This window comes from Cupressus sempervirens, chromosome 7 (genome assembly GCF_028749045.1).
Source record: "Cupressus sempervirens isolate cs-2001-9-10 chromosome 7, ASM2874904v1, whole genome shotgun sequence".
Lineage (NCBI taxonomy): Eukaryota > Viridiplantae > Streptophyta > Pinopsida > Cupressales > Cupressaceae > Cupressus > Cupressus sempervirens.
The window spans coordinates 381310690-381382778 of NC_143124.1; the positions used below are offsets into that span (position 1 = coordinate 381310690).

The following is a 72089-nucleotide window of genomic DNA, read 5'->3' on the forward strand; positions in this document are numbered from 1 at the left end:
CAGCAATGCACCAATTTATCTCTTCAAATCGATACCACCAAAAATTTGGCCAAAGGCCATAAAATTTGCTTTAAAATACAAGTAGAAAGTTTGAAGCAACTTCCTCAACTTTGTAATAATTCAAGTGATCTTTAACACCCTCAAAATTGCATACCAATTGAGAGTTTTGTTCTCAATGGCCAATTGTGACTACTGCAGAAACCCTAGGCTCAACAATACACATCAACAACAAACAACAACATCAACAACAAATCTGGATGATAGACAATGAGCCCTTAATCCCTATTTATTCTTTTTCCTCAATAGGTCGGCCTCCTTCTAGAACTTTCTCAAGTAACCTTCTAGAAGGAATATTATAATATTATTTTATTATTTTAACATTGCACTTTATAATTATAAAATATAATCCAACTCCTAAAGTGCAATATAACATTATAACATAAAATAAGGTTTCCAAAATTAGAAACATCCATGGTGATAATAGAAAAACCTTCATATGACCAAGAAATGAGCCAACCAAGCAACTGGGTAACTACCTCACGATCCTCTTATCAAGTCCCATTAGCCTACAAGGATCAAAAATAGGCTATTTCCTTTTAACTCCATTGGTCACGAAAAAGGGGACATTACATAGACTAACAAGAATTTTACATTAGAGCTAGATTTCAGCTTTAAAAGCTATCATAGAACATCACATGAGCTTCTTTCCTTCAAAATGACATATAAGATCAACTTACTCTCAAATTTGAAGAACATTTGATATATGGGACACATTGGTCCAACAAGATGATGAAAGATGCCCCTGAATAACAAGTCTAGGAACTCATCCAACTATCCAAAATTTAGCAAATCAATGATCCCTTTGTACCAGAAAGTGCATTACAGGACCACTCAGATACAATCATCACCAACACTAAAGAGCATAGTCCTCAAAAAGAAGAGTCTTCAATAGATAGTAGGAGAATAAATCTTGAAACCAGGATGAGTGAGATTGAAGTTCTAAATCAAATTAGTGAGAACAAGCAGTCAGTTGAACAAACCCAAACTCCCAACTTCTTTTCTGATCATAAAAAATAATATCCTCCATTAAATATTCCACTAGCATCAGGAGAGCAATGGAGAAACATTACCATAAGGAAAAAAGACAAGAAAAGATCACTAAAGTTTTGATGAACTCTAGAGAATGGCAGAAATCCCTTTGAAGATATAGATATGGGCAAGTCACAAGGAAAGACCCACAAAGAGAATAAAGATAATATTCAAATTACAATAGAAGTAGAATCTCTACTGAACAAAATCAACTTAATCGAATTAAAAAACCAAGGAAGTAAAGCTACAATATCATCAGAAGAAAATAAACTAGACAATGAATTTAGCTAGGAAGAATTTGGAGCTCCAAATGATACATAGGAAGAACCAAATGATGAATAAGATATGAACTACCAGCCTACAATTACTTCAATAGAGGACTTTGAAACCAAATTAGAAAACCATATCCTTCAAGAACTAGTAGAAGAAGAAGAAGAAGTAAGAGAAGAACTATCTCATTCAAAAAAGGAAAACATTAATGATAATATAAATAATCTAGGTCTCTTGATGGATCAACAGGGACTCAGAACATCAATTTGTGGTAAAAAGAAACTAAAGAGAGGGGTAGAAAGTTACTAATAGAACTAAGAAATGCAATAGGGCAAGATAAAAACCAAAAAGAGATAAAACAAAGTCTTGGACAATGGGAAGGGGAGTTGCCCTCATATAGAGAAATTGGAATTACATCCTAGAATGCTAAAGGCCTCAATGCACCTAGCAAGAAGCACCTGATAAAGTGCAACCTCACCCTATTTGAATAAAAATTAATCCTTATCCAAGAAATGAAACAAGTAATAAAGAAGAAGGCATAAAACTAGAAAAAAAAAAAAAAACTAAGAAATTGGAAAGTAAAGTTTTCAGAATCAATCGAAGCATCAAGAGGTCTAGGGATAATATGGAATCCTAGGAAAATTAAATTTAGTAAAATCATCTCAAATAGAAACTGGATGGGAGGAAAAATCAAATGCTTCAGACATAATATCCAAGCAATAATCATCAATGTCTATGGTCCAACAAACATAGTAGGCAAAAAAGAAGTATGGACAAATATCAACATATTCATGGATGATTTCCAAGAAGGGAACTTCATTTTAGGAGGAGATTTTAATGCTATCATCAGCCCAAAAGAAAATTTTGGACGCTCAAAATATATCTCCCAGGCAACTTTAGAGTTCAGACAATGGATGGAGAATAATAATCTTATGGATATCCAAACCAACAATGGAGTGTTTATATGGAACAATAGAAGAACAGGCTTTTGCAACATAGTTGAAAGACTAGATAGATTCTTATTTAAAGGGGACCTTGGTACATTATACTTGACCTTCCAAGCATGAAGCCTTCCTTCTGTTGGATCATATCACTATCTGATTAGGCTTGAATTTTTGTCCATAGAAGACTTCTAAAAACCCCTTTAAATGTGAAAAATGTGGTTTTTAGATAATAATTTTATGGAAAATGTAAAAACTTGGTGGAATAATCTACATTCAAAGGATCCAAAATGTTCTGCTTCATATCAAAATTAAAAAGATTAAAAGAAAATATATTGAAATGGAACAACAAACATTTCTGTAATATATTCGAAGAAAAATAGATAATGAAAAAAGAACTTAAAAATCTCAACAAGAAAGTTATTAGAAATGGAATGGATAATGGAAAATATCTAAAAGAAAAGGAACGCTTAAGAATACAAGAGAATATACAAGCTAAGGAAGACATTTATTTAAATAAAAAATTGCGCAAAAATTGGCTATCGAAAGGAGATTGCAATAGAATTTTTTTCAATATAGTACACTAAACAATCATAATATTAAAAAAATCTCTAAAACAAAAAATCCCCAAGGAAGCATTGAAGAGGACCCAAGAAAGTTGTATAAATCTTGGTCGACTTCTATAAAAATATCCTAAATAACTATGAAAGCTCCAAATAGACAACACAAAATAATATGCTTAGCAACAAACCCAAACTTATCACAAAAGAAGATAGAAAAATGTTAAACAAACCACTAACTAAAGAAGTAAAACTAGCCCTAGTTAAAATGTACCCAGACAATTCTCCAGGCCTAGGTAGATTCCAGGCATTCTTCCTTCAAAAGTGTTGGGACATAATAGGTGAAGACCTATGAAAGCATTAGAAGCCATGAGAAATGCAAGTAGTTTATTAACCAAAATCAATCATACTTTTCTTACTCTTATCTCCAAAAAAGAAGATGCTATGGAGCTAGGTCAATTTAGACCCATAGCACTTTGCAATGATATATATAAAATCTTATCCAAAGCCCTAGCCCTAAGGTTGAAACTAGTACTACCTAAACTTATATCAGAAGAGAAAACAAGCTATGTTCCTCATAGGTCAATCCTAGATGGTATCATTACCCTTAAAGAAACCATACACTCGACTACTGACAATAAAGAAGTTTGCATGCTCATGAAACTAGACATACAAAAAACATATGACATGGTAGATTGGAGATTCTTATGTATAACCTTAGAAGCATTTTGATTTTCACATCAATGGGTTAACCTCATTTTTAACTATATTTTGACTCCTAAGATTTTTGTTCTAATTAATGGCATTTTGAAAGGTTTTTTTACCATATCTAGAGGTATAAGACAAGGAGATCCCATTTCCTCCTTTTTATTTATCATCATGGTAGAAGTCTTTGGGAGAGCCATTAAAAAACCCCAAGAACAAGGTAGCATTATAGGCATGAAGGTAACATAAAATATCTCTAACATCACCCATCAACAATTCACAGACCAGCTCTACAATAGAAGCACAAAATTTCAAATGAATCATTTTAGAATATACCAAAGCCTCAAGCCAAAAAGTTAATGTTGCTAAATCAAAAATATTCTTTATCAACACTTCACCAATGATAGAAACCCATATTTGTGATATCATGGGATACAAGAAAGGTGACTTCCCATGTAAATACCTAGGTATTAATCTAGGAAAGAATACTAGGTACCCCATAGCACACGATCAGTTACTAGACAAATGAGATCACCAAACTGCCAATTATAAAGGGAAATGGCTTACCTAGTGGGTAGAGCTACAAAGATTAAGGTTGCTCTCTCAGCTAAGACTCGAGAGTGAACTCAAAAAATTATTTTGGAGTAGCATAGATGAACAAAAGAAACTAGCCCTAATTAAATGGGGTAACCTTTGTAGACCTAAAAACCAGGGAGACCTTAGCTTCAAAAATCTTTATTGGAAAAATAAAGTATTTGGGGAAAACATAGTTTGGTGCATGTATTAGGAAAAAGATAGCAAATGGGCTAGAATCTTGTATCACAAATATTTAGGAGCATCAAATCCATACTTAATTTTCCAAGTCAAAGATCCCCCCTGTGGATCCAGCACATGAAACTTCATGCTAAGTTATCGACCACTAATCAACAAGAACTTAATTTGGGATATCAGACAAGGAGAAGAGGCTCTATTCTAGGAAGACTCATGGGATGGCCTTCCCTCCCCATATAGTTATAATCTATCACCTACAATTAAAAATAATCTTTCTCAACTTTGGGGGACAAAAGTAGCCAATTATAAAACTATTACAACCTCTAATGGAGAAACAATATTAGAATGGAGATCCTTAGCATACACTAGTTTACCTCCTTCTAAAATAGAAGAGTTCTCAAAATTTATAAATCATAGGTCAGCATGTTGTAAGGATAGACATAATAAATTGATTTGGGGTCCTTCCAAGGATGGGTGCTACAAATTTAAGCTAGGTTACGAGACTTCAATTCTTTCCTACATAGAAGAAGATACCTATATTCCTCTCAATCTATGTTGGGACCTAGCCTGTCTTCCAAAAGAATTTTTATTTATTTATGGGCAACCATATAAAATAGGATCTTCACTGCTGATAGATTTAACAGATTAGGTTTCAAAGGGCCATCCAGATGTATCCTCTACAAATCCAACACAGAAGACTCTCCTCATTTACTCTATCAATGTTCATATTCTCTAAAATGTTGGGACTAGTTGAAACACAAACTTAACTAGTCTACTCCACTACACAACAACCTTGATCTCCATCTAAGAAGTTGTTCCACCTTCAATAAATGCAGTGTTTATAGTAAATTGTGGAATATTACTTTGTCCCTCCTATTATGGGAAATATGGAAGGAAAGAAACAAAAGAATCTCCAACAACTTAGAATTGGATATACTCTCCTTCCTCAACAAAGTGGAAGCAAGTATACAAGAAATTATGAATAATTATCTGCATAAAGTAGCACAAGAAGATGAATCTTTTTCAGATTGGGATTAGGAAATGAAGAAAAAATGGACTAACTTAATCAACCCCCAATTCAATATTCTAAGAAAAAAAACCAAGCACGCAAGGATTGTAAATGGGAACCCCCACCAATAGGATGGACAAAACTAAATTTTGTCAAAGAATCAAAAGAAAATCCGTGAATAGTAGGAATAGGATGCATCCTACATGCAGATAATGAAAACTAGATAATAAAAAGATCAAAACTCATCGGTAAATAAACTAATAATATAGTAGAGCTAGAAGCTCTCAAAAAAGGATTGAAGATTAGCAAAGACCAAAATATCAGAAAGCTCATTGTAGAAAGAGACTCACAAATCATTATCAATGCATTAAGGAAAAGACTACCCCAAACTGGTAGATCAATTCTAAACTAGAAAAGATACTCCCCTTATTGGACTCATTCAATGAAATCAGATTCCAACTCATTTTTTGAGAAGGCAACTTTGAAGTAGATTTATTAGCTAATAACATAGTGATGGGTTTAGACTCGACTATTATTCCCTAATAACTTCATCTTCCAATTTAGATTATATATTTTTCAACCCTCCACATTCTCCTATATTCTTCATTTATAATCTTTATTGTCACTTAGGCATTAGTTTTCTTCTCTCTTGACTTTCCCTCTTAATTCTCCTATAGTTATCTATCTTTCTAATTCTTCCTAATCCCTTTATCCTAGTCATGTTAGGCTTTCCCTCAATGATTATTACCAATATGATTTAAAGGCTATTGATTCTTATTTTAACAAGGTATCATGTCCCTCATGACGATTAATGATGACATTCCTAATGGTGATGTCAACATTTTGGAGTATTCTAGAGCATTCTAGTTGCAACTTAAGAATGTGAGCTCCACCCTCCCCCTCAACATCAAATAACTATTGTCAAAATGGAATCTGCAATCATTCTATTTCATACATGTGAAGTGTGAACTATAGTGTTCAGAGGCTCTATAAAACTAAAGTGATGGAGTTGGATACTCAACCCCGTCGATGACATGACTAGGATTTCCATCATTAGGGCCCTTGGTGAGAGTTTTTTTAACTTCAATTTTACTTGGCACACAAATAGTGACATTGTAGGCTCTTTTCTCTCTTGCCTAGCTCATGCCCATTTTGACCAATGGGATATCATTCGCCTTTGACATAACCTCTTTGATCCAACTTGGCTCGAAGGTTTAAAACAAGCTATTATGGACATTGACTCCCTTCCCAAAAGAATTTTTTTCATATCCCCTTGATAGTCTGGTTTTTTCTATTGTCCCCATACACCCTATTTTTTGCATCAGAGACCTAGGTCTTTTTAACAAGGTTTTGCCTAAGATGAAACCCAATATAGATTTCCTCCTCAAATGGAGAGGCATTATCGAGGAGTGCAATTTAGCTTGGCTACTAGCTATCTCTCCCTGTTCAATTAATACATTGAGCCTAGTGTGAATTTTTTGACTTAGCAAGTTGGACTTTTTAATGCCAAATTTCAATAGGTCCAACCGAGAGAAAAGGGCCTTTGCTCTCTTCCCTAGTAGTTAGTATTTGGAATATGATGAACTTGACAACCATATCATGGTGGTTCGGAAAACATAGGAGTTTTTTTCCTAAGGCAAGATTAGAACATCTATATTATGTTATTTTGTCCTTTTAGTCTATGATACATATGGAATTGTAAATGGTTGTCAAAGCCTCATTCGTTTCTTCTTGATTTGTTATGCTATGGTTCTAGTATATTTTAGGAATCTAGCTTATGTTCTATGCAGGTTATAGTTCTTTATGGCTTTTTCTCCTTTCTTTGTTATAATATGTAGGGTTCAACCCATTTTGGTAGGATCTAGCCTGCTCATCAATTTTGTCCCTTTCAATGAACTTAGTACTCTAATTCTCCAATCCATACATATTGTACATTATTGAAATATTATATGAAATAGAAATATCTCTAGTTCAATGGTATTTATTGTTTTTTGCTATGGTTTTTTCTAAATATTGTTAATCTTTAGTATCATAAATATACCCATTCTGACTTTACATTGAAATATTAATATTTTGGATTTAAGTTATAACTGTGCATGACTATCTATTAAGAGTTCACTCTAATTGATGCAATTCCATTGGCCAAGATTATTCACTTAATAAATTTTAGATCAATCTTGTCCTTTTATTCATTTTCTTAAAAGAGGACCATAACTACATTGACACATCTCAAATCCCTAAAAATTGACCTATCAACAATATTCCTTCTCCTTGTTTGTATCATTCTCTCCTTTCTTTCTTTTCTCATACTTGGTCATTATCTTGAACCTTTATCATTAATTAGATTTTGCCTAAGTTTCATTAGACTACATCCACATTGCTTCTTACTACTTACGAATCAACATTAACCTTAAAATTATATTTAAAACATCCCCTATTTAGAAAATCCTTGTATCACTCATTGTCCCACTTGTTTCAGAACCCTATAAACAACCCAGGGTTCTCAATATAATCACATTATAATGAACAATAATTGGTTAGGATAATAATCTACATCATATTATTAACTCAAATAACCCTTGACAAAAACATATTCATGTGGTAAAGAAACAACTATTTGACAAAAAGAAACCCACTACATAAACATATTAATGTTGCAAAGAAATGTAATTTTTTAAGGATTTTTAACCTTGCTAACAATTTCAATGAGTTTGAAGTTTATGACCAAAAGTAGGAGGACACGCAATATCCAACTCTATCAAATGATGACGTATTACTTTTGAATGTTATCACTAAAGTAGCATGTTGAAACATATAATTATTTTGTCATGTTAACTCTATGTAAAATAGGGTATGCACCTTTTAACATGTAAGTTTGTATGGGACGAAAGTCTTGAGCAAGATTGGAGGTTTTTTTGTCATTCTTTCCTACTAGTGCCCATTTGAACAGAGTAAAATACAATATATTACCTTTTTTGTTACATATATAATCAAATGGCTTCGACCTTTTACCCCCCCCCCCCCCCCCCCCCCCCACTCACACACACACTTTTTATTGTTCATAAATTATTTTACTGAAAAATAAATAGATTATTTAAATAATTAAGTTCACATGAAATGGCAATATTGTTAAATTTATAAAAACTTGTGGATATACAAAGCAATTCACACATAAAAATGAAGTAAGTCTATAATCTAATGATTTGTAAAGAATTTAATCTATAATTTTCTAATTTTTTGATTTAAAAGTTTATATATAAAATAATAAAACATTATCTTTTTAAATCAAAATATTATTCATGTTAAAATTAAAATTTGTTTGTTAGTTTTGAAATTTGTTAATTTACATCTTGTTACATACACACACACACACACAGAGAGAGAGAGAGAGAGAGAGAGAGAGAGAGAGAGAGAGAGAGAGAGAGAGAGAGAGAGAGAGAGAGAGAGAGAGATTTTCTTTTCTTACTTGTTCCAAAAGGATGACTTTTGTGTTATGAAATTTTGTTTTTTATTGTGAAGAAGTTGAAGTCAAAATTATTGAAGGAAAATATATTCTATTTTCTCAAGAAGATGCTTAAGTTCATTGACATCATTCTTATAGAAATGATGTTCTTCATGTATAACCTTATTGCAATATGCACAAGTAGGATTCTCCTTCTTAGATGATTCCCCTTAGAAGAAAATGCAGAATCTACTTTTTGAGGAGGGAAATATTGTGTTGTATCCTTTTGTGGCTTAGAATCTAATTCCATTTGTCTTGTTAGATTCTTTCTCATGACTAGCTATAAGCATATGATTTGGATTTTTTAATAATGCCCTTTGTGATCAACTTTGATTGTTGAAACATCAAAATCTTGAAGTTGAAGTGGATATTCTTTAAGGACAATTGATTCTATTTTCTCAAGAAGATAGTTAAATTGTTGAAGTCATTCTTATAGAAATGGTGTTCTTCTCCAATCTTATTGCAACATGCACAAGTAGGTTTCTCCTTCTTAGATGATCCCCTATAGATTAAGAGGATGTAGAATGTTCTTTTAGAGGAGGGAAAGATTGTATTGTTTCCTTTCATGGCTTAGGATCCAATTCCTTTTGTGTCTTGTTAGATCCATTCTCATAACTAACCACCAAAGTATATGATTTGGATTTTTTAAGAATACTCTTTATGATCAACTTTGATTGTCCAAACATCAAAATGTTTGTGAAAGAATAAAATGATGTAGTGTAGACACTCCTTGTTGTCAACAAATGAGTCTAAAACTTTGAGGAAAAAGTTGCGTACTAAAAAAAAAAGCGTCCCCAACACATCCTTCTTCTTAATGCCACAATCTTTAAGGTGTAATTTTAGCTCATTTTCCTTACACAGTCTTAAATTGAAGAAAAGTTCTTTGGATCCAAGTTGAGAAGTTCACTATCAAGTGTATATTCCCTAATTTTGGTCATTTAACCATACAATTAAGTAAGTTTTTCCTAATCTTCCTTTACAGTCTTAAACTTTTCAATGTGAATGATAATTTGGGTGATATGTATTTCCTTAATGTTTCAAGAGCCGTAGAGCTTTGAATAAGCCATTAATTTTATATTACAATCAACCTCCTAGAATCAAAGGGTTTCATCAAGATTATAATTTAAGCATTTTTTCATTAATTTACTCAATGCATTAATTTCCCATGTTGCATAATTATGGTGAGTTAAAAGTAGAAATTTAGCATAACTCATAACATGTGTGTGTGTGTGTGTGTGTGTGTGTGTGTGTGTGTGTGTGTGTGTGTGTGTGTGTGTGTGTGTGTGAGAGAGAGAGAGAGAGAGAGAGAGAGAGAGAGAGAGAGAGAGAGAGAGAGAGAGAGAGAGACCCGCAATGATGATTTGGCACATTATACTTATCACATGTACAATTGTCACTTGAAAAATTAACACATCGCTGGCGCTAAAGATCAAACTAAAATCCTATCATTACTATTATTAGAATCAGCCAAAAAAATAAGTTATGAAAGTGATGTTCTTCCTGCTGTGGCTACAAACTAATAACATATTAGAGAAGTAGACAAAATAAACTATGCACTTTAAAAAGAAGCACATAGAAAGGAGTTTGTATGACCTCAAACAAAGCCTCTATAGTTGCAAAAATAGGGACTACTCAGCTACATTTTTTTAAAAGGGCTATTTTTATATAAAAATTCCATGCATCAAAATTAAATATTAATTCTAACACTAAAAATAACATTAAATTTTACCCCAAATCAAAAAATAATGTAATAAAAAAGGAGCTTTGATCACCAAGTTAAGAGGTTTTGAAGTTCTCCTTCAAATTTGTGAATGTGATCTATGAAGGGTGTGGGGAAAATAATTCTCCCACATTCATTGAATGGGAAACTATTTAATTATTTAGATACAAACCTTTATACTAATAAAAGGTAAACCTGTGTTATGTAAAAGCTACAAATTCACCTATTTTTACTCAATTCCCTACCCCATGGATATTGATATGTCCCATGGGAATTACTTGATAGAAATGATGTGACACATGCATTTGCTATTTGTGGCATACAAGCCAACACCTAGTGATTTTCTAATGTGGCAATCATGTAGTAAACCTAGTAGAGGTGATGACGCGACACTTGATGATGTGTCCTTAATTGTTGACATAGCATGCAATGGTTCTAGTGATTTTGAAGAAGCGACAATACATAATGATAGAAGTGTGGCACAATTTAAGTGTGGCACAATTTAAGTGTGGCACATGATAGGTACTTTATTATGCAAGTATTATTTGTGTAGGCCAATTCCGTTGTAAAAGTACTCTATAGACTAATACTTGGATTTAAAAAAATTATTATGAAGATTTTCTTTTAAAAATAGCGTTGTGTACAAAACCTTTTTAAACTTTGATTTTTTTATATAAACTATATTGAAATTTTGATATTTTTACAAATCATACTACCAAACAATGATTGTGTTCATACAGTAGGGAGGGGCAATTGTTTTGATGTTTTGAGTTGATTGCTCCAATGTGGATGATTTATTTATTTATTATTATTATTATTATTTTATTTTAATTAATGGTCATTTTCTATTAATAAATAATATACTAAGTTACAATTCACAAAAAAGGGTTGGTGGATACAAGATCACCCCGCGAAAGTTCACACGACCTCATTCAACAATTGATTCTAGGGGTTTTATGCATTCTAAGCATGATGCCATGTTTTGATTTGGCCCAAAGTACTCCAAAATTGCAGATCTCTTTTGGGACTTGAATCCACCTTCCACCTTCAAACAATTGTATTATTTGACTTTTAGTGTCAGATATGAGAAAACAAGGGTGATTTTGATTGAAAATGATCTTATAGATCCGATAGAAGCCTCAAATTTTTCCCAACAAACTCCAACTTTGACTAGAAACAAAAAATCACAAAATGCCAAACCCCAACTTTCTCAAAAAGTATCTCTGATGGAAAACCAAAGTCACTCTAAAATCTCTAATACCATGTAATATATGGCTATGAAGATATCCAAAAAAGATCTAGAGACCAAGTGAAAATCACAATAACAAAAGAGAATGAGTATGACAAGAATAAAAAATGCAATAGAATCAATACAATAGAAGATATATAATTCATTTAAAATCTCGATAGGAAGGTTGAAAGTTATTAAAAAATGGTACACATATGTTTCTGAAGTCTATAGACTCTTGTTAGTCTAATTAAGATATTTTGCCTTGATAGATTCTAGTTAAACTTGTTTGGAGAATTAAATAGGATTATTTAGAGTGTTTCCACTTTAAACAAGAGACACGATGCGTCATAGTGAATCTAAATTAACATTATGAATGCATTAATTTTTGCCTAGAAATGCACTTGTGATCTGATAGGATTGCTCATATTTTATAGTCAAAATAAAATCATGGTTATAGTAAAAAATTAAACTAGCAATCGTACCTTAGTGTGCAATAGGTACGTCGTAAAGTCATGGAAGGTTAAGTAAATATTTGTCATTTTCCCCATTTCTCCCTCCCATACTTCCTATATCTCCTTGTTTCTTTCTTTCATCATGCACATACTATAGAAATGATAAGGATCCTAAAGCACAATATAAGTGTGCATTGACACATTGATTATAGAATAATAATTCTATGTTGTATTATAAGTAAATATTCTATTGTACATTATCATAAATTAAATATGCAAAAACTATAGGGTACACACTTTTGCATTAGAAAGTAAGATCATTTATTTTTAAAAGCATAGTGCCAGATATAAATATTATTAATGTTTTGTGATTGGCATAGCTAGATGAAACCATGGATATGTGCAAAGCCTCAATGTTTCCATTCATACTTGGGAGTTTATATTTTATTTAGAAACTATAACGAGCTAAAATAATACTTCAAAGTGGGAGTCATGTAGAATTTTTTTCTTAACAATAACTAAACTAATATTGATCAGGGAAAATAAAGTAATACGCAATTTTATTAGTTGAAAAATAAAAAATAATTTCTTTAAAATTAACAAATGATAACTTATTAATCAAGATCATATTAATACCTTAACTAAAATTAAATATTCTTAATACTCTACATACATTAGAAATAAAACTTTTATGAATCTCCATAATTTGAAATTACATTTTATTTCATTTAACAAAGTTATAATCATATTCTCATGATTTTATTAAATAAATTATATTTTAAATATTCATATCACTTTCTGAGCATCACTCACAATTCTACCACATTATACTCCAAATTGACATAATTATAAGTCATTGCATTCTCATTTCAGATAATTTGAACCCATTACATTCTCATGCTGCATATTTCCCAACTTTTATTTCTCTTCTTCCATTATATATCTATCGGACATAATTGTACCATTAGAGATGAATCCACTAAATATAGAGAAAGCATGCAAATCATGAACAAGAACAGAAGTTGTCCACAAATTACTGCAATCTATTACAATAAAGTCTACACTAACAAATATAAGTGATTGTTTGCCATATTACATACCCATCTCTAGCTTATTATATACCAATTACTCCCAAAAGAACAACCCATCTCAACTTTTTAGGATGTTCAAAGATATATTCAACAATGTTAGGCGGGAAATCATACTGAATGCGGCTCAAAATATCAGACAGGAGGTCATCGATTTCATAGTTAGATGACATTAGACGCTCCTCAATGCTCCTTACAATATTGGGTAGGAGCTAATCCTTAATGCACCTTATAATAGCAAATTGTTGCTCCTCAGTTTCATAGTCATCTGACAGGAGATGCTCCGGAATATCAACACTTTTTCTAAACTCAAAACAAAGAAGAAAAAATGAACTTCTTCAATTGTCTATTATTGATTCTTTAAAATTAAGTTTGGAAAAACAAATAAATTTCAATTAGTTATTCACTCACTCTGAAGAATTCGAAGCCGCGACACCTGCACTTCAAAACATTTCAAAAGTGAAAGTGTGTTTAGACAAAAAGAAAATCACCTGATTCTGCTTCATGGATCATACCTCCGAAATGTATCTTTACGTGTCCACCGAGAGCCTAATAACTCGAGAAGACTATGTTGCAGTCGGGGCAGGGACATTGCAATTCACGAGCCATTCTATGCTTTTCAAGAATAGAAAAGAACAAAACAAAAGTCCTTAAGTTCGCAAGTATGTACCAAAACAGAGGTACTACTTTTAAAGAATAGAAAAGAACAAAACAGAAGTCCTTAAGTTAGCAAGTATGTACCAAAACACAAGTACTTATAGCCCCATGCTAGACATCCCACGATGCAGAGCTGTTTAGAAGCATGGACGACCATCAAAAGTATCCCAGCCATTAAAATGTTATCCTTCTTTTCACTAATAAATTGACCGCTGAACTCAGAAAGATATTTTACCTATAAAGCTAGCCATCTACTTAAGCTTAGAGTAGTTATAAGGAAACAATATTGTATCGACTACCATTGGGTTATTCGCATGGCCCCTCCGTGTCTTTTGTTGAAAAAATCTAAAACAATGAATAAGCAATCCAACGACGCACAAGACTTCCATGGTCGTCAAGGCCTCATCTATGTTTTAAACCATTGGATTGATATTCCAACTTCTTGATCTCATATAGGGAACGCCTACGGTGTAAATATATTATATTTTAATTAATGAAATTAAGAATTTAATTTCTATATTAAAACTCACATTTCTATAAGAAAAAATGAAATGTATTGAAATATAAAAATATTTTATAAGTAAAAGTAATTGTTTAATTTTACACAATTAGAAAGGGTTTACTATTTAATGTTTTGTATTTCCAATTTTTTCATAGAATTAAGTAATTTTTAATTATGAAATAATATCTATATAATTTAATATGTACATTTGTAAATAATAAATAGATGTAATACATATAAATTTGATGTTGATGAATAAATATGATGTAATAAATACAAAATATAATATAACTATTTAATTTTAATACATAGTTTATAAAAATCTAATAATAATTTATATATCTTTTAAAATTGAATTATTTCTATTTTGTGGTTATTTCTTTAATATGTTTTTTGATATAAAATATAATTATTAATTTAATATTAAAATATATATTTAAGTTTTAAATGTATTTAAACTAAATGATAAATTGTTTAAATAAATAATATTAATAATAATAAATAATATAATTTAAAAATTGTAGCACTTATCAATTATACATATTAGAAATACTATCATAAAATATAATTAAAAAATAATATTGTTTAATTTATTTTTATAAAAGTAAAATAATAGTAATAATTTAACTATTATTAAAAAAGTAAAGTTTTAAAAAAATTAGAAATTCTAATAGAAAGATATAACATATTGAAATTATATTAAAAAGACATATTTATTAGTTATATATATATAGAAGTATAATTTGAACTTATGTATTATATGAAGTTTTAGGAACAAGTTATATCAATTAATCAAAAATAAATATCAATGTAAAACTAATAATAAATATATTTAAAAAATAAAATAAAAAATATTTAATAGATTGTGATAATTAATATTGATTAGACAATGTTGTGTGAGGTGGAAGATAAAATGATTGATAAAATAAAATCTTATCAACTTGTCACAAATGTGGAAATGATAAAGTTATAATTAATACATTCATTAATGCAAGATGAAGTTGTTAGAAAATATTTGTATTTTTGGTTGAAGAAAATCATATCCACCCATTGTAAATGTACTTTCCACCTTTGATGGGTGATCCATGTTTTATAGTGTTATCGCATTATTACCTATCCACATTTCATAACCACATTTCATAAGGTGAGAGATTTCATTATCCCATTCTATCCTTTATACTCACCTTGGACAATGTAACAAGGGCTCTCCTATGTACAAATGCCTTTTCTTAATGGAAATGTGGCTTTTTCTTCTAATCAACAAAGGATTTGTAAACAGACATGCATTGCGAATCCAATCTAATAGATCGCGAGATCTGTCATTAAACCAGAAAATACAAGGCACCCTGGTGGGTTGCGTCTGATTCGCACAACATGGATGAGACTAAACAGTTTCAAACTCCCGTTAAGCAACTTTGGAGTGGGAGAATACACTTCTAATGCTCTACGTTCGAAGTTTTTACAACATTTTCCAGAAATGGGAGTCAGGAACATTTAGTAATATATATGGATTGGATTTATCCTATCCATCAATCATTTCTCTTATTTGAATTTTCTATATTGGATTTATCCTATGCGTTAATCATTTCTCATATTTGAATTTTCAGTATAACATTTTGAATGGAACCCAGAAGAAGGCAATATGGCAGTGCTTCCATGCGACAGTCCAAAATTTCTAGATTTCAATGCAGTCGAATTCACTTCTATTTAGAGATGGCCGCTCTGCATGTAGGACGCACTAAAGACTGTTTACTTACTCGGGCTTCCTGTGTAAGGTATGTGTTACATGCACCTCCCTATCCCTGTATATGTGGCCTCCAAAGGTATCTAGGTGCTACCAATGAAATTCATTACTAATCCATTTCCAAGAGTTGTTTGCCTTTTAAAATGTTGAAACATGATTGTGGAGGACTATCCATTTTACACTCCTTACTACTTACCAAATCCATTTAAAAGTTTTTACTCATCACTTTTTAATGTGGTCTATTACAGATGAAAATATTTCAGTCTATTTCATTTTACTTTTAAAATTTCTCAAATTTCAAATGCACTTCGTAGAGGTGGATCTCATAACATGTAATTGCAATTCGAGCCATTAAACTTCCTTTTTCCTTGTCCTTATTGTATTCCGAGAATTCTGGTACATTTTAGAAACTTAATACTTCTGGAGTAATAGAGTGACCATACTCATGTAAGAGTTTTGAGTTGGTGATAAAGAGCGTTGGACACTATGTCATCTTTCCATCTCTTAAATAGAACTTGTCTTAGTCCCTTGCTTTTAATATCACATAACAATTCTTCCTCATCCTTACCACCCTTCAACAGCACCTCTACCATTTCCTTTCCCCTCCGAGTCACTATCTCCCCATCTTCACCAATCACAATTAGCTCCACATCTCTGTTGGCTTTATTCAAGAGAACTGATACTAATCTCCTTACTTTTAATGTTTTTTCATTATATCTTGTACTCCTCAGGTCATTATACAAATGTACAATACGCTGCCACAATTTATGTGCATCCAAGAATGACAGACTTGGAATATTAGATATTGCCTCTCTCTTCATTTCATAATTGGCCGCTTCTTGGGCATCCATCCATATATATATATATATACGTCTCATCCCTACATACAGAACATTGCTCTTGATTTTTAATTTCATCAATGCAAAATTCAAACTAGGCACAAAGTCTAACATCTTCTCAAGGGAACCTGTGCACAAGAAAATTGTTTCTCCATGGTGAATAGCCTCTTTTATCTGTCATCACAGGAGCAATCATATTAATCTACTGTTGACATAAATAAATTCTTATTTTCAGACTAAGATAGGCTTTTGTTGAGATCAAAAGAACTCTGTAATTATATATGGAATTTGATTGAATGCACTTTACCTTCAATTGAGATGATTGCAGATTTTGAAAGACAAATTGCACACTAGCTTGGATCTTGAGTCCCTCCCACTCTAGGTTTCTGAGTTCATCTTCACGGCTTTGACAAAATGGATATGCCTCTAACCCCCACCTTTCAATCATAGGCAATGCATCTTTGCAGGAAATCATTCCCTTTGCATCTAGCACAACAAGTGCAGTTGCTGTATTAACCAAATGATGTAATGATTCTGGATTTATTAGCCATGGATTCGGAACCACTAGCCATGGAGAATTTGTAGCACATCTCTCATATTCAACCAAGTTGGCCTTCCCCAATCCACTCTTGGGATACAAACAACTTCTGCTGGATAGTCATGTCTGTCTAACATCTTTAGATACATATCTTTCAAAGCTGAAATCTGTATTTCAGACATGTTTATGGGTGTAATCAATAATAATAGCATTTTTCCGTGCAAGTCACTGATCTGAAACTGCAATTATCAGTGTAAAAGAACTTAGTACCAAAATTTGCTTTCAATTTACTATCGAATTGCAAGTTTTAATGAAAAATACCAGATAGAAGCTTTAAAAAGTTTAATACCCGTTGTTTGTTCTTAAGCAGAAGAAAATCTGTTTCTGTTGTCACCAACAATGCTCTCAATAATTCAATATTGCTCTCTCTCAGGATTCTGATTAAGAATTTAACCTCATTAAGTATATAGGAGATGTCTACCCATGCTGTGAAACATTTTATGCCATTTTCTTGCAAACCATCAGTGGTACGGAAGACATGCTGGCTATGAGTAGGAAACAAAGAAAATAATTTATCCAAGAGTAAGGAACCCTGGGAGTTTTCAGGTGTGTAAGCCAGTATCCTGTCAATCAAATTAGTTGGTAATGAACCGAATGCCTTGCCGATATATATGAGTTTGAAGAGTTTACAATTGGATTCCAGCCTCTGGAGATTTTTTTCCAGTAATTCCCATACCACGGGTTCAGTGGAATGCAAACTAATGATTAAGATAAGGGCAGTCTCTGGCTGAAGAAAGTATGAACAGAATGCTTGTTGATGAGCGTCGATGAGAATTCTTTCTTCCCTGAAGAACTTTGATATTGTTGCTTTCAACAATAAAGAACAATAAGTTTCTTGCAATAAACAAACATGGTGTTTCTTTAAACCATCTGCATCTTTATAAAGAAACCATATGTTTTTCTTTGCATATATTACAGCTTTAAATCTCTGAATAAGTATTTACTATTAACTTTGAAATAAATCACAGCTATACCTGCAATTTTCCTGTTACCACTACCACATGCCAGTCATCCTTTTCCCTATGCATTTCCATCCATCGTTTGATCAGCTTTTCACTTCCACTAATGTCTACACACCAAAGGCTCTGAATTGCCACAACACTATCCATCCATTTCCCTTCTAACCTCTCACAATTTGTGAGTCCCAATCTTATTAAAGATGGTAAGGAATGGAAATCTTCAGAGAGATATTCCAATTGAGAGCATCCTGACAGATCTAGCTCTTCTAAACAAACAAGATTGCCAATTGCTCAGGAAGTATCAACAAACTAGTACATTGAGACAAGTCTAATTTTCTTAATGTTCTTAGGCAATGGAAGTCACTGCACAATTCCTCTAGCTTGTCGCATCTTGATAATCTCAACTCCTCCAGACAGCTAAGTCTACCAAAACCTTGAGGTAACTTTGATAAACTCCAGCAATTGAACATTTTCAATTTTCTTAACGCTACCAAGCAGTGGAAGTTATTACACATTTCTTGTAAGTTTTCACATCCTTGCAAGTCTAAATCTTCAAGGGAACTGAGTTTTGTGAGCTGACGGGGAAGCATTTTTAAACTAGAGCACCTTGCCAGTGAAATATTTTTAATCATTGTAAGTTCACAAATTTCTTCTGTTAGTTCTGTCAAACTTGAACACCCACTAAGTGATATGGACCCTGACAATGATGACAACTCTCCAATGCTATTGGGAAGACTTTTCAGATTTGCACATTTGCCTAATCATAAAGAAGTTAAGGATGTTAAATTCCCAATTCTTTCATGGAGCCCAAATAAACTGCTGCAATGTTCTAACCACAGGGATCTTAATGAGTAAAGCTTGTCAAAACTGCCTGGAAGCTGCTGCAAACTCCCACAGTATGTTAAGTCAAGCATAGTAAGAGCCTTCAATTTGCCAAACCCTTCTGGCAACTTCTTCAGGTTCCTACAATAACTCAAAACTAATTCCCGCAAAGACTGGAGCTTCTCCAACGAATCTGGCAGTTCTTTCAGATCTTGAGAAAAGGACAGGTTTAACTTTTCCAAAGAAAATAATTGACCAAAACTCTCAGGAATTTCTGTGAATTGGCATCTTGACAAATCTAACTGCTTTAATTTGCTAAGCTGCTGAAATGCTTTAGGCATTTTTGCCAATTTACAAAAATGCCAGACACATATTTGTAGGTCCTTAAATGCTGCTACTGTAACTGGATTGATTTCAAGATTTTGATGGGTCATGCTTTGTTCTGATAGCTTAAGCACTTTGAGTTTTGATTTTATCTGAAACCAAAGAACAATACTAGCTCACATCCACTGAAACCTTCTTACTAAATCACAAATTGTTGTAGGATAGTCTAGCATTCAAATTTTAGCGAGAAAAATGTTGCATACCACGTGTTTATGATAAAAGTCGTCAAAGACAAAACATAGACAAAAAGTGATTACAGACCTGGGACAGATTCAACATCGTGTTGCCCTCAGAGTTATAATCCATGAATGTCAAACACTTTAATCTTGAAACATCAAATGGAATATTGGGTACTCTTCCCACCTGAAGAAACCTCAGCTTGTTAAATTGTTGACTGCATTTTCCTTTCACAAGTATCGAGTCTCCCATTGCAAATACTCGTAAAGACCCCCACATTGTATCCAACTTTTCTGCTAATAGATGAAAAGGCTTCTTATTCCATTGCAACCAAACTCCTTTTATTTGGCGGAGAGCCTGTAGACATTAGGAGGCCACAACAACATAACTTTATATGAAACATCTTGCAACAACTGGCATAAATTTAATATGAATAGTAATAGGGTTTCATACCTGTTCATTGTTAAGGATTGCAGAAAAATCACCCAAATTATTGAAACGGTTGTCTTTTGATTTATTACGACCAGCTGCAAGAAGGAGATCATGAATGCTTATCCTGTTTACTTTTCTTTTGACGTTATAACCCTCTTCGTGCTCAATTCTTTTGAGCAGAGCCCCCTCTTCTAGGCTTTCAAGCTCTTCCTCTCCTACAATGCATGCAACTTCCTCCCACTACCAACTATAGAAGAATGAGGATATGTCAAGAAAGGCCTCCTGAGCACTTCGTTGAAGTTCCTCATATGCAAAGAGAATCCTTGATTCATCAAAATCCTCTTCCTTGTAGCCACTAAAAGCTTCTCCACTTTGGAGCCAATTAAGTAGTCTTTCATAAGCTTCATATTTGTTCTTTCGTTTATGGAGATATGCTCCTACTACTTCCAAAAACAGAGGGCAGCAACTGCATTTCTTTGCTATCTCCTTGGCCTGAGGTCTTTCATTCAATATTGAATGAATGTCCTGTTCTCTATCTATCTTTTTGCATAACATTTGTAGGGCTGCATCAAGAGAAAGAGGTTCCATAGGATAAATTTTACAGGGTTTAATCCCGCAGTCCTCAATCACTCCCAATATATTTGTTTTTCTAGCTGTTAGAAGCATCCGTATTTTTTTGGGACCTGTTATCTCCTTAGGTAGAAGCTTCTCCAGATGGTCTCTCCTCAAGACATTGTCAATGTATAAGAAAACAGTTTCTTTTTCCATTATATCTTTTAAGCATTGCTGTCCACTTTTATATAGACTCTTACCTTTTGATTCACACCAGTCAAATCCTGTGCAATCTGGGATTGCAGTTCCTCTATTTTGGGATCTAAATCTAGGTTTTGGATGAGAGTAGCTTTGGAATGTTTCCAACCATGGAGTTTCTCTTTCAGAGATACATAAACTGCATCAGCTAAAGTCATCTTCCCAACTCCTCCTATTCCATGTATAACAACTGCTACAACTGGCTTCTCATTTTCCCAATCAAGTAGTTCAATGACTTTAGTTACCTGTTGCTCTATTCTAACTGATTTCAAAGTTGACAAAATGAAATCAGAACTTACATATTAATATATTATCATCAGTTACTTTTAGCAAATAGCTGAACAGTACATTCAAGCAATTTACCTGCACTATTCAAGGAAGAAGCCTGTGGGTTGCTTCTTGCCATAGTACTGTGAATATCATCTAAAATACAAACACTAATCTGTTCATTTAATGTCTTGCGTATCTCATCCACTTGAATGCTAAGTTCTTCAAGGTCTTGTTTGTCTCTTGAAGCCATGTACAATCTACATCGAAATTTAACAAATGTGTTATGTATATTGCTTGAGGGTAGTCCAACTTTCTTAATATATTTCTGAGCATTTATGTTTCTTGGAAAACTAAGCAAGGGGTGAGTATTTACTATTTAGTTATCTTGTTATGGCTCTTTTCATGTAAACAATCTGGGGGCAATACTGCATGGCATCAACTATTTCAGTCACTCTCACATGTTTGGAGTAGGTCTAGACTCTACACAACTGACAAGTGCTCTACCAGGTATATGTACAAAAGGAAATGGACTTGAAACATTTCAAACTTGTCATTTTTCAAATCTGGATTCTAATCCACAGTTCTTCCAAATACACAATTTATTCCAATGTATTTATGACAATTCTATCTATAGATGATGGTATCAAAAATGCATAAATAAGTTTGATTTATAAACCAATAAATGAATCTCAACAAAAAAATTAATTTGATAGATTTTGAAAAAGACCTTGTATCTATCATTTGATGAGCTAAAGGGGCTTTGAGATGAAAATTCCATAAGGTGCAACACTTGGTGAAGGTTTTGCAAATGCGGCAGCAAGTTAAATGGGCTTGATCTTGGGGAAAACTTCATATTTAAGAGTGCTTGAGTAGTAGTATTACTAGGATGGTGGCCTCATGGTAAGTCTCAATGCTTCACCCTTGCAAGCATCACTTGGATGCAATAAGTGCAATGTGTACCATTCGTTCTCACAAGGGATGGGTTTATGTGAACTGCTACGATGAAAGATGGATCAATGTGTTGGGCTCAAAAGCTATGTAATGGAGTTTAATAAACATCATAATTTGATTTAACAAAAAAATCTCCTACCTATCATTGAATGAGATGAAGGGGCTCTATAATGAATGATTCTTAAGGCACAACATGAGTTGAAGGTTTTTGCAAATGGGATAGAAAGTTACGTGGACTTGATTTTGGGAGAAAATTGATGGTTAAATACACTCAAGTCAAAGTTGTAGTGGCCTAGGTAACCTCCCAAGGAGTCCTATATTCTTAATTCATTCATACTCATGAGAGATGGGTTCATAAAATCACTGCTCATGAAAGATGGGCAATTCATTTGACTCAAAAAACTATGCAATTGAATACCAATAAAATTAATCAATAACTTGATACATTTGTGAGAAATACCTCATACTTGTCATTGGGTGACTTGAAAGAGCTCTATATGAATGTTTCATGAGGTACAATACTTTTAACAATTTGGCAAATATGGTGTTGTGTGGTTTTCACACCATCGCCCCATTAAAAATAGGGACCCCCTCTTCTTGTTTTAGCAAGTAGGAGTCTTTGTCTTAGGCGGTTTTGGTTGGCAACATTTTTTTCAACTCTCTAAGTCTAGGGTGAGTTTATGAAATTTTGGCTCATCGTGAAGCAATTTTTGTCTCAGGTTTGTGTGAGCACTTTGGAGCCACTTTAGAGGAATTTTCGTATGCTAAGTCCAAGAGTAGAGTGGAACTTTTAGCCCGAGAGAGAAGGGGGTTGCATGTTTGAGAATTAGGAAAAAGTTTGTGAGGAAGCCATATTCGATACAAAATTCGCAACTTCAGAATTTTCCTTCCAGTCGAAACTTCGCAACTTCGGAATTGTCCCTCCAATGGAAACTTTGCAACTTCGGAATTGTCCCTCCAATGGAAACTTCACAACTTTAGGATTTTCCCTCTAGTGGAAACTTTGCAACTTCAAAATTTTTCCCTTTGGTGGAAATTTTGCATCTTTGGAAATTCCCCTACCTCCCCATTTCTCCCAAAAATCTCAAGACTCCCTCTTTTGGAATGTAATGTCCCCTCTTTAGTTCGACATGACATTGATCATGGATTTTGCCTATTCCAGACTCTCGTAAGCAAATGGTGTGGAGAGAGAGTCAATTCTGCGGATCAGATGGTCATATCTTGCTCTTGAAGAAGTGTTAAGAGGTTATATTTTATTATTATGTGTTATTGGGGCCTACATGTTATAATTTTAAGTTGAGTTGCACTTTTTATTTTATAAAATTACTTTATTATAAAAAGTGCATTATAATGAGATTTTATAAAGGATGTTTCTAGAAGTTCTAGAAAAAGTGCATTATAATGAGATTTTATAAAGGATGTTTCTAGAAGTTCTAGCAACTTCTTAGAAAAGTGAATAAATAGAGGGCTGGGCCTCTCATTTTGGGCATGCTTGGATTTGAGATTTCTTCTACTTCTTCCATTGTGGAGCAAATTTGTAGTCTCTTGGGTCTGCAAATTATTGTTTGATCTTTGGGAACGAAGCACTCCCTTGGATTGGCGACTTTGAGGGTGTGAAATATCACCTGAATTGTTGCATTTGAGGAGTTGGTAATTCAGCCATCTCATTTGGACTTCATTGAGATTCAGTTATAAGGGCTTACTTTGGTTGGGATAAGGGTTTCAGTTGTGCCCTAGCATTTGTGGAATGATTAGCAGGGTTTGAAGACACAGTTGTGCATTATTTTCAGACTGCCAGTCTAGGGTTTGGACCCACGTTTTTGCTCATAACTCCTAATTGGTTTGACGGATGAATTTCATATTTTAGGGGGTTATTCAGCAACCCTAGGCGCCCAGATTTATTGCTTTTGGAGTGACAAAAATGCTGCAATATTTTTATCTAGCAGCCGTACCAAGCCGTACCTGTACGGCCCTGTCAGTTGGGCAGCAGCAGCTATTTTGTGAGTCAGTTTGGGGGCAGATTGTGAGGTCTTCGTGTGGCATCAATTCAGCATTCATATCCGGCAAAATTGGAGCTATTCCAGGTGCGCAAACTGAAGTTTTGATTGCCAAAATATTGCATGTTATGGATTAGAACAGTCAGCACTGTCATTGCATAAATAGTTATTTCCAGTCATTAATAACTGTTGTAAAAGTTTCGTCATTTGCATTCCAAATCTGAACTGGGTTATTGTTCATGTCATAACATTGCATTGTCAAGAGCTTGATGTATTAGAAGTGCATAGTTGTGACAGTCTCTCATTGTAATCAGTTCTATTTGCTGTCATAAAATCAGAATTGCATTGGACTTCATATTTGAGTTTCATATTGTCATCTAGCTCTTAGATTGGTAGTGTTATAATCTGGAAATTGTTGTTCATACATTATTGGCATCATATATTGAGGTTTCGTTGTACAACAATTAGTAATATTGCAGCCTTGTTCGGTTACATGCCAACTGTTTGACAAAATTCCTAAGTCCAGTTTGAGGGTTTCAGTGGCCTTTATAGTAAGGGTCATTACAGTGGTATCAGAGCTATAACTCCTGCCATCCTGTGGAGGTCTTATAGGGAATTTGGAACAGCTGGATAGAAGGGAAAGTGTTTGACGAAATGTCAAAACACTAAAATCAGAACATTTATGTTTGAGCATGTGACAGAGGCTTTATAATTTCCGCAATACCAGAGCAAGACAAGATAGGATTTCAGACCTGCAGAGCGAACAGTCTAGCTCATCTGTACAGGTGGACATAGAATCCAGTCATACAGACACAGGGGAGGTATTCTTTGATCAAGACTACGACTACAATATGGATAGAGGCGGGAATGCCGGTCCAGATCAGCGAGAGGAAAGATTTTTACAGTTATTAGACACCTTGGCACAGGGACAGCGATTAGCCGAACAAAGAGCACAGGAACAGAATCAGAGAATGGAGCTTATGATGCAGATGATGGCTCGTCAAATGGGGTTGAACGCTAATATAGGTGGAGGAAATAATCAGAATGGTAACAATTAGAATGGGAATAATCAGGATGGGATACATAATGGAGGCGAACAAATTGGGAACAATTTCGGTCATGCACCCCAGCAAGCTAGGACAGTGAGTTCGAGACCTATGATTCCCACGTTCCTTCCTAGAGCTCCAGAGCAGCCAGTACCAGAACCCCAAATCACTGACATACAGGATCAGCTGAGGAGAGATTGGGAAGCAGGAGGTCCAGATTTTATAGCTGCAATCACCTTTAGAGAGTATATGGATGTGCGGATGAAGCATATGCCCCGTGGAAATGACAGGACTCAGAGCTATGAGCTACGAAAGAAAGTAGGGAAACTTCAGTTACCATATTATGATGGCTCGGGGAAGTCTACAGCAAGAGCTTGGGTTCAAAAACTTGACACATACTTTCAATTGAACCCTATGTCTGAGGAAGAAGCTATTAAGTATGCAGCAATTCACCTGGATGGGTTAGCACACGAGTGGTGGCATCATGGTATGATCACTATGGGTCATGCACACATTACTTCATATGTGGAGTTTACGGAGAGACTGATTGAACGTTTTGATAAGAAGGATCCAGAACTCCATTTCAAGGAGTTAGCTTAGCTTAAACAATGGGGATCATTGGAAACATACATTTCAGAATTTCAGAAACTTGCAGTGTTAGTAACAGATGTATCTGAACGGACGCTATTGGTTTTATTTATGGATGGGCTAGTTGATCCGTTGAGAGGGTGGATTAAAGCTCTCAACCCTCCCACTTTGCAGGAAGCCATTAAGAAAGCTCGTGACATGGATTCCTCTTCAGCTTCTAAAAATAAATTCCAGGCAAAGAGTTTCCCTTCAGGAAAAGATAGGGACAGGAAACCCTTTCATAGAGAGGCACAACTACCTAAGGAGGAAAGTAAGAGGTTGGATAAGGAGACACTTAATGAATTTCGTAGGAAGAAGCTATGCTTCTATTGCAAAGGCCCGTATGAGTATGGCCATGACTGTCCTATGAGGCCAAAAGGGAAGACCAGCCGAGCAATGTGGGCTTATTACGAAGGCTCGGATTCAGATAGTTCAGAACATCATGATGAGGATCCTGATGAAGCAGAGGGAGAGCAGGAGATAGACAGTGTAGGGCAACAGCAAGGAACAGAGCTACATTTACAGGAAGCACGACTGTCTAGTATCCAGAGAGAGGGATCTTTCAGACTTCGGGGAGTTTTGGCCAGGCAGAAGGTTATTACATTATTGGACACAGGTGCCACACATAATCTCATTGATGCACGATTCGTGGAGAAGTGTGGACTCATTACTGAGGAGTTCGTGGGACTAAGAGTCAAGGTAGCTGATGGATACACTCTTCGTTGTGACAGGATGGTACGAGACCTACCTTTGCGCCTGAACAACTATGAGTTTAAGGCGGACTATCATGTGGTCAACATGGGTGACATGGATATAGTACTTGGAATGCAGTGGCTACATTCATTGAAGGTGGTTACCCTGAGACTAGAGGATATGGAGATACAATTCGAAGTGAATGGTAGGACTCATGTGCTTAAGGCTATCCGTAATGGAGACATCAGGACTATCTCATTTAGGCGGCTGGAGAGATTAACTAGGCATAATGATATAGAGTGGGCAGCAGTTTGTACTTTGACACCTACACAGGAGGAGCAACATAAGACGGAATATCATCCTGATATTCAGAAATTGAGGATTAAGTACGAAAAGGTATTCAGTGAGATTCCACCAGGCAGGCCACCGGACAGAGGCATTGAGCATATTATTGAGCTGGAGGAAGGTGCTAAGCCTATCATGATCACACCATATCGACACCCAAAGCGACTCAAGGATGAGATCGAAAGGACCATCGAGGAGTTGCTAGCTATGGGGCACATCCGACCAAGTAAGTCACCTTTTGCATCTTCTGTTGTTTTGGTAAAAAAGAAGGATGGAACTCTTCGGATGTGTGTTGATTACAGGGAATTAAATAAGAGAACCATTAAGAACAGGTATCCCATTCCTCGCATTGATGAGTTGATAGATGAATTGCATGGGGCTTGTTATTTCACGAAAATTGATTTGAGATCAGGATATCACCAGATCAGAGTCCGTGAACAGGATATTGAGAAAACTGCTTTCAGATGTCATTGTGGGCACTTTGAGTTTGTAGTCATGCCTTTCGGCCTGACCAATGCACCTGCCACTTTCCAGTCCACTATGAACAGAGTTTTCCACCATTAGTTGAGAAAATTCGTGCTGGTGTTTTTTGATGACATTTTGATCTATAGCCGATCATGGCAGGAGCATCTAGAGCATTTGGAGACAGTGTTGAGCATTTTACAGAAGGAGTCCTTGTATGCAAAAGAGTCCAAATGTGACTTAGGGATGACCGAGCTGTTATATTTGGGACACATTATTAGTGCAGATGGAGTGCGGATGGATCCTGAAAAGATTCGCGCTATTGTTGATTGGCCTCCACCAGAGAACCTTACACAGTTGAGGGGGTTCCTTGGTTTATGTGGTTTCTATCGCAGGTTTGTCAGTGGCTACTCACGACATGCAACTCCCATGATAGATCTACTGAAAAAAGGGGAATTTGTGTGGACTCAGAAGGCACAGGACTGTTTTATGAGATTTAAGGAGATAATGACTACGTGCCCAGTTCTAGCATTACCTGATTTCATGAAGCCATTTGAGCTTCAATGTGATGCATCTGGAGAGGGAGTAGGTGCTGTACTTATGCAGAATAAGCACCCCATAGCTTATGAGAGCAGGAAGCTCAGAGGCCCCGAGCGTTCATTCAGTATATATGATAAGGAGATGTTGGCCATCATGCATGCTTTGGCCAAATTCAGACAATATCTTGTGGGTAGCAAGTTTTATATTAAAACTGATCATAACAGTTTGAGGCATTTCTTGGGACAGCGGGACCTGAATGATCGCTAGCAAGAGTGGGTAAGTAAGTTGCAGGCATATGATTTTGACATCTCATATGTCAAGGGAACTCAGAATGTTGTTGCAGATGCTCTTTCTCGAAGGCCACACCTCACTCTTATGGTTCAGATATCAGAGGATTGGCGACACTTGATTATAGCAGAGTATGCCAGGGATACATGGGCCTCCGATATAGTGGAGGGAACAGTGATTGATACCAGATACACACTTGTAGATGATTTAATCATTTACAAGAACAGGATTTACCTAGTCCCAGGATCGAAGGTTAAGCAACTGATTTTGAGAGCATTTCACGACTCACCAACAGCAGGCCATCCCGGGTACTTCAAGACTTACAGGTCAGTTCGAGAGCGGTTCACTTGGAAGGGGCTGAAAGCTGATGTTTTGCAGTACGTTCGAGAGTGTCTTGTTTGCCAGCAAAACAAACAAGAACACACCTATCCGGCAGGGTTCCTACAGCCACTTCCGATCCCTGACAGGAAGTGGGAGTGCATCTCCATGGACTTTATCACAGGTTTGCCCAAGGTACAAGGACGGGATTGTATTTATGTGGTGGTAGATAGATTAACAAAATATGCTCATTTCTTTCCTATCACCACTACCCACTCAGCAGCTCAGGTGGCAGAGGTTTTCTTTCGGGAGGTTTTCAGATTGCACGGATTGCCTCGAAACATTGTGAGTGACAGGGATAGCCGTTTCATGAGTCATTTTTGGCAGGAGGTATTCCAGTTATGTGGCACGGAGCTTACACCCAGCACTAGCTATCACCCACAAACCGATGGTCAGACGAAGATTGTGAACAAATGGGTGGAAGGGTATTTAAGGAATTATGTGGCAGCTTAGCAGCGAGCTTGGGTCAGATGGATATATCTCTACGAGTATTGTTACAATACTACATATCACATCACTATACAGATGACACCCTTCATGGCACTTTACGGTTATGAAGCACCTAGTTTCTTGGATTTGTTGTTGGGCGACAGCCGGGTACCCAGTGCAGGAGAATTATTACAGGAGAGTAAGGATATAGTTGCTACTCTCAAAGATAATATTGCGAGAGCTCAGAACCAGCAGAAGCAGTATGTAGACCAGAAGAGGACTGAGCGTAGTTTTGAGGTGGATGATATGGTTTACCTCATGTTGCAGCCATACAGGCAATCTACTCTTAAGAAGAGTGGTGCAGAGAAACTCAAGCCACGCTATTACGGACCATTCAGGGTTATCAGGCGAATTGGTGAGGTGGCTTATGAGTTGGAGCTTCCGGCAGACAGCAGGGTGCACAATGTGTTTCATGTGTCCCGCCTCAAGAAGGCGTTGGGTCAGAATGTGGTGCCTTCCGCAGTATTACCTCCTTTAGACGATGAGGGAAAATTGATTTTAGTGCCAGAACCCATCCTGGAGAGCAGAGAAAAGCAGCTTCGCAGAAGAGTGATCAGAGAATACTTGGTTAAGTGGAAAGATCTACCTGTTGAGGATGCTACTTGGGAGGGGGAAGCTATTTTGTAGCACCTGGCGTTGAGATTGCTTGAGGCCAAGCAATTTCAGGAGGGGCGGACTGTAATGTCCCCTCTTTAGTTCGACATGACATTGATCATGGATTTTGCCTATTCCAGACTCTCGTAGGCAAATGGTGTGGAGAGAGAGTCAATTCTGCAGATCAGATGGTCATATCTTGCTCTTGAAGAAGTGTTAAGAGGTTATATTTTATTATTATGTGTTATTGGGGCCTACATGTTATAATTTTAAGTTGAGTTGCACTTTTTATTTTATAAAATTACTTTATTATAAAAAGTGCATTATAATGAGATTTTATAAAGGATGTTTCTAGAAGTTCTAGCAACTTCTTAGAAAAGTGAATAAATAGAGGGCTGGGCCTCTCATTTTGGGCATGCTTGGATTTGAGATTTCTTCTACTTCTTCCATTGTGGAGCAAATTTGTAGTCTCTTGGGTCTGCAAATTATTGTTTGATCTTTGGGAACGAATCACTCCCTTGGATTGGCGACTTTGAGGGTGTGAAATATCACCTGAATTGTTGCATTTGAGGAGTTGGTAATTCAGCCATCTCATTTGGACTTCATTGAGATTCAGTTATAAGGGCTTACTTTGGTTGGGATAAGGGTTTCAGTTGTGCCCTAGCATTTGTGGAATGATTAACAGGGTTTGAAGACACAGTTGTGCATTATTTTCAGACTGCCAGTCCAGGGTTTGGACCCACGTTTTTGCTCATAACTCCTAATTGGTTTGACGAATGAATTTCATATTTTAGGGGGTTATTCAGCAACCCTAGGCGCCCAGATTTATTGCTTTTGGAGTGACAAAAACGCTGCAATATTTTTATCTAGCAGCCGTACCAGGCCGTACCTGTACGGCCCTGTCAGTTGGGCAGCAACAGCTATTTTGTGAGTCAGTTTGGGGGCAGATTGTGAGGTCTTCGTGTGGCATCAATTCAGCATTCATATCCGGCAAAATTGGAGCTATTCCAGGTGCACAAACTGAAGTTTTGATTGCCAAAATATTGCATGTTATGGATTAGAACAGTCAGCACTGTCATTGCATAAATAGTTATTTCCAGTCATTAATAACTGTTGTAAAAGTTTCGTCATTTGCATTCCAAATCTGAACTGGGTTATTGTTCATGTCATAACATTGCATTGTCAAGAGCTTGATGTATTAGAAGTGCATAGTTGTGATAGTCTCTCATTGTAATTAGTTCTATTTTCTGTCATAAAATCAGAATTGCATTGGACTTCATATTTGAGTTTCATATTGTCATCTATCTCTTAGATTGGTAGTGTTATAATCTGGAAATTGTTGTTCATACATTATTGGCATCATATATTGAGGTTTCGTTGTACAACAATTAGTAATATTGCAACCTTGTTCGGTTACATGCCAACTGTTTGACAAAATTCCTAAGTCCAGTTTGAGGGTTTCAATCTTTAGTTTGCATTCAAATGATGGGATTGGAGAGACGATATTGATGTGGAAATCATTTGTGTATTCCTTAGAAGCTTGGACTAGGTGGGTGGAGTCGCTAGTGAGATTACACCTAGTAGAGTCCAAGTCATCCATGATTCCTTGCTAGAGATAGAAGTAGTAGCAGAAGTTAAGTTGAAGTGGAGGATTGAAAAGTTGAACATTATTTTCATTGCACATTGCAGAGCCAAATCTTTAGAAGTGCAAGAGTTCATATCCATTGACTGAATAATGTAAGTCCCTTTGTCATAACCAACATATCACATCATAAAATTGGGTGAACTCCACAATTAAGAAAGAAACTTGAAGTTATTTCATGATCTTACTTTGCAAGCTTAGCATGAGAGATGACCTTATATCAAGAGAGGATTGAGTGTTTGTTTCTCCTTAAAACATGAAGTATTTGATTTTGCATGTTCTAGTGGAACAAAGCTCACATCAACATATGATACCAAGCTAGGTGGGCATGATCTTAGGGGAAACTCCATGCTCAAAGCTTGAGTTGGAGTATAACTAGAATGGGGAACCTCCTAGGAAGTGTCAATGTTTCACCCCTCGAACATTACCTAGATGCAATGAGTACTAAGTAGACTATTCATAGTCATGAGAGATAGATTGATGTGAACAACTCTTAATGAAACATAATCAATGAGTATGAGTAAAAAAAAATGTACGTGAATAATAATAAAATTTTATAATTTGACACACTACAAAAAACACCTTGTCATCAACAAATGAGCTAATAGTGCTCCATTGTGAATTGATTTATAAGGCACATTTGCTGAAGGTTTTCCAAATGGGCTAGAAAGCTAAGCGAGCTTGTACCTTGGGGGAAACTCTATGGTTAAGCACACTCAAGTAGGAGTAATCCTAGGATAGGTGACTTCCCGGGAAGTTCCAATGTTTCACATTTATGAATATACTAAATGCAATGGATGATAACTGAACCATTCATGCTCATGAGAGATGATTTCTTCCAAAACACTACCCATGAAGTACGCATTCAATGAGTTTGGCTCAAAAACTATATAAGTGAATCATGATAAAACATTGTAATTTGATAGATTACAAAAAAAAAATACCTTCTACTTGTCATAGGTAAAAGCCATCTTACCCACAAATGCAAGCACTTGTATAGGTGCTTTCCTGTTTGTTCCCAAGTAGTCATTTTGTAGTTGTGGTGTGATTTGTACATAAAGAATTCTACCTCCCTCAAAAAAGCTTATAACTTCATTTGTAACACAAGCAAAATTTACTGTATAGCGATAAATGTGCTAGGAAACATCAAATGTGCTTAGCATGATTAATTAATTTTTAAGTGTAGATTTATATTGGAGACACAAAAGTAGAAATCAAGGAAAGGATGGTTCCACAAGTGGGGTACTATGAAGAGGAACAAGTGGCCCCTCAGAGATTTCGCCCCTGTATTTGCAAGTTTTCGAGTGGTTTTTCTTGTTTTACTACTTTTTTTCATTGGTATCATCACCTTCTTACATGTCCTTGTTGTGATTGTTGCTAGCATGAATGCTGATGATATTCCTATGGGGGAGTATACTAGCATTGTTGTAGCAGTGGAGAGACAACATAGTTGTGTTCCATTCATGACTATGTTTGTCATCGATATCAACATACTGTGAAGATTGGCAGAGTAGCAGACATCAATTGAGGTCATATGGATCGAATATTGAAGATGAGGTTAAGTGCGCTTGAGGACTTGTTCTGTTGTGTCTTGATGACATGGTTAAGAGCACGTGTAGAAAGTTGAAGACTGGTAAGAGTTATTTGTGATTTATAGAAGATAGTTTGTAGACAGAGTTCCTAAGAAGTGGCTTCTGATGTTCGGATTATATCTCCTAACAGGGATAGAATCTGGATGAGTGAAGTTAGAGACAGAAGATAGTTTGATGATGATGTCAGTGAGTGTGCGAGTCTGAGGTGGTATGTGTAAGAAATTGTGAAGACCGTGAGCTGACAATATTTTGTAATTGTGAAAAAGATGTATTGTAGTGTGTTATCTTATTGAGGTCCTATTGTCATTGTAATTGGGAAAGCCTCAAGGCCAACTCAATGAATTATTTTGAGGATATGGTATAAAGAAAAGTTATTTTCCTTGTGATGGAATGGGTATGAGTGTATGCAAATAATTTGTGAATGCAATAAGTGAAATGGTAAATGCGAGTAAGCGATCAAAGGGATCATTGTGATGCAAGTTTGTAGATCCGGTATTGGGATTTGAGTAGTATTTGGTGCAAAAGAGGCATGGTATGACGACAGAGCAAGAGTTTAAGTTGTTGAGATCAGTTGCATTTCTATTATTCTGAAAGGAATAATACCGAGGCCAGTTTGACAGTGAGTTTGGTGGTCTTGCCCCTGAAGCTATTTGGACAATGGGTCCATTTGCCTTCTACAACTCTTAATAGGGTTGGAATCTTCTCACAGGGATTCAAAATCTCCTAACAGGGATTGATATGTATTGAATGTATTTCATTGGCTCCTAACAGAGTCCATCCTCTTACAACGAACTTATATATTGGTACATCATTTTGTTTGTATCATCCTTTTTTCTCTCTAATTGAGGATTTCCCTAGTAAACATATCTAGTGTTATTATGTATGTGTATCTTCTTATGGTTGCTATTTATATTGATCACATGTTAAGGTTTAATAAGGTTGATAAAAGTAATATTGATCTGATAACTTATTCACCCCTCCCCACCTCAGTTATGTTGGTGGACTATACTTTCTAACAATTGGTATCAGAGCATCAGGTCCTTGAAGGAAAAACTTAACAAGTTTAGGAGATCAATGGCAGGTCATTTTAGATAGAAAGTCCTAAGTTCGATGTAGTTAACTATGACAACTGGAAAGAGAAGATGAAGACACATTTTCCATGCTTGGGTCCAAGATATTGGCTGGTTAGAAAGAATGAGAAGACCATTGTGGAAGAAAACAAACTTGAAGAATGTAGTGAAGCTGAAAGAGATTTTTTCATATGTAATATGCTTCCTAGAGAAGCACTTTTGTCAGCTCTTCCTGAAAATGAGTATAGTCAGGTAAAATCCTTGGTATCATCTCATGAAATTTGGAAAGCTTTGGAATCTACTTTTGAAGGTAATAAGCATGCTAAGAGAATTAGATTGCAAAATTGGATATGTTTATTTCAAGAGGTTAAAATGATGTAAGATGAATCTGTAAGAAGTTATATTGGCAAACAATCAAAGATTTTTGCAGGAATAAAATCTTGTAATGGAACTAAAGATGAAGATGAAATCATATGGAAGATCTTGAAGACTTTGACACCACATGCAAGCAGACATTGTAGATGATTGAGCAAGTGATACCTTGTACTAAGAAATTTTCTAGAGAGACTCTTCTTGGAAGATTGGAGGCAACATAAGTAAGTTTGAAACAATTTGGAGATTTACCTAGAGTGGAGACTACTTTTAGTGCATTAAGTGTTCGCCCTTCCTTATCAAGGAGTGCAAGCACTAGTGGAGATTATGCTAGCAGTAGTAGATCCAGATCTGAGGAAGAGAGAAAGATTGAAGAAGGAATAGCCTTGCTTGTGAACAGAGAACCTAATGGTAAGAAAATATTTAAATGTTTGACTTGTAATGAATTTGGTCATTATGGTTTTAAGTGTCCTAAAAGAGTAAAGAAGTACAAAAAGAATTTCCAGTCTAGAAGACCTAGAGAATGCCTGTATGCAAATGATGATGATGAATTCGAGGAAAAGAGTGAGAGTGATGATGAGTTAGGATTTGTAGCTATAAAAGAAGAAAATCCTGAAAAGGAAGTCAGAGAAGAGAAAGCCCTAGTGTCACAAGTTGAGAAGAAATCTGATTGGATCATAGACAGTGCTTGTTCACATCACATGATTGGTGATATAAATAAATTTGTTAAGTTCAACAACCATGATGGAGGAATTGTTAGAGTTGGTAACAATGTGACTTGTCATATGAAGCGAATAGGATCTATTACTCTTGATGGGAAAACTAATACAGATGATGTTTATTTTGTTGATGGATTAAAACATTACCTTTTGAGTGTTTGAAAGTTGGTTGATAAGGGATATCAATTACAGTTCATAGAGAAAACATGCATCATCAAGGACAAGAATGGTAAGATGATTGACACTGGTACAAGATCCAGAGGTAATGTTTTTCAGCTAAATCCTATAGAGATGACATGTTTGGTTGCTAAAGTTGATAACAGGTTGTTGTGGCATAGAAGGTTTTGTCATATAAATTTTGACAATATTGTGAAAGAAAGTACTACATTTTCTGTTAGGGATTTACCAAAAATTGTGAAGCCTACTAATGTTGTGTGCAAGGAATGTGATATGGCTAAGAAAAAGAAAAAATATTTTCCTAGCAAGGAGTTTTCTACAACAACAAAATTGGAGATTATTTACACAAATCTTAGTGACCCACAAAGAAAAAGAGGATTCTACGATGAAAGGTGACATTACTAGGATGATGTGGGTAGCATTCCTTAGAGAAAAGTCTGAAGCATTTGAGAAGTTTAAGTTGTTTAAGAATAGACTTGAAAATGAGTCTAGATCGAAGATTAAATGTTTAAGATCAGATAGAGGTGGAGAATTTACCTCAAACGAGTTTAATACTTTTTGTGAAATGAATTGTATTAAGAGGTGGCTATTAGACCCTAAGACTCTTGAGCATAATGGTATAGCTGAGAGGAGAAACAAGTCTATAACAGAAGCAACAAGAGCTATGATGTTTGAGAATGATATATTAAAGACATCTTGGAGAGAAGGTAATACAACAGTGTATACAGTGAATAGAGTGCAGATCATAAAAGGTATAAATAAGACACCTTATAAATTGTGGTTTGGAAATGCACCATCAGTGAAGTATTTCAAAATTTATGGAAGTAAATGTTATAACAAGAGAGATGATAACATTGCTAAGTTTGATGCAAGAAGCGATGAAAGTATGTTCCTTGGTTATTCATTGAAAAGAAAATATTATAGATGTTCTAATTAGAGAACTAAGACTATTGTTGAGAGCGCATATGTAAAAGTGGATGAAAAGTTTAGAGTTCAAGAGAGAATGCTCGATTATAATTATGATGATGAAGAAGCTAATCTTAAGCCTATCCAAGAAAATTTTGAGACTTTTATGAGATTAACAATGATTTGCAGAATGATATTCAAGTTATGGAACAAAGAGAGGAACCAAGATCTAAACCTAGACCAAAAGTAATAGTTGAGACAATGACACCAACACCAAACAAGAATTCGACAAAGAATCATCTTGCTGATCAGAGTATTGCAAGCAAAGACAAAGGAGTTATGACAAGAAACAAAGTACATGAATAAGTATGCTTGATTTCTCAAGTTGAACCTAAGAGTGCAGATGAAACATGTAAAATTAATCATTGGATTCAAGCAATGAAGGAAGAACTAGATCAGAATGTGCAGAATGATACATGGGAATTGGTCCCTAGACCTAAGGATAAGAATTTTATAGGAAACAAATGGATTTTCAAAAACAAGATGAATGAACAAGGTGAGGTTGTGAGAAACAAAGCAAGATTTGTATGCAAAGGATATTCATAGCAAGAAGGTATAACTATAGACTATGAAAAGACATTTGCACCTATTGCCAAAATTGAAGTAGTAAGGATGTTCTTGGCTTATGCAGCAAACAAGAAGTTCAAAGTGTATAAGATGGATGTGAAGTCAACATTTCTAAATGGAGAACTTGAAGAAGAAGTCTACATTGATCCTGAAGGATTTCTTTTGACAGAGGAAAGAGATGTGGTATGCAAGCTGAAGAAAGCGTTGTATGGACTAAAGCAAGTGCCTAGAACCTGGTATGCAAGGTTGGATAAGTATTTGACAAAATTGAGATTTGCTAAAAGCACTGTAGATAGTAACTTATATAATTATATTTGACAGAAATTGAGAATGGTTTGTTGATTATTATAATATTTGTGGATGATATAATCTTTGAAGGTGATGATGAAGCAAGTGATGAATTTGCTAATGAAATGAAGAATGAATTTGAAATGAGCATGCTTGGTAAGATGAAATATTTCTTGGGTTTACCAATTGTCCAGAATAGTGATGGTATTTTCCTATCACAAACTAAGTATTTGAAAGACTTATTGAAGAGATATGGCTTGGAAAGTTGTAAGCATGTTGGTACACCTATGATAATTGGTCACAAGTTATCTAGCAAAGATGAGACACCTACGGTTGAACAAAAGTAGTACAGATCCATGATTGGAGGTTTGCAATATTTGACTCACACAAGACCAAATATAGCAAATGCAATTGGTATAGTAGCAAGATTTCAAGCTGATCCTAAGGAATCACACTATGCAGCAGTAAGAAGGATATTTAGATATATGAAGGGTACACCTTATTTTTCGTTATGGTATGATAAATGAAATGACTTTACTCTATGTGCATATATTGATGCGGATTGGGCAGGTAGTATGGATGGCAAAAAGAGTACAAGTGGTGGAACATTTTTCCTTGGAGGAAGATTGGTTTCTTGGCTAAGCAAGAAACAAGATTGTATTTCACAGAGTATAGCAAAAACAGAGTATGTAGCAGCAGCAAACAATTTCAAGCAGATCATGTGGATGAAACAAATGTTGAAGGATATCAGGATAGTGTTTTCAAAACCTGTTATCATACATTGTGATAACACAAGTACAGTGAGTATGTCTAAGAATGATGTATTACATTCTAAGACAAAACACATATCCATTAAGTATCATGTTTTGAGAGAAAAATTTGCAGAGAAAGAGATCAGATTGGAGTATGTTAATACAAAGGAGCAGATTACAGATATTTTTATGAAGCCTTTGCCTAAGGATACATTTGAATATTTGTGAGGTATGCTTGGAGTTATGCCCTTTCCTACTTTTGAGTAGACAATGGAGAGATTGCATCAATCCAGTGGTACAAAGCACTATTGTTTATTTGGACTGAATGTTGATACTTCCTCTATGGGGGAGTATCTATGATTGAGCAGAGTCATGAAGGACTCTTGGTAGTTGGTATTTAGCAATGCCTTTGGACACTTGAGCTGGTTGAAGACATTAAGCAGCAGATTGACATAATGATGCCTTTGTCATTGATGTTAATGGGGGAGAAGTAGTGCATGAAGAACATCTCCTATGAATGGGGGGGGGGGAGTGAATGCATATGAGAGAATCTCTTGTGAATGTGGGAGAGTTACGAAGAAGAAAAGATTGATGTCAATAAGGGAAAGTACATAAGAGCATAAACAATTGAGAAGTTTATCAATGGGGGAGCAATAGTTGTTCCTAAGAGTTTCAGATTCATGAAGAGGATTTCAAAAGATCAAAGAAGCAGAGTTGGATTTGGTATTCTTGGAATTTAGATGTTTTTCATCTATGTTGCCATCAATGCCAAAGGAGGAGATTGTTAGCATGAATGCTGATGATATTCCTATGGAGGAATAGTCTAGCATTGCTAGAGTAGTGGAGAGACAGTTAGCATGATTGTGTGTTGCATTCATGACTATGTTTGTTATTGATGTCAACATACTGTGAAGATTGGCAGAGTAGCAGACAGAGATAGAGATCGTACAAATCGAGTATTGAAGATGAGGTTAAGCATGGTTGATGACATGTTCTACAGTGTGTCTTGATGACATGGCTAAGAGCACATGCAGAAAGTCGAAGACTGGTAAGAGTTATTTGTGATTATAGAAGATAGTTTGCAGATAAAGTTCCTGAGAAGTGGCTTCTAGTGTTCAGATTATATCCTCTAACAAGGATAGAATTTGGATGAGCGAAGTTAGATAGAGACAAAAGACAGTCTGATGATGATGTCAGTGAGTGCACAAAGTCCAAGGTCACACGTGTAAGAAATTCAAAAGACTATGAACTGACAATATTTTGTTATTGTAATTTTAATTAGGAAAGCCTCAAGGCCAACTCAATGAATTATTTTGAGGACATGGTATAAAGGAAAGTTATTTTCCTTGTGATGGAATGGGTATGAGTGTATGCAAGTAATTTGTTAATGCGATAAGTTAAGTGATAAATGCGAGTAAGCGATCAAAGGGATCATTGTGATGCAAGTTTGCAAATCTGGTATTGAGATTTGAGAAGTATTTGGTGCAAAAGAGGCATGGTAAGAGGACAAAGCAAGAGTTTGAGTTGCTGAGATCAATTGCGTTTCTATTATTCTGATAGGAATAATATAGAGGCCGGTTGGACAATAAGTTCGGTGGTCTTGCCCCTGAAACTGTTTGGACAGTGTGTCCATCTACCTTCTACAACTCCTAACACAGTTGGAATCTCCTCATAGGAATTCAAAGTCTCCTAACAGGGACTGATATGTACTAAATGTACTTCATTGGCTCCTAACAAAGTCCATCTTCTTACAAGGAACTTATATATTAGGACATCATTTTGTGGGTATCATATCCACTGAGGTTTTACCTCTGATCAAGGGTTTCCCTAGTTAACATATATGGTTATGTATGTGTATCTTCTTATGGTTTTCTTTTATATTGATCATATGTTTAAGGTTTTATAAGGTTGACAAAAGTAATATTGTTTGCTTCTATCATTTCTTTGCATTGTGGTTCTAACTTTTTTTTATGCATTTTTTTGTTTCCCTCACGCACATGCATTCCTTTCTAAGAATTGTGCCATCTTGGGTTCGATTTGTTGTGATCGGAAATTGATTATTTGTTGTATGCTCTTAGAAAGTTATGCAATTGCTAATGATGAGAGGAAAAATGCAATTAATGCAAATGGTATTGTTGGTGGGGTGGAAAATGTTAATATTGAATCTACCAAACCATCGTATAAGGCAGTGGTTACTGAATCTACCCAACTTAAGTGTGTTTCAATGGAGAATTTGTTAGAAAAATGGTTGTGGGAGCAGTTAGAGGAGTGGATCCCATGCCAATGGACATCGAATGGGAGACAAAGGCCTCGTGGAAGCTACAAATTCCAAAGGAGAAGATAGTAAGATCCTCTTGCCCAGTGTGAAAACCCTTTCACTCTCTGTAAATGATGACATGGTAAAAGCTATTAAATTTGAGTAATCTCATTTAAGGAACATTGCCATATTTTTTGTTTGCATGGATAATGAAATTTTTACCTACTAGAATATTTTTGGATGATTGGTTCAGCAATGTGTGGAGAAAAAAGTCTAGAATTGTTGTAAGCTTTAGTAGAATGATTTAGAAGGGTTTATTTTTCGTGTTTATGAAATCTCATGACAAGCGAGTGTTAAAAAATGACTTCTTCAATGTTGGCCAAACCCTATTTAGGGCCTTTCCATGGTCACCCAATGACAATGTTGAGCAAGTGATTGCTCGTCCTTCTCCAAATTGGGTCAAATTGAGAGGGGTCCAGCCTGAATTCTGACCCTCATCCTTAATATGCTCGAACCATTGGGCTATGCTCTTCAATTGAGGATTCAAGGGTCACAATCTTGCATTTGAATGCTAGAATCCTCGTTGCTCTAGACTCTGAGATGTTTTTTCCTAAAAGGATTTATGTATACATTGAAGGAAAAATTTCAATTGGGAAATTGTCTTGCTTGGCAACCTAGGAGCTTGTTTCCATTGCAAGCTTAATAGTCATACAAGGTGGGATTGTTCATCCCTAAAGAATATCTAAAAGTCTTCAATGTCACATTTGTGGTAAATGACTCTATTAACCCTTTGAGGAAGGAAATTTCTGGTGAAAATATTAAGAACCCTTTGTCTAACGAAGGGAGAAATGAAGTTGCCTCCTCTAATGAAAAGAATATGCCTAGCAATGGTACTCTAGATAAACCAGAAGGAAAGTTTGTTACCTTGTCTAACCCTCTCTTCGAAGAGGATTTGGATGTGATACCCACAAATGGGTCTAATGTAAGTGTCTACCCTAACCCTTTCGGTTGTCATCCTCAATATCTCCCAATTCCTTGGGAGATTCAAAAAGATGATATGCTCACCAAAAAGAATGCACAAAAAATTACACTTGAAAATATTAATGAAAAAGGAAAGAGATAAGGAGAAATGAACAAAATTCTTTGGAGCAGAGAAATGTCCCATTTGAGATCATGAACTCTCCAGTAGAAAAGGTAAACTCATCTCATATTGTCCCCATTGAAGTTGATGGTAATGGTTTGTTGAAAAATGGAGAAGCCCAATTCACTAAAGTTGTTAGTAAGAGTTCAAAAAAGAAAAGAAAAGTCTTTGAAAGGCAGAATAGTGCTAAATCCATTGAGCAAGCAAGTAAACATAAAAGCCTTGATATGCCCGAGTGTTTGAATAGACTTTATAAGAATGAAAAACCATCCATAAACAATTCATAATGATAAACATACATAGCTGGAATGTAAGGGGTCTTGAAATGCCTGACATAAAGTATATTGTTAGGAAATGGTGTAATATGCTTACCAATAAGGTAATTATATGTTTACAAGAGATTTACATAACTGGTTATCTTACCTTTAACGCTCTAAAAAAATTATGGGAAAAAGCTACCTCTTTGTACTTTGATCATGATAGAGGAAAAGGTAGGGTAGCCACTTTGGTTGGCCTTGAGCAGTCTGATAAAATTGAGACTAAAGTGTCTCCCCTTGCCAAAGAGCCCAATGGGTTGTATTCAATACAGATGATAAGAAGGTGGGGATTTGTAACATTTATGCTCTGAATGACTACAGGAAGAGAGCCTTTCTTTGGGATTGGTTGGTGATAAACCTTCCTGTTGCTAAATGGATTGTGGTGGGGGACTATAACATGATTGAGTGTAGTAGTGATAAATATGGAGGAGTCAAAAATATTCTGAAAGGTAATGGATTTTTCTTCTGGACTAAGTTCAAAAGAAGACTTAACCTTTGTGATCCTATGAAGAACAAAAAGAAAGAAAGAATTTGATAGCATTTGGTTTACATGGTGCAATAATCAAACCAGTAAGAAAAGGATATATTGCAGGCTTGATAGGATGTATGCGAATACCTTTGTTTTTTGTCTTCTCTCATCGTCCTAGCCAATCTCCTATAAGAGTCCGACCTGCCAGCATTTCTGACCGCTCCCCTATCTCTGCTCGCATTGCCCTTCATGGCCTCTAAACTTTGCAATCTCAACACAGAAGAAAAACAATCTCTTCAAGCTCAATGTACCTTTCCTTAAAGGTCAAGAAAATCTTGAAGTAACTAAAACGGTAACCTGTCTTACTAAGTATTGCAACACTGCATGTACTCCAAGAGAGACCTAGGAACATTTGTTTGATGCTTGGAGATTTTTTCTCCAAATTATTGGTAAGAAGGAAGCCAAAGATAGGAAATATGAGGAATGGTATTATCAAATGAAGTTGAATGAGGCTGAAAGAGACTCACAGACTAAGGTAATGATAGAAGCCTTGAAGAAACTTGATACATACTAAGATTCAGCTTAGAAAGATTTAGAACTATGATTGCTCAGAGCAGAGAATTAGGGCAAAAATGACCTGGGTCAAAGATGGTGAGAAAGGAACCAAGTATTTCTTTAACATCATCAGGGCAAAACAGAATAAAGAGATGACTAGAGGCATTCAATCTCATAATGGATTCACCAGTGATAATAAAGAAATAATGAGTGCATCAGAGGATGGGGCTGATAATCATAGGGCTTTGGAACAATGTATAAAATTGATTCCCAAAGAGATATCAAAGGAGGATGAGAAGATGCTTAGTAAAAACATTAAACTTTTGAAGACGCTCTAGGCTCAATGGCAAATGGGAATTTCCCAGGTCTGGACAGTCTTCCCGTGGAGTTTTACAAGCAAAACAAGGACAGGATTAGCCTTGAACTCTTGGAGATGTATCAAGATGCACTTGAGAAGGGATCTCTTGGTGAGGATAGCAATAGAGGTATAATCAAACTACTTCCTAAAAGTGGAGAGGAGTCCCAAGTCAGAAATTGGAGACCTATTACTTTATTGAACCTTTTCTACATGATTATTGCAAAGCTTTTGGCCAGAAGGATGGCTAGCATTCTCAACAAGATTGTTTCAGTTACTCAGACAGGGTTCACTAAAGGCAGATACATCTTAGAAAATATTGTTTCTAGCTAGGAAGCAATACACTAGGCTAAGGCTGATAACCAGAATGTGGTAATGGTGTTACTTGATTTTGAAAAAGCATATGACATAGTGGAGTGGCCCTTTGTTTTTAATATGCTTCATGCATTTGGTTCCCCCCCCCCCCAATATTTTTGCAGTTGAACAGCCGTTTTGTTTAAAGACTCCTCCACTGTTATTGAGGTCAATGGAGAAATCTCTGACCCCACCCCTCTTGGTAGGTCTATCAGATAATTGTGTCCTATTGCTCCAACACTTGTTGTGGTTGTTTCTGATGCGTTTTGTTATGTTCTCAAAGCTTCAGATTTTGGCCCCCCCATGAAAGGTATTTCCTTACCTAACCAAGATGAATTAATCAATGAACAGTTTGCAGATGATACTCCCCTGTTTGTCAAGCTTTCTGAAGATAAATTTGATAATGTTCTGAACAGACTTCAATTTTTTTACCTAGCATCAGGTGCAAAAATCGCCCTACATAAATCCACAGTGCTAGGTTGAAATGAAGAACCACCAGATTGGCTGCAAAGAAGAGAATGGTTATGGGTAGGACCCACAACCATTATTAAGTATTTGGGCATCCCTTTTGCAATTGACCCTTCCATCAAAGATATGTGGGAGCATCTGGAATGTCAAACTCATGTTGTCATTGGCTAGTAGAATTCAAGTAGTTCGAAAAGTGTTGGCTTCCCATACAATTTATTATGCATCCTCTTGGTTGTTTGTCAAATATCAAAATGAGAAGCTTGATAAAATTCTGAGGGATTTCCTTTGGTCGGATGGCATGGGGCACAGAAAAGGCACAATGTAAACTGGGACTGGTGTTGCAAACCAGGAGAAAGGGGTGGCCTTGGGCTTAAGGACTTGAAAGCTCATGGGATCGCACTAGCCTCCAAATGGATATTCAAGACTCTCCATGGTAATGAAATTTGGAAAGCTCTTGTGCGAAATAGTCTACAACTGTCAGCCATTAGAAAGGGTAAGCAGTGGAAGGACACCCCCCTAGTTGATATTGTTTTGGTGATTTTGACATCAAGGTGTTTGGATCTAATGTGTTTTCTTCTCTGTGGAAAGCATGGTGTTGGGTAGGACATCTTCTCTGCTCTAAGTATGATGTTGGGAGCAATCCTAGATATGATGTTGGATCTATTTGATGGGGCATTTATCTTAACAAGAAACCTCTTGCTTTAACCCAATGTTGTTTTGCTTAGTATTGGAACTCTATAGAGATCCCTCACATTAGGGATATTATTTTTGACAACCAATTGGATTCATGGGAAGAAATCAGGGAGAAATTCAATACCTGCCCTTCTCAAAAGAAGATTTATAGTATATACTCTCATTTCAAAAGCTACAGGCAGGTTCTTTCCTGGTAAGATTATGAATACTGATCAGGTGAAATGGTCTGATGGTAAGATGCTATTAGATATTTCCACTAAACAAATGTACTCTTTGTTGAAAGAAGATAATGGCACATTTAGCAGAATTAATCAAAACTGAGGCTGTAACTGGTCAGTCTCTAGGTGGCACATTGTTTTTGAATTGTTTTGGCACTTCCCTCTTGAGCCCAAGAAAGTTTGTTTTCATTGGATCCTTTTGCTCAATAAGCTTGCTGTGGGTTCTGTTCTTTCTTCTGTTGGTATAGAAGCTGTAACTTGTTCTATTTGCAATTGTCCCGAAACCTTTGAACATCTTTTATTTGAATGCAAATTTACTAGTAATATTTGGTCTCTTTTCTTGGTCAACCTGTTAGATGGAATTCATAATTCTAGACCAGATCTCTTGTAGCATGAACTCCTTACTAGTTTTGTGGATATTTTTTATTTCAAAATGAACAATTTTTGGTTTATTCTTACTGCTGAAATACTGTGGTTCATCTGGAAGCAGAGAAACAAAGAGATTTTTGGAAACAGGAGACGGGATCATACTGGGTTTAATCTTAAACTCACCCATTTTTACATAATGTCATAATGTCACAGGTCTCTGCTGTGCTTGAAGTACCTAAAGACAGATTCATGATCTTGGTAAGAGGAGGAGCCATGATTATATACAAAGAGGACATTCAATCAGCAAACTACTTCAATACCTACTCGGATATGCTGAATCCGGAAGAGCTGGAGAGTCTTAAGCAATTCACCAAGAACAAACACGTTGATATCAATCAAGAGAACAAAAAGATCAGAGAACAATGGGAAAAAAGAGCACTATCCTGGGAAGATACACCCGGCAGTACACCTGCAGTAGGTCCTCCCATTGGAGCTTTTGAATGTGCCGAGGCAGAGTGCAGCAATAGCATAATTGATGCATGGGATTAATCAAGCTGGATAGTTTACTTACTTTTTTTTTAATGCTCTCTTATATTTTTGATGGATCCTAGTGGATGTTATAGGTGATATGTTGAAAGCCATTGTATATATCTGTAGCCGTAGGTACAGTCTCAGGTGAGACATAAAACTAAATCAGTATCATCATATTTTTTGTGGTTGCTACCTTCTGATAAACTTTGGTCCTGGTAAATGTATGCAGTTCTCAAACTATCTTAATATGCAAGAAAAGGTAGATTTGATATTTTTTATCTGTACTAACAAGGGCAGAACGTGCAAGAAAAAGAAAATAGAAAATGAGTTTTTCTTTCAGTCAAATTTTGGAAGCCTTTACTAATTGGCAAGGGAAAGGACTTCTCTGGATTTACCTTCCAAGTGTTTTTCTTTTCTTTTGAAAACAACACAATATTGCTCCTTCAACTATCAACTGTAAAGATTCTTTAATCCTTGTCTGCATCTCATATTTTAGACAAGGAAGACGCTGGAGTTGCATTATTACCTTGCATAAATTATTCATGGACTTGAGAAGCTTCAAGCGCTCCATTCTGTTAGATTCTATTGTTTCCAGTCTTTCTAAGACAGCAGCAACCAACAAGAACCCCACTCCAACCCAATGCATATTTCCAATGGCATTCAACACTGCTATAGTTGTCCCATGTTTATCTCCAAGAGACTTTGACATCTGATCCACAAAGCCATATTAACTTCACAGAGGTACTAAAGATCACAATTTCCCTTTCTTTTGGCTATTAAAATTAACTAGTAGAATTTAATTGTAAATGAAATCTAGTTCTAACCTATGTTTTGATCAAAATAGAAAATCTTTCCAATTAGAAAACACAATTCAGTTTTCTGCTAACTTAAATCATTTTGTGCTAGGAGGAATATGACCGGAAGTACATGTTCCTACAGAGGGGAATATCACCTGAAAAGAAATGATTTTGACATGCTTTGACACCACTTCGGATAATTTGAATGTATTTCCTGCGGAAGGAGGGTCAGCTGCACCATTATTTAGTCCCACATAAGATGGATTTCGTTTACCCTACAACCAATGATCAACCTTATTGATACAAAACCATCCTTGAATTAAGGAAACAAACATAGATATTCTTGTAAGGTACATATGTTTTCTACCTTAGTGTTGTATTGAGAAATAACGCTCTCAATCATGTGGACTAGTTCTTCTAGATTGAGATCTGGTGTATCCTCACGAGTATTAAGAAGTCTATCAATAATTTCAGAGGCGGTAGCAGAGGTTGAAGCAGTTGAAGCAACGGAAGAAATTAGTATTGAAAGATGAAACCCAAGTGGGGGTCGCCAGGAGACTAACAGTGAATTGTTGTAACAAGTGGCTGGAAAGAAATCATATCGTATTGTTTCTGAGCTATGACTGCTTTATAAAACAAGTATGATCTCAGAGAAGGCTTCACCAAAAGACTGCACCTTCTACTTGAGGGTATAGAATATGCCTCTTCAACCAAATGATAAAACCAAGCTCTTTTTCAAGAGACTTCGTAGCCTTTAAGTAGATGATTTGTAACTTAGCAGATACCACATATAGATATGGACTTGCAATCAAAATACAGATAAAACCTGAGAAGTGACCCCCATATCTCCTACGGAAAACATAATTTAGCCGTGACCTGTAATTATGTTGATTTCTTGACTCCAAAAGTGATGCAAATGTCAACTTTTGCACTCATTCAGAGTTGCAAACCGTTCAATAGGTGTGAGGCCAGTATCTTCCTATATATGGAAGTAATTGTGGAGGTAAACAACGCGTTCTCAACTGCCTCCTTTTGACAAACGCATTAAGATTCTATTGCATGTAGTCAAGAAATTATTTGTATGTTATCATGCCGTGAGTTCCTGCCAAATGGCAGGATGCTTTTTCTCATTTTGCTTGAACCAATGGGTTTTAATTGGTTCGTACTTCATACAGTAGGGCTCCATGTTTGAGTCCACTTTATAATTTATCCAGCACACTCTGTGAGTCCACAGCTGTGGGTTTAGTTCTTGTATTTATTAAGCAGACTGTATTATGGTAAGAATTTGATTGTGGTGTCCTCTGAATAGTTTGTATGGTTCTTTGGTGTACAATAATTGACCTTACTGTTTGCTAGAACTTGAATGCTTTGTTAGATTTTTTCTCAATAGTCTTGTCATATACAGAAGCTGAATCAAATTTCCACAAGAAAATCTTTGTAAGATCTTTCGTAATGTGGATCACATTTACAATTTTTATTGTTTGTTTGTGACAGCAAGCTTGGAGAAAATGTGGTTTCCATTCATTTGCGTGTCCTTTACTTACTATCTTGGACGATGTTTATTGCTGTCAAGCCGACATTAGCATTCAATTTGCATGTTGAATTTCTACGATCGGCACATTCTATTTATTCATTCTTCCTTGGGGCAGCAATGGTAAAAACCCAATCTTTGTTGTGACTTTTTAGTGGACTCATATTTCGATTGAGCACATTACCTGTGAGGTTTTTCAATATTCAGGTATTGTATTATTTTCGCTTAACATTTTTATCGGCTTCCTGGCTATCTCATATTTCGTAGAACACTGAGTTCACGAACTCATTGTGTATTTTTCCCCTTATGTATTGATTTGTTGGAGGGAGGAATTTAACCCTTTTGCTTTCCATGCTTTGTTTTGTGGCTTCTGCTTACACTATCAAAGACAACCATAAATCTTTGTCACCTGATTTTGGATAGAAGATATTAATAGTTTCCTAATTAGAGGCGTGCTCTTGTAACTACATTTTGTTTTTGTTTATTTGCTTAGTTTTATGTCATGTTCATACAGAGACCTTAGAAGCCCACTTTACATTAATTTTAAATTTTTGTTTGCTAAATTACTCCCAATCAACAAAGAAATACAGGAAAAAGAAAAGTAGAGATCATCTACATTGAATTTACTTAATTCAAAATAGTATAGAAGTGTAAATGCTGAAAAAACACTTAATCAATTCTTAGCGAAGTTACACAGCTATGCAACAAACTATTCGTTAATATAAAATAAAATTTCAATAAAATTCTATAAGTTTGAAGTACAAAAATTGTTTCAAGTGTTTTTTTGGGTAAGATACGCTTTCTATTTTCATGTTTACGCATTTCGTCAACACAACACAACAAAAATTGACTATAAGAAATATTGTGTCAGAAATGAAGTGAACAAAATTAACTAAAAGCCACCAAATTAAGGCTAAATTTATATATATTTCTTAACTTAGTTTGTTTCCTCGATGTCAAGAAGACCCTCAATCTCAAAATTAATCGTCATTATTTAAGCTGTATATGAAGCAGTTGACCCACTTCTCAATTTGGATACCTTTTGTTTTCATGCAGAAGCAACTAGTAGAAGTAGTGTATGTCGATTCTGAACTTTGTGATTATGCAAATAGAATCCCTTATTTATGTTTACTCTTGAGAGGAGGAGCTGAGAAATTAACATGTACGGGGTCTGCAAATTGCTTCTCTTGCTTTCAAATATATGTTTGTGGATTTGCTATATGTTTGTTTTACTGTGTAACTTAATGTCTATTATAATTCTTCCCTCCATTAATAAGCACAAGTCATGATCACCTTCTCATTCCTAATGGTTTCTAGTTCATATTGGTGGAATACTCCTTACTCATCTCCTCATTTTTATTTCTTAAATCATAAGCTCTTTCACAATTCCTCCCACCAGTACCTCTTCCTTTCATTGTAACTTGAAATTTGGTGTTTAGTTTTTCTTTTACCTACAATATCGATTGACAAATATGTTCTATTTGAGTCAGTCTCATCTAATTTATCTATTAAATACTTGGCTACAATCCATTCATACAATGGGTTGTTTTCTCCTTCATGCTCTTTCACTTACATCTTTTAATAGTAACCTTGAAGAACACTTCTATGTACTCTTTCATATTCTCGATCGCTTCTTCAAACATTGCTTGTTGAAAGAACAAAAGTGAAAGAGAATACAAACTAACTATATCTTTATTTTTCTCACTATCTGATCTCGTCTTATTGTTTTTCCTTTTACCCTTCCATTACAGTCTAATTGTACTCACCCTCTAAATTTGTACATCTTTGACCGTCATAGAATGTTCTACCTCAAACTTAAATAATTATTCAATATTATTGATCCAAGGAAATAGTTCCTTTGCTTCAACATTTGTGAAAAATTTAGCAAATTCAATTGTCAACCTTTTGAAAATTTTGGAGACAAACTCATTCTAGTAGTACTATTCTTCCTCTTAAGGGACATGACACCATAATGAAATTGATTTTCACAATTAAACCACAACCTTATTTATAATCTAAAAAAACAACAAACTTTCCACAAATCCTAATTTTGGCTGGTCAATCTTAATTTTGGTAAGCATAAAAATACCCTAATGACAATGTTATTTATCTTGTTTTATTTTAATACTAAAGTCATTTCATTTGTACACTACTTGTAACATGTCCAAATGAAAGTACATAATATTACTATTTTAAGTTTTATTATATAAAATTTATTAATTAATAATTAAATTATGTTTTATATTATTATCAAAATTAAAATTAGAAATTTAATGAAAATAAATATTTAATTTTTAAATCATAATTTTAAAAACAAATATCACTTATCTTTGTATTTTTTTGAGCTTTTTAAAATTTATTTCAATTATTACTTTTTTTTACTTGAACAAGATTTAATTTTTAATATTTATATATTTACTTATAACATACAAATATAAACATTTTAATAATTATTTTATCTATTCATTTGAAATTAAAAGATTGATAAATATAAAATTATTATTAAACTCAATTATATAACAACTTTTTAAAATAAAAATAAAAATAATTTTTTAATATTTTATCAATTTAAAATGTTAATTGAATAAAAAATATTTACATATCTTAGATATATTTTATTTTATTTTATCTTTTGAAACTTGATTTTATTGATAATTTTATAAATTAAAATTTAGCATTAATATTTTTAATATTGTTTAATTTTATTTTGATTATTTTATTTCAACTTACTTTATTGTCTTAGTTTAAAGTCAAAATCTATAACTAAATAATATAATATCAAACTACTAATTTCACCTAATACTAACTCTAAATAAATATTTTTGTATTAACTTTTGTTATATTACTTTTATGTTCATTTCTCTAAATTCCTTGTACTATGTAAAGATTGTATACACATACTTGTATATTGTTGTTTCCTTTTCTTCTCCAATTTCTATAGTTTTACACCTTTTCAAACAATATAAGCTTTAGACAAGTACCAAGATAAATAAAAGGAATTATTTTTTTATTCTTGAAGGAAACAATATCTTTGACATTCTTTGAATTCAATAATTTAATTTTGTAAGAAATGTTATTTCCCTTTTTTTTATGAATAGGCATTTCAAATCTCATTTTCAAGAATACAAACACCTCTAGTTTAGCTTTCCAACCCCTTTTGCAAATAGCCTTAGGACACTACCTTATTTTGAAAAAGATAAATTATCTATGAAATTGGAGGTCCCATGACACCTCATCATATGTCAATGACGGCTTACATTCCTCTTTGATAATAGTTATGATATAGTAGTTTCTCCTTTGAAGTTCCAATCTTTTTGTCATCATGCTTTATTTATGGGAGTACCTACAATTCTTCAATCCCCTTATTTTCATTTTTTATTATTCACTTTAACACTTATAATGTTTGAATCTATTTGAAGTTGTTAATGTTAGTGTAATTTCAGTTCGATAAAATGTATATACATATATATAAATGATAGGATCAAAGTGCATGTTCATTAATCGGTAAACTCAACATTAACAATACTGTAATTTGGAGGTTGGGTTTAGATGAAATACTTTAATGTCCATTTGTATAATCTATTGAAGTCGCCAATGCCCAGCAATCCAGTTATAATTATAATTTAATTTGAAATGGTTTTCATAATAATCATCATCAATGGTATTAAAAAAAAAAACTCATTGTCAGAGCTTGACAGGATCAATAATGGTAACATGATTCTCAAAAGCGTGGCATCACAGAATGCCACTATTGCAAGATGTCTACAATAAATTTGTTTGAAGACTAAGAAAATTTTAGGAAATGTAATTGGTTGGGGTAGAGTCAACTTGACTTTCATTTCCATATTATCGTTGCTAATCTTGATAGGGGAGCCTTGGAACAAGACATGGACATATCAAAGTATAAAAGCTTAAAAGAGTATGGAAAATGAAATATTGGAAGTTGAAGTGGGGTGAACCCACAATAATGGGTTCCACTTTAGTGGGATGAACAAAAATGAAAAAAAATACAAAATGAGAAATTGAGTTTACCATATGTTCGCGTGAACACACTTATTGTGTTCGCGCAAACTTTTTTTTAATCATGTTCGCGCGAACATATTTCGTATGTTTGCGCGAACATATGTGATATATATGTTCGTGCAAACATGATTTGCATGTTCGCGCAAACATACGTTCGCGCGAACATATTTACCATGTTTGCGCGAATGCCATGTTCGCACGAACATGCAAAATCACAAAAATTTTAACCTTTTTTTTTTGCTCTTTTGACTGCCATAATTGCAGGAGACTGATCTTCTACTGTAAAATAAAAAATGTCAAAATGTGCTGCTCGGAGCAAGCTTTCCAACGACTATATGATGCAGGAGCATCTTGCATCCAAAATAAAGGGGAGACATGTGTTGAATGTAAAATTTAAAATTTAAAAAAAAAAATTGGAGGAGAGAGAAAAGTGACGAAAAATAGAGGAGAAATAATAAAAAAATTTTAAAAAAGGGAAAAAGGAGAAAAGAAAGAAAAAGAGGATTTTTATTTTCGAGGTGCATAGGTGGCATAATAGAAAAAAATAAGAAAAATAGTTGTCATTCCATTAATCGAGGTGTGTAGGTGGAAATTCTAGAAGGTTTTGGATAAATCATGTATTTAATATTTGTTGGGTGCTTAGTTGTATTTGGGTGGGAATTTAATATTTATTTAAGGTAGTTGTATTTACCTTTTTATCCCAAATTGGTTGTGTTTGTAATGTCTTGGGTTAGAAGTGCCTATTTAAGCAAGGCTTATTATCATTTGTAATCAAGTTTGGAAAATAGAAGCTCTTCAAGTGTAAGCTCTTGTAGTGAATTTTCAAGTATTAATGGATGCTTTATGAAGCATTTTGGTCATCTCTATCTTCATATTGTTTCATTCTTGATTGTGAGTGGGTAGAGTGGTGTGGCCCTCTATCAAGTGGTATCAGAGCAGGAGTTCCTGAGTGTGTGGATAGATCGCCGAACGTGAGGCAGTTTACACCAGGATTTGCAAAGAAGGTTGATCTTGTGGTTGATTGATCTTTTAGATTGGTGGATTTGTTTTGCTTAGGGTTTGCTAAATTTTTGGAAGATGCCTCCAAGAAGATTGGACCCCAAGGAAAATGATGACCTTAGTGAAGCGATGGAAGAAAGAATCTTAGAGAAGATAAGAGCAAAGGTCAAATTAGAGATTGCATTGATGAAGAGTGACATGATTGCTGAAATTGTGAGTGCTTTGGGTGGTATACCTAGGCATGTGGGTACTGAAGACAGATATGACGAAGTTGCTAAAGACTTTGAAGCTGCTAGTGAGGATAGAAGTGATCATGAGGAGAGACCTATTGGAATTAGGACTACTCAGTTTGCTCAACCTGGATCTCAATTGAAGCTGAAGCATAAGATGGAGGTTTCTAATTTTTCAGGTACTTTGAATCCTGAAGACCTGATTGATTGGATTGGTGAATTAGAGGACTACTTTGAGCTTGAGGGTATTGAAGATCCATTGAGAGTAAGGTTGGCACAAACTAAGTTGAAGGGACATGCTGCTCTTTGGTGGAAGGAACTACAAAGAGATAGAGAAGAGGAAGGTGAAATGAAGATTACTAGATGGAAATTGATGGTGACTAAGTTAAAGGCAAAGTTCATTCCAACTGATTATGAACTTGAATTGTTTAAGAGATTGCAGAATTTGAAACAGAAGGATATGACTGTGAAGGATTACACTGAGGAGTTCTACAAGTTGACTATTCGGTCTGGGCATAGAGAATTGTCAAAGGAGAAGGTAGCACAGTATATTAATGGTTTGAGATTCAATATTCAGGATGAGGTTGGTATGCTAAATATTTCCACAGTGGAGGATGCTTATCAGTATGCTTTGAGAGCAGAGGAAAAGCTAAAGAGGAAGAATCAAGGTAGTTCTCGAGGGAAGGAGAAGCAGGATAGTTCGGTACAAGCTAAACCAAAAGTAGAAGGTGAACCAAAACCTATGGAACAAAGAAGACGGATAGGTGGAGGTGTATTCAGAGGTAATTGTTTCAAGTGTGGTCAAGAAGGGCATAGATCTTTTGAATTTTCTATTGGTAGGACAGCTACTATTGTGAATGAGGTTGAAGTCCAGGAAAATCAGCCCGAGGAAGGAGAAAGTTTGTTGGCTCGACGAGTACTCATGGGTAAGAAGACATTGGATTCTTGTCAGAGGACTAGTTTGTTCAGAACTTGTTGTAAGTCTGGTGGGAAAGTTTGCAAGGTGATTATAGATAGTGGTAGTACTGATAACCTTGTTGCTGAGGAGATGGTTCAAAAACTTGGTTTGAAGAGATTGAGACATCCTTGTCCTTATAGGATTGGCTGGTTGCAAGGTGAGCATGCTTTGGAAGTGAGAGAGCAATGTCTTGTTGATTTTCAGATTGGGCAGTATAAGGATCAAGTATTGTGTGATATTGTGGATATGAATAGTTGTCATGTGTTACTTGGTAGACCTTGGCAGTATGATTGCAGGGCTATGCATGATTGTGTTAGGAATGTGTTTACTATTGAGAAAGGTGGTAGAAAGTTTTCCTTGATTCCTTTGCAGAATGAAGCGCTCGGTAGGAGAAACCTGAGTGTTGGCAGTCGAGTTGAGTTGGCAGATTTTGAGAAGATTGAAAATCAGCATGGGAAGCAGACCTATAGAACACCTGTGGTGGATGTAAAGGAGAAGAAGAAAAACAAGGGAAAGAGTGTGCAAGTTGAAGATTTGGAGGACATATATGTGAATAACCAGTTTGGGATTTATGTACTGAATCCCGAAAGATGTTCTTCCAGCTATTAGAACATCTTTTCAGACCTGGGGAGTCTGATGCAGGAGCATCTTGCATCCAAAATAAAGGGGAGACATGTGTTGAATGTAAAATTTAAAATTAAAAAAAAAATAAAAAATAAAAAATAAATAAATAAATTTGGAGGAGAGAGAAAAATGACAAAAATTAGAGGAGAAATAATAAAAATTTTTTAAAAAAGGGAAAAAGGAGAAAAGAAAGAAAAAGAGGATTTCTATTTTCGAGGTGCATAGGTGGCATAATAGAAAAAAATAAGAAAAATAGTTGTCATTCCATTAATCGAGGTGTGTAGGTGGAAATTCTAGAAGGTTTTGGATAAATCATGTATTTAATATTTGTTGGGTGCTTAGTTGTATTTGGGTGGGAATTTAATATTTATTTAAGGTAGTTGTATTTACCTTTTTATCCCACATTGGTTGTGTTTGTAATGTCTTGGGTTAGAAGTGCCTATTTAAGCAAGGCTTATTATCATTTGTAATCAAGTTCGAAAAATAGAAGCTCTTCAAGTGTAAGCTCTTGTAGTGAATTTTCAAGTATTAATGGATGCTTTATGAAGCATTTTGGTCATCTCTATCTTCATATTGTTTCATTCTTGATTGTGAGTGGGTAGAGTGGTGTGGCCCTCTATCACTATAATTTTATTACATAATTTAATCATTAAGACTTTCAAATATGAGTTTAACTCATTATAGGTTCATTACCGATTGAACATCAACCGACTTTGACACCTCGAAAAAAATTAGTAAATTAGGTCAATTTTTTTTGAAAAATATGGAGGCACTGGCTTATTGAGATACCTTTCTATTAAAAAAAAAAATGGTTTATGATAAATTGACTTCAAATTATCTGTGTCAAACGAAACGTATGTCTGAATTACGATTCATGTCACTTCAAAACTTCATAAACTATACAATATTCAACAAAAATAAATCAAACCAAATGCAGACACTGGATATTGATGTTACAAATCCAACGCCGAAAGAATTACTTCATTATCATTTCTAGAAAAAAAAAGTTATGTGTGTCAAACAGACTGTCACTTTTTAAAATATTGAATTTTATTATGTACCACTTTTTGGAGGAGATAAAAAAAATTGACATAAATAATTTATTTTTTTAGATTAAAAAATATGGTTACAAAGTAGGAACAAAGTACTCAAAATCACTAGTTTATGTCATCTTGAAATTATTTATAGTTTTGGAGATATAGTCACTTGAACGTGACGTTTGTTGCAAAAAAATTGATTTCAGTGTCAAAATTGGTCAAAAAGTGGAACCCATTATTGTGGGATCACCTAGTGGTATTAGAGAAAGAAACACAACATTAGAGGTATTTTGAAGAAAGGGTGTTGTGTATGGTGAGAAAGATCAAATATCCCCTCCCATTGGGAGAAATCTTTAGATCATTTTGATCGAGTGGAAAATTATGGAAAATATAGACATTATCAACAACTATGTTTTAAGGTATTCAATTTTTCCTAAAATTGCACTTTCCTAACAACTCTTCATTGACTACGAAAAACATGTTTGGAAATTTGAAAAGCTTCAACCTGATCCCCTATTTCTATATACTTGAAGGAGAGTGGTATTTTTAAAGTTGGGCACTTTTACAAATTATCAGTTTGGTTCTAAAAGCCTACATGTATCTAGATAAATTACTGAAGGAAGTTGAATATTATAGCAACTGAGTATGTAGCACTCAAGTTCCTAAGTTTTATGGGGGCTTTAGGGACTTTGATTATGATAATCTTGTGATTCTTTCCTAGAGTTGAAAGCTTGTTCTAATTACTTCTGATTAATGATATAAGTTCATTGTTTCTTGATTATTACATTTATTTACATATTGTAGTCAATAACTTAACTATATCCATGCATGTGATATAAGAGTTATTTGATTTATTATGCTCTTGTTCTTTTTCCTTAATCCCTAGAGATGATTCTTTGTAATGAAGAAAAGTAGAGTAGAAAGAAGTGTTGGAAAATGCAATTCAAACAATTGTTATATTGTCATTGATGTCAAACCTTACTAGCAGACATTTACTAATAGTGTAGAGTGCCATATCGGTTGATTGATGAAGAGGATTTGATACGAAGAGATAACAAGATGAATTAGTGAAGTTGTTGTGGGAAGAGGAGTGAAGATGATGGAATAACAATGGGCATTTGATTAGTTAATCTTTGACAAGATAATGTGTTGTTTAATCATCATATGAAGTGAAGAAGACAATTGAGTTGAAGTATAGAAGAGTAGAGTTGAAGCAAGTCAAGAGGCATAACATTGTTGAGTGAGACTTTTACTAGGTTAATGAGTAGAAAATTAAGGAACTCAAGAAATAGTTGAGAAAATAGTATTAGCAGAGTGGTATTTATGTTCGAGCAAGATGAAGTAGTAATCGAGCATGGTGAAGATCGAGTGATGTAGTGTAAGTCTAGCGATGGACAAAACATTAGAGATTGAGTAATTTGGAGATGACCATGCAAAAGAACACTATGGTGACTGAGTGTCAACAAAATGACACTTTGTGGAAGAATTGGGATTTGAGGCCAACATAGTTGAATTTTTGGATTGGTCAAAAAGCATGAATTGTTAAATTAAAGTATATCTTAATAAACATATGTGTGTGTGTGTGTACACAACATAGTTTTAAATATTGTTATCTAACTAAGCTATACTTTAACACTCCCTCTTAGATTAGGAGGATAAACATAAATATATTTTTTAAACTATTAATGAAATTATTTATGTATAACACAAAAGAAGTCTTTGATCAGAAGACTTCCTATATAATATCATATAAGTATTAGCCAATTAGAACATTGGAATAGGACATTCACCAATTCCTACTTGACATTATGTGACATGAGTATTGGCCTATCATAATATCAATCAAATGATATTCATCAAGTACTCTTGAGAAATGGCCTATCAAAACACCAACTGAATGATGTTCACCAAGTACTCAATGTGGTATTAGCCTATCAGAATATCAAGGCAAGATATTTTGTAAGTACCAAAAATATATCTATACAAACAACTTGTAGATAGTCAATTTAATGACATCTAATTCCTAGTTATTGATCTATAAGATAAATCCTTTTCATGAAACATTTACACAAAATGTATATCTTCATGATACAAGTTATTGTAAGATCGTCATCTTTCAATAACTTCTCCAAGTAAAAGTGAAAAACATTTGAAAGTCATCACTTTCAAATGATAAGCACAAGTTTAATATGTTCATAACATTAATAGTATAATAAATGTGAAATAATCAATTATTTTGAGATATTTTCTCATAATCTACAACCATACCAAGTTCCTTACAAAAATGTTCCACTTTTGTCTTCCCAAGTGGTTTGGTAAAAGTGTCTACAATTTGATTCTCTGTACTAATATACTCCAAATTTGATTCTCTGTACTAATATACTCCAACTCAATCACATTCTTCTCAACCATGTCTCAGATATAACGATATGGTATCCCAGTGTGTTTTGATCTATTATGGAACATTAGATTTAGAGATAGTTTGATACAACTCTGGTTATCACAATAGATAGTGGTTGGTGGTAGAGACTTCCCAAATAATCCAACTAGAAGTTTCCTTAACTATACTACTTCCTGGGCTCCCATAAATGCAGCTATAAATTTAGCTTTCGTGGAACTCTGAGATACTGATGATTGTTTTCTACTTAACCATGATACCGTTGTTGATCCCAAGGTAAATCAACATCCTAATGTACTTTTCCGATCAATATAGTTTCCTACCAAGTCAAAGTTGGTATATCCACTTAGATGTAGTTCAGTGCATTAGTGTATTTTAGACCATATTCAATTGCACCCCAAAGATATTTGGGAATGTGTTTTTTTGCTACTAAATGAACTTGTATGGGTTCATATATGAACTAACTTAGTGCATTTAATGCATAGCATATATTAGGTCTTTTATTTACTAAATACATCAGTGATTCAATAATTTTTTGATAGAAAGTAGGATCAACATTCTCAGACTCTTCAGTTGCTTCTTTTGTTTTGTGTAGATTTATTTCCATGGGTGTCTTCATTGGCCTTTTGTCCATAATTCCAAATATTTTAAGTATATCTAAGGTATACTTCCCTTGATTTAAGATGATCCCTTTTTCATGTTGCCATACTTATAGACCTAAGAAATAATGTAATAGTCCCAAATCTTTCATGTCAAATTCAGATGCAAGATCTTGTTTAGATTTGTCAATTAGGTTATCTTCTCCTTGAATCAAAAGGTCATCAACATATAAAACCAAAAATCAACATATTCCCTTGTAGTGTACTATGAAGTATAGATTAGGATTTGCATTATTTTTGGAAAAACCAAGTTTAGTTAAGTGGTGTTCTATTCATTCATACCAAGCTCGGGGAGCTTGTTTTAGTCCTTGTAGAGATTTATTTAATTTACATATATGTGATTGTTTATTGTTTAAAGGAAATTCTGACATCCATTTGATGAATTTTCCATCCCTTGGATGTAGCAATGACTATGACAGTTTTGACTAAGGTATATCTAGCTACTGGGGAAAATGTTTCTTCATAGTCGATCCCTTCCTTTTGAGAAAACCCCCTTGCAACAAACCTAGCTTTGTATTTGTCAATACTTTTGTTTTCTACATGTTCAATCTTGAATAGCCATTTGGATGATATAATAGATTTTTTTGGGTCTAGGAGCAATATCCCAAACATCATTTTTTAGGATGAGGTTATGTTCTTCTGTCATGGCATCTTTCTAGTTTTTTTGTTTCGTGGTTTCTATTACATTAGAAGGTTTTGACTTAGATATTTCACTCATCAATGAAATTTAGCTGGAAAATATGTTAGGTCATTTCCTTTCTCTAATTAATTCAATAGGAGCTAAACTATTTTATATGATTAGTTTTCTGGCCCATATTGGTATTTTGTTTTCTTCAAAAGTATGGCATATATCCATGGGTTTGGTATAATTATCTTCATCCATTGAGTTCTCCCTTACAAAATTAGTGCCTAAAACTTCTAGAGTTTCTTCACTATTTGACTCATTTTCATCTTTGGATCTTTTGTAGGCAGTATCTTCATCAAATATTACATCTCAACTTAATTCAATGTTTCTCTATCTAGGGATTTATATATGATAAACTTTAGAGATTTCACTATATCCTAAAAAAATTCCTCTTTTTCCCAAAGGTTCTAGTTTTGTCCTTTTCTCCCTAGGAATGTGTATGTAGACACATCATCCAAATATTCTGAAGTGTTTAAGATAAGGTTTCTTTCCAAAAAAATATTCTTCAAGGGTTTCAAGATCAAGATATGAGTGTGGACATCTATTTTGGATGAAAAATGCAGTATTTGAGGCTTCACCCCAAAGAAATGTTTCAAGGTTTTGATCATGAAGCATAGCCTTGGTAGCTTTAACAATAGTTTTATTTGTTATTTCTACTACTCCATTGTATTGGGGATTGTAAGGGACTGAACACTCCCTCTTAATACCAACATTTCTATAATAATTTAGAAAGACCTCAAAGATATATTCTTTACTATTATTAGTTATTAGAATTTTAATTTTCTTTCCAAATAGGTTTTCTACAAGATTTTGGTTAGATGTATAGAGATAACAACAAGATAGATAGGAAGAAACGATAAGAATGTCATGAAAGTTAGAAAATGTGAGCTAAGACTCTAATTTTGTAAATTTCTTATTTTGTTTAAGGCCACAGCCTAGAAGACCTTATAGTTGAGCATGTTGTGGTTATTCTATATGTGAATTGAAATAATTATACCTAAAATATGTTGCATCTGTCTTTGTGTACTATGTGGTTCATTTATAAATTGTGTAGCTTTCATCTGTAACTTTGAGCAGGGGTAGAAGGTTGCAGGTTGAGTTTATTCCATGTAGTAGGATCCTACATGCCCTTCTCTATGTTACAAGAACTAATGATAACAATAATTTGTACTTAAAAAGTGAACCTCAGAATAAGATATTGCTAGCTGAAATTTTTGTTGATGATATCATATTTTGAGGTCAAGACTTGATGTGAAAATCATTTGCTAATGAGACGAAGAAAGAATTTGAGATGTCAATGTTTGGAGAGATAAAATTCTTTTTTGGTTTGCAAGTTTATCAAATGAATAGAGGCATCTATATTACATAATCAAAGTATATCAAGGGGATATTTAAGACCTTTGGAATGTAAGATTCAAGACCAGTTGGAACACTTATGATTACTAGACATAAATTTTCATAGAATGATGATTCTATAGAAGTAAATAAGACATTTTATAGATCAATGGTTGGAAAATTGTAATATGTTGTTCATAGTAGACTTAAAGTTACATTAATTGTTTGTATTGGTTCAATATTTGATGCTAATCCTAGGGAAAATAACCTAATGGCTAAAAAGGATACTAAGATATCTAAAAGGAACATAAAACTCTAGTTTATCATATAAGAAGAGTGGCAATTTTGAGATGAAAATTTACACAGATGTTGATTGGGCTAGAAATGTTGATGATAGAAAGAGTACGAGTGGAGGTGCTTTCTTCTAGGAAGGAGATTGATTTCATGGAAAAGTAAGAAGAAAAATTATATTTCTCAATCCACAATAGAGGCTAAATATGTTGTTGCAACACTTAATTATTCAAACTTTGTGTGGATCAAACAATTGTTGAAATGTATGAAGGAAGAGTATACTTAACTTGTCATGATATATTGTGATAACACAAGTGATATGAACATATCTATAAATCTTGTGATGTACACAAATACAAAACACATTGCAATCAAGTATCATTACTTGAGAGAGCTAGTACAAGACAAAGAAGTTAGACTTGAGTATGTAAACACAAAGGAATGGATAGCTGATATATTCACTAAGGTATTACCTAAGAATTCTTATGTGTATCTAAGAGGTAAGATAGGGCTCATTCCCCTATCTAAATCAAACTAAGATGATATGCAACACTATCTCAATTGTTTTGATCAAAAAATCTTACAAATTGATGTCAGAGGTCACACTTTAAGAGTTGCCTAATGTTGTGAAAAGAAACACAGAAGTATGAGTTAATGAGGTTACAAGAAGTCATGGTCAAAGATGACAGGGGGAGAGATAATTTTAAAGATCAATTAGTACAAAAAGTGAAAATGAGGATGATGTCTTTGGAATTTTCGTCAAAGAGGGAGAATACGATTTCTATGTTACCATCCAATATCTAAAGATGTGTGTGAGAGAGAGAGAGAGATATTGTGCTAAGTTACCATCCAGCGATAGAGGGAGAAGATGAATGTCAAGAGAATAAAGTAGGAGATGTATGTCAAAGGGGGAGCCAATATAGTTATTATTCCTATTGGTGTCAGAAGCAAAGAGGAAGCATATTACTCATCCATATGATTGTACATGGATGAGAATCAGAATGAAACTAAGAAAATGAGAATCATAATGAAACTAAGGATATTGATGAAGATATGTATCAAATCACAGAGGGAGCTAACTCAATGAAAGTCATGAGAACAATTTTGCCATTGTATGGTATCAAAAGGTGTTGTCATCAATGTCAAAGAGGGAGATTGTTGGAAACTATAATTGGAATAATTGTTATTTGTCATTGATGTCAAACCTTATTGGTAATACATTTTACTAACAGTGTAGAGTGTCATATCTATTTATTGATGAAGAACATTTGGAAAGAAAGTTAACTAGATGAATCAATGAAGTTTTTGAGTAAAGAGGAGTAAGTATAATGGAATTAAAATGGGCACTTGACTAGTTATTATTTGACAATATGGTGTATTGTTTGATTAGTGAATGAATAATGGAAGAGATGGGTAAAATAGTAAGCTTGACTGAGTATCATTTACATGGTCATTAGAGAAGTTGAAGTAGAAGATTAAGGAACTTAAGATATAACTGAGAAAATAATACGACTCGATCAATAGTTATGACTAAGCAAGATGAAGGTGAAATGGAGAAGCGATCGAGCATAGTGAAGACCAAGTGAGCTAGTGTAAGTAGAGCAAGACAAAATTAGTGGAGACCGATCTATATAGTGATGAGCAAGATGAAGACTGAGTGTCAGCAAATAATAGTTTGAGGAATAATCTAGATTTGAGGTTGACAATGATGAATTTTTTGATTAGTCAAAATGCGTGAATAATAAGGATTGATGAGATGGCTCATTTAATGAACTAATCGAGTTTTTTATGCATTCTAAGTCAAGGATTTAATGAGAAGTTTTGAGAAGTTTCAAGGAAGGAAGAAGGACAAAATGATGGACAAATTTATTAAATATCATCAAACTCTAAAATCTATGGTGATGTTTACGCATAAAAATATCAAAGATAACTATTTAAAGAGGCATGTGAGATGTTTTAGGTTGGTTGTTGGTTGTTTGATTAGTTGATTGGAATGTTTGTGAAGGAAAGTGAAGAATAGAATTGTAGAGGAAAAGTGAAGAGATTGGTGAAGTGAGTTTTCTTAAAGGGTTGCCAAGAAGATCAATGATGGATAATGTGATGAAGTCCAATTAGTGAGCTAGGATTGAGCCAAATAGAGATTTGAACATGACAAGTGAGTTATATTTTATCATATCAAATCTAGTTGTTACTTTCTAACCATTGTGGTATTAAAATCCTTTAATCAAGGTTGACCTAAAATTCATTTGTAAATTTTAATCAAGATGGCATTCTAATGGAATGTCTAAATACCTCTAACTAGACCAATCCTAATAAGATGATGTAAATCCTTTAACATGATCATACCTAACAATGTACTGTGTAACCTTTAACAAGGTTGGCTCATAACCAAGTTCACTTCAGAAGAGTGAAAATGTGGTAGCATGTTACTTGGTGTTTTTTTCAAAATTGGGTGTGCATGTTGAATCCTGGGTTTCATGCTATTATATGTTATATATTATTGTTATTTTTCATATACTAAATCGAGAGCTAAGTGATAAATGAATAAAATAAGTTACTGATAATTTTCTATATCGAGCGAGTGGATTCAGGAGTTTGAATAAGGTGTTTCAAGTTGTTAAATGTTGAATTGGTACATTTGGACCTAAGGATAACTAGTTCACCCCACCCCCCTCCCCACCCTCTTTGTTATTCTAATCATAATAACATCACTTGTAAAATGTCTTCATCTATATCATGAAGGTCCACTTCATATAGCTCATGTGTTGAATCTCCACTTGCTTTGTTTTTCTCTCCATTGCAACATGTCTCATATGATAAACTAACATGACAAGGCATCAGAATTGAAATCCACACTTAAGGGCCCCCAAAAAATATGTCTTGAAAATGAAAATATTCAAAGTCTAAACAATATTTTTTCTCCTTTCTCAATGTTTCTTCATTGTAATCCTCATCCAAAAATTCAAAGGCTTCATAACCATGTTCCATGGACAATAATGAGTAAAGAGCGGATATTTTGCCTCTTGTTGTTTGAAGTTGATTTTTAACATTCATGTCAACTGAAGTAATCATATAATATCCTTGAATATTTTCCTTCTCCTTATTCATTGTTTCTTCTTCACAACATTCTTCACAAAAAAGGATGGCTTCAAAATGTAGATGCATGTAACCTTGAAAATATTTTCTTGAAAAATCAACATCTTTCTCTTAAAGATGATCTTCTCTTCTATTTGTAATCACTCTAGTTGGATCTCTCATGATTGGTCATCACAAAGCCTTAGAATGTTTTTTGATACTAGGTACTCTTTTTCTCCCATGGCTATGATTGTGTTTTGATTTTTCTATAAAATTATTTCAATCATGATACACATCCCTATCAAATTGAATTTTTTCATGATGCATTTCTTCTTGTTTCCCCATTTGATTGTCTTCATAAGAAGAACAAACACATTTTCCCATTTAGTGCACATATCCTCTAATAAGTCCATTTCCTTAGGAGAATTGATCATAGGTTAAAATTCATGCAAATGAAATGCCTTTAAAAGAGCATCATCATCAAAACCCTCATCTTCACATTTTTGAATCACCTGGTCATAACACATTTCCCCAAGGCCTATTTCTTTTATAGTGTGAAATGCCATCACAATATTTTCTTCTAATTCTTTAAAATGAGTTGTTAAATTATGAATTTCCTTACTTGATCCCATCACATTATATCCTTCTATCACTTAAACCACCTCAGGAGAGAATAACTCATTAGATGTGCATCTCTCATTTGATAATGGAAGGTTCATAGGGATAATTGATTATTAGAAGATCCATTGTCTAAACTATCAAAAAAATTATAAGGAGTAATACTTTTCATGGAACCAACCAATCCTTTAAATGCCTTCCAAAATTTCCATACTAATACTTTCTTTATCAAAATGTGATAAAGTGGTTTCTCCCAAAGTCTCCTCTCTACAACCAATTCTTAGGTCATCCACATTATCACTGCCTTCGTGCAAAAGGTTCCTTCCAATGTTATGAGAAGCTTGTAACCTTTTCGATGGAAAGCTTTCTACTATCTCAAGATGATCAACTCTACTTATGTTTCCTTCATCTTTCACAAGATCATCATGAATCTCATCACTTAATAATGCATCATAAAGAGGAATAGATAAGTTCATATCTCAAACTTCAACAACCTTTTTTTCTTCTTTAACTACCAATGATGAATAAAAAGGAACACCTTCTCCATATAGTAAATCATCATATGAAGCATCAAAATACCAATTAGGAATTAAAGGGTTATGAAATTCATCTTGATCTGTATCTTCAATCATATATTGCTTTCGTCTTGAGAAAAAATTGATATTTCTTTTCCAATCTCATTGGGATCAAGGCAATTGAATGCTTTCTTGTGAGTTTTGGAAATTTTATGGTGATGTCTTGATACATTAGCAAGCCTTTATACTTCTATATATTCTATTTCTTGATCGCCTTCTTGATTTGATATATAGTCCCCATCTTATTTCATACACATAGATTTTGATGAGTCATTTCTAACATTTTGATCAAGAGAATTTTTTTTATTAGTAGAATAATTCTCACATTGGTCTTATGTCTAAAGTTCTTGTCATGTTTGAAATAAAGAAGGATGTATTTTGTTAAGATGAAGATGCGCATTTCTATAGAAGCTTTTCAAGAACTTAACCTAATCAAAATCAATGGAAGTATTATTTTGTTGGGAAATAGGTGTAGGTGTTGGGCTACTTTCTTGACCACCATTATCCAACCTTGATTCACATGAAATATTTTTTTGAACGAAGTCTTCTTTATATTCGCATGTGGAACTTCTTTATCGCAATGATCCTAGTTTTTGAAAGAAAAATTAATTATCTTTGCCATATTCTTCATCTATCCTTTGTAGAATTTGAAGTAAAGATGTATGAATCTTTCCTAGATCAAGTTGCAAGCCACCATAAAAACTCTTGAAAAATCCCACTTGTATGGGTTCATCAAGATATTGTTGCTTCTAGCATCCAAGGTACTCATCATCACTATCAGTATCAGTATCACTTTAAACTTTTCCTTTGTATCAAATCATGATTTTGAATGCAAACCTTCAAATAGAGTTGCTTATATTCAATCATTCAAATAGAGTCCCTAACCTTCATTCCACGGAAGGTACCTTAATTTTTTTGAGGAGTATTGTAAACTAGCATTTTTTATGTCCCCAACTGAGTTGCCAAAAAACTATTGGTAAATAGATTTGTCACTACAGATGCTTTTTCTAAAATGACCTTGTTCACCCAAGGAGTAGTGACACTTGCACCAACAATTAGAGAGGTTGCAACCAGTTACTATCAAATCACAATACTCCTCTACATTTGAGTGGGGTAGCTCCCTCATTTCATGGGTGCATTTTTATTTTCCTATACTTTTTACCTAAAAGTATGAAAGGATGGAACATGAAACTAAATAACATTACTAACAGAAACCCAAAAGAAATACATACGAACACCAAATGGGATTCTGTAGTGGATAACTGATTATAAGGAGATTTCAAGAAGATAACTATAATGATGACAAAACATCAATGATAGACCTTGATATATAGAAAAATATGTTATTTTGATATATTCATAACTAGATACCATGAAATGGATACATTTTTTTCAAATAAGAAGACTAACGTATTGCATCAAGATGAAAAATATCACTAACTCAACATACAAGAAGTGGGTGAATCAATAAGAAAATAACACATTCAAGACATGTGATTACAAGATTTCTTTATTATTTTCTTGAAAAATATGAAAATTCAAGAACATCCTATGCATAATGCAAATCTAAAAGTCTCTTTACAATTTTTTCCAGTGTTTCCCCGACATAAAGTTCTTTTGCCTTACCTTACAAAGTGTCTCATATTTATAGGCCTTATAAAATAACTACCTCTATTTTTGGGTTAACAACTAACTTATTTTTATTTTATTTCGGAGAGGTTAATTTAACCTCAAGATTTTGCAGAAAATAGGTCAAATATTTAACTTTTGACCAGAATGACCAAAGTTTCTACATACAAAGATAGAATTTTAAAGTGTATGACATCATATTGAGAAGAATATATTAGTCTTTCAAAAGTGGCAAATTATCTTCTTGTAACAAAAAATATTGTGATCTTTCTCAACTGCATCAAATGCCTATTATTCCACTCCTTTCAAATGATGTCTTCTCATCTCAATAAAGTTGTCCTTCTAAAATTTAGAATAATTTGTTCTTTGAACTATATAAAATATCACAAATATTTCTTTCAAATAGTAAACATTATTATTAAAGCTATTTGCATTTTTCTCTTTATGACATATGTGAGACTTCTCTCCTCCACTTGTGATTCAATTCATCATCAAATCATGCTTTTCAAATATTAAACCATATCTCTTTGTGCATCCTATTTTAGCTTCCATATCCTTCATTCTCAAGTTAATGTGCATACGTAACTTACATATAGGAAACTTAAAAATAAAATATTTTGACAAGAGTTTCATCTTATATATTTCTTCATTAATGTTTTTACTTTGTGTTGCAAGTAGATTGTGAAGAGTTGGGGCCTAGGGCACACCCAACTATCCAAACCACCTTGTAGAGTTAACACAAAGGAAGAAAACACAAAAAGAACAACACCAAGGAGAGATAAAAAAAGAAATTTCATTGATTCATCAAATTATCAACATGTATACCTAGTTGTAAATCCCCCCTAGCTAACGACCAGATACAAAATACAACTTCAAGATATATAATCCACCTTCAAATTCATAATCCCAGAACATCTACTATGAAATCTCTAAGTCCTCTCTCTAAACTAAACCAAATACCTCGACTTATACTTGCCAAAATGGCTTATAGAAGATTTTAGAACATTACATAGAAGAAAGGTTGACCTCAAAACAATCAACACTCATCCCTAGACAAGATCCTATCATTAATTCATGATCTAAATTAAATACAAGAGTTAGCTCCAACTAAGAACCAAACACAAACAACTTGGTCAAAGAAGAACCCGAGCATCAACAACAACAAGTTCACTCAGTGCATGAAAGTTCACTCGATCATCATTGAACAACTTGGTTAAAACTACAAGACTTGGTCACCATTGGAAGGCTCAACTAACACTGAGAAACTCAATTGATACTACACATCTTTGTTAGAAAAGAAGAAACTTGGTTGACATAGCAAGCTTAATTAACACAGAAATAGCTTAGCTAACACTAGAGAGCTCAGTCTACATAGTTGGAGCTTGGTTAGGCTGCCAAAATGAACAAAAGTGTTGGATTGCAAGGAAACCCAGGATGCTCTTGCATCAGATAACCAGGGTTGAAAAAATGATTATCTCGAATCATTCAAGTGTCACAACCTAAGTTGAATATAACTTAGATTGAGAAAGTCATGTACCATCTTCAACTAGTCTATTCTTCCACTTCACCAAATACACATAGTAATCATTTCCTCCTATCCTCTTAGTAATTCTCTGATCCAATACATATTCAACTCCTTCAATTTTCTTCTTAGGGTAATCATCTAACACAAAAATTTCATCATTTTATTCATGATACTTATTCAAATCTGCAACATTGAATATAGGATACATATCCATGCCATTAGATAACTCAACTTCATAAGCATTTCCACTACCAAACTTCCTCAAGATCTTACAAGGTCCAAACATCTTCATTTTTGTCTTACTATATGTTCCAGTTAGAAATCTACCTTTCTTCAAAGTAACTATCACCTCGTAACCAACTTGAAAAACATGATGTTTTCTAGACTTATCAACATTCTCCTTATACTTTTGATAAAGAATGCTCCCCTTAATACCATAAACCCATAACAAAAACAAAGAAATAACAAAAAATGTGAGAATAAAATATGAACTTCTTATTATCGTTGCAAAAGTGAAATTATAGAATTCATAAGTACAATATGCTAACCCACATGGGCACCTTCATTAGAGTAATCTACAAGACTAAGCTGTGAACTACCACCCAAATTTGTTCTAGACAATGTTAAGTCCTTTCTTAGATAGGCAATTTTATGTCACCCAGGAAGGTTCTAGAAAATGAAACTTAATACCTAGGGTCAATAGACCCTAAAAATATATATAGATTTGGCCAAATACATCTTTGACAATTATTTTAGAAATTTTGGGTTGTCCAACTATAAAAGACCATAACTCTCAAACCGTTGCTCTAATTGCCTATTATAACCACTTTTCAAAAATGCTAGCTCTTGATCTACATGCTCAAAGTTGCATAAGTGCCCTTTCATCGACTTTTTAGACCTCATTTGGGCACTCTAAGGCCTCCAATGGTGAGCCAAAAAATTTTCTCCTAAATTTTTTATTGAAAGTTCGCAATAACTTCTCTAATACTTAAGCTAGAGCAATGAGATTTTTATGGTAGGCTTATAACTCTGAATTGAACCTTTCTATAGAAAATGAGAATATTTTGAGCTCATATGACAAACTTACTAAAAATAGTAAGCTCCCATAAATAGTAACCACCCTGTCTACTAGTCCTTATTAAAATAGAAAGATTGAAATTAAAATATTTTTTGGTGATGCAAGGTTGCTCTTACACCCAAGATGTTCTTGTATAAGAAACCTAGTGTAATTTGAGAAGTGACCTCATCATGTCTCAGGTGTTCAAAGGAAAACCAATATGATAACCTCCTCCCTTGCTAGCCATGATGAATCATCTACTAGCCTCCCTTTCCATTTGACCAGGTATTCCTTATAAGTTTATTCCTTGTATTTTTTCCAACATGACTATCCAGTATCTCGTCAATCTCCATTGTAGCCAAAATAGTTGTTGGAATACTCCACTATGCTTTTGCAACTTCATCTCCATTACCTCCTTCATATACTTTGTCAAATCTAAAATATTAAATACTAGTGAAATATTGAATTCAACAGACAACTCTACTTCATAAGCATTTCTAGAATCATGCCTTTTCACTATCTTGCACGGTCCAAACTTCTTCATCTTCATCTTACTATATGTACCCACTAGAAAATGCTCCTTTCTCAAATGATCCATGACTTTGTCTCCAATCTAAAATTCCTTATACCACATTTTTGCATTTACCTTAGCTTTATATTGTGTATTCATCTTTATGATGTGCTTCCTTACCTCCTCATGAATGTTCTTCAAATGTTTAGCAAATTTTTCTGCTTCAACTACTTATCCCTCCTTTATCCAACTACCACAATTCAGAAGCATTATTGGGACTACTCCCATATACAATTTGGAATGGTGATTTACTAGTATTCTTGTTGACAAAATTATTATATGAAAATTCTCCCTATGGTAAAACCATATCCCATCCTTTTGGTTTGTCTCCAAACAAACATCTCAGTAAATTTTCCAAACTCCTATTCACCACTTCTGTTTGTCCATCAGTCTATGGATGATGCAATGAACTAAACTTCAAACCTATCTTCAACTTCTTCCATAATGTATGCTAGAAAAAACCCAAAAAATTTGGTATTTCAATCTAAAACTATACTCTTTGGTATACCATGTAGTTTCACCACTTCTCTAAAAAATAACTTTTCCACATGAACATCATCACTAGTCTTCTTGCAAGGAATAAAATGTGTCATCTTTGAAAACTTGTCAAACACCACAAATATAGAACCATGCCCACCCTGCATCCTTGGTGATCCAAGAACAAAATCCATGTTGGGATCCTCCCATGAATTCTCTGGTATAGGTAATGGTTGATGCAACCTTGTATTATGCTTCACTCCTTTTGTTATCTATCATACTATACAACTTTGTATAAAATTCTTCACATCTTGTTGTACCTATGGCCAATAATAATTCTCAACAACCAAAGCTATGGTTTTATCTCTGCCAAAATGTTTAGCCAATCCTCCACTATGCTTCTCCTTGATGAGTTTCTCTCTCATTGAACTTTTGGGAATGCATAATTGGCTTCCCTTGAAAAACATACTATCATGGATCATGAAATCCAACCACTTTGTCCTGTCAAGTGTAAAAGGTTCTGCACAAGCCTTCCACTCTTCAACAAAATCAAGATCATCTAGATACAAAGTATTGAGTTCCTTGAATGCAACCACCTCTATCTTCATTTATGTCAGCATAAGTTGTCTTCTACTAAGAGCATCTGTAACTCTATTAGACTTCCTGCTCCTATGTTTTAAAACAAATGTATAATTCTACAAAAACTCAACCCACTTCAAATGCCTTTGGTTCAATTTTCTTGACTATTCAAATATTGCAGAGCTTGATGATCAGTATACAAAACAAACTCCTTAGGAAGAAGATAGTGTCTCCACTTCTTCAATGTTTCAACTATAGCATAAAATTCTTGATCCTAAACTGAATATTTTCTTTTTGCATCATTGAAATTCTCACTAAAATAACAACAGGTCTAGCTTATTAGCTCAAAATAGCTCCTATTACAGTACCACTAGCATCAAAGTCTACTTAAAATACCTTGTTAAAGTCAGGAAGTGCTAAAATAGGTTGCTCAATAACTTTCCATTTCAACAGATTAAAACTCTTAGCTTCTCCTACAACCCACTTAAATTCTTTCCTATCCCCTCTCATTGTTTTAGTCAAGGGTCCACAAATATTGCTAAAACCTCTTATGAATTTTTTGTAAAAACTAGCTAATCCATGAAAAGATCTTACCTTTGTCA

General features: G+C 34.3%; 2 protein-coding genes and 1 long non-coding RNA gene across 4 annotated transcripts; 1 reads left to right on the top strand and 2 right to left on the bottom strand.

Annotated features, from left to right (window-relative positions):
* The first annotated feature begins 15637 nt into the window (after nt 1-15637).
* On the top strand, nt 15638-46085 carry LOC149547070 (uncharacterized). The gene is made up of 3 exons (XR_016353821.1): nt 15638-15994; nt 16105-16272; nt 45497-46085. It is a non-coding gene; the product is annotated as an uncharacterized LOC149547070 (long non-coding RNA).
* Nucleotides 16584-21785, bottom strand: LOC149547071 (uncharacterized). 2 transcript variants are annotated; one of them, XM_089791488.1, is made up of 6 exons: nt 21626-21785; nt 20474-21524; nt 20105-20377; nt 17968-19935; nt 17388-17857; nt 16584-17254 (listed from the first exon to the last, which is right to left on the bottom strand). In XM_089791488.1, exons 3-4 carry the CDS (start codon nt 20297-20299, stop codon nt 19399-19401), a joined length of 732 nt encoding a protein of 243 aa, XP_089647614.1. In that variant the 5' UTR covers nt 20300-20377; nt 20474-21524; nt 21626-21785; the 3' UTR covers nt 16584-17254; nt 17388-17857; nt 17968-19398. The 2 variants fall into 2 exon arrangements, with proteins under 2 accessions (XP_089647614.1, XP_089647615.1); XM_089791489.1 differs by having other exon boundaries at nt 20474-21785.
* A 42-nt stretch (nt 46086-46127) lies between the features above and the next one.
* On the bottom strand, nt 46128-48486 carry LOC149547072 (uncharacterized). The gene is made up of 3 exons (XM_089791490.1): nt 46979-48486; nt 46767-46886; nt 46128-46523 (listed from the first exon to the last, which is right to left on the bottom strand). The coding sequence occupies exons 1-3, from the start codon at nt 47012-47014 to the stop codon at nt 46206-46208; spliced, it is 474 nt and encodes a 157-aa protein (XP_089647616.1). The 5' UTR covers nt 47015-48486; the 3' UTR covers nt 46128-46205.
* Nucleotides 48487-72089: the final 23603 nt, after the last annotated feature.

Coding starts and splice junctions, on each gene's coding strand:
- LOC149547071 (XM_089791488.1), bottom strand. CDS start 20,299: ATGTGGGGGTCTTTACGAGTATTTGCAATGGGAGACTCGATACTTGTG. Junction 19,936..20,104: donor CGATGTTGAATCTGTCCCAG/GTCTGTAATCAC, acceptor CTTTGGTTTCAG/ATAAAATCAAAACTCAAAGT.
- LOC149547072 (XM_089791490.1), bottom strand. CDS start 47,014: ATGATTGAGAGCGTTATTTCTCAATACAACACTAAG. Junction 46,887..46,978: donor TTTCTCAATACAACACTAAG/GTAGAAAACATA, acceptor CATTGGTTGTAG/GGTAAACGAAATCCATCTTA. Junction 46,524..46,766: donor TCAAAATCATTTCTTTTCAG/GTGATATTCCCC, acceptor TTTGTGGATCAG/ATGTCAAAGTCTCTTGGAGA.